Source organism: Pleuronectes platessa, chromosome 2 (assembly GCF_947347685.1).
Source record: "Pleuronectes platessa chromosome 2, fPlePla1.1, whole genome shotgun sequence".
In the NCBI taxonomy this organism is placed as follows: Eukaryota; Metazoa; Chordata; class Actinopteri; order Pleuronectiformes; family Pleuronectidae; genus Pleuronectes; species Pleuronectes platessa.
Window position 1 is genome coordinate 27,909,022 of NC_070627.1, and position 71,691 is coordinate 27,980,712.

Genomic DNA, 71,691 nt, shown 5'->3' on the forward strand with positions numbered 1-71,691 from the left:
AATTCGGAAACAATGAAATGGCCATCAGGTGTGATGATCCTTTTATTGAGAGTAGGGTGTCATAAAGGGCGACAACCGACACAACTTCTGGGGCACCTTGCAATAACCTAACAGAAAGAAGGACATGTTTGTTTTTTATAACCCTCCATGACAGCTATTGTTGACCAATAGGAGCACAGCTGACAGTCTGCTTGAAGAGATGAAATGTAAACATGGTGAAACAAAGTGGATTTTTGACACGAAGCAAAGGTTTTTTTTAGCTTTTCAGAGCACAAGTACAATATCACGATATCATTCACACTGATTGTTCAAATTCTTGTCCCCAGAAGTCAGTCCTGAGCGCTTACTTCCACTAATGTCACGCATCTCACAGAGGAGAGCAGATGGTGTTCGGTCAGGAAGGAACATACACTGAATGGTAAGCGGTCTGTATTTATATAGTGCTATTTTCTTTTCTTGATGACCACCCAAAGTGTTTTACATTACAGTTTTGCCATTCACCCATTGACACACACATTCATACGATGCATCGGTGTGCAGCACTTTCTCCTTTCTCCTTCCTTTTGAGTTGAGTGTCTTGCCGAGGACATTTTGGAAAGAAATTATGGTTCTATAATCATCTTAAACGACACAGTTACATTGTAGTCTCACCCCAGCAGTACCTGAAGTTCTCAAACCCAGAATATCAAAAAGAACCACTTCTATAACCAAGAAAAATTGTGAAGGTTGATGAAAAATAATTATTACAAGAGTAAAAGTATATCTGTTTTAAGTACAACTCCTACATTTTAAATTCTAAAAGCAAAAGAATTGTCCCCTTTAAAATTTTGAAGCATCAATAGCCATTGGAGTCCAGTGGTCCATTATTATGCGTCAGGGTCGCTTTATAAATGTCTAGGTCACATTCATTAAAAACGGGCCCCAACATGTGATTCTTTTGTGCAGTGTCAGTTTTTGCGTTGATTTTGTAAGATGTCAAACCAGCCTAATACAATGGAGAAAATCTGAACAATGTAAAAGAATAAGAAATCTCAATAGTTAAATGTCTCTATATAGTATTACATATTATTATTATTCTATACCTCCTCTCACCTTAATGTGGTTTCATTTCATAGGACATTTCAAGGCTCATTCCTGAAGGGAGGAAACGAAAACAGGGAAGGGGGACTTTAGCTGAATCTCCTGCATCACAGGAGAAATAATATACTTTCTTTACATGGACTTCAAACATTAACTGTGAGTATTAACTGCCCCTAAATCAGACATTCCTGTAGAGCTGTGGAGCTGAGGGCTCATACATAACTCAGCAGGGAGGAGAAAAGAATAATAGCATCCGATTACTGTGGGTGTGAATATCTAGTCAACGTTATATATTATAAGAAGATAAGATAAGTAAGTTATTGATCCCTGTTGGACTGTTTAGTTGTTGAAGTAGCAAAAAAAGATAAGAAAACTAAAAACGAGAGACTTCAAATCTAACACATGCAAAACTGCCTCTGAATATTTATCTAACTGTCATGTTTTGTGCCATTTGATTGACATTCATTTCCTGGAGGGACCTCGGTATGTGTGGATGTGTTAGCGAGGTCAGAAGGTGAGTCAGAAGTCTAAGGCTTCATGAAAAGGAGCTACGGTAAAAGAGACTTTAAAAAGCAATAAACAGGAGTGAGTGCCTGTTTTTTGATTACATGTTGTACACCAGCAGTGTTGTTATATCACAGCTATCAAAAGCCTGTTGAGTTGCCAGAGAATGTGAAGTATCTGTACCACAGACACGACTAGGCCTTCAGACATGATCATCAGACAAAGGAGGTTTAAAGGTTCAGCTTCATAGGTTCTCATGTAGATATCAAACTCCAGTGCATCAGGTAACACTGGTCTACAAGACAGTGTTATGTGTTATTGTCCACTTGCACGGAAAATAGTTTGTCTTAATAGTTGATTGAATTGATAATCATACAGATGTGAGCCACTTCCGGCAATGATGCTACACATCTGGCTTTCTTGTGACTTGCACAAAAATTGATGTGAGCCTAAATTGGTCTACTTGTAAAGTATAAACCATTGCCCACATATCCTAAAACAAATGGCAAACATGTGTTGCTCCGGACAAGGTGTAATCTGGATATGAGCCTTGAGTGGCCAATGTGGTAAATGGGGAACATGGTTAAAATAGCACAAAACAAGTTTGGTCCTCCTTCGGTTGACATTATTACTATGGCTTAATTGTGATTCATTTCTGGCAAATAGGAGAAGACCACCCTAGTGCGTGTGTTTCACATGTGGAATGAGCCAAATCTGTGCCAAAACTATTTTGCTACATGGGATGGGAAACTGTTTCTGGAAAGAGAAATCGCTATAGATGTCAAGGTCACTTTTATCTGTAGTCACAAGGTGGCTAAAACAGGCCTATGCCATTTAGTACCAGAGATAATATGATACCCTGCACTCTGATATTACAAAAGAAAAAGCCATCAAGCTTAAGTGACATTTTTCCTTTGCACACTCTGGGAAAATACAGAGAAACACACTACATGAGCTTTGTAACCATTCATTTAAAATCCATTATACACTCCTCTTTTAGCTCTGTTTTGGTCTAATCCGAAAAAAGTATATATCTGGCTTTTTAGCTGCTAAATGAAGGTTTATCAGAGTCTGTGATCAAAGGTGAACGCTGCCGACTTCTGCTGTTTACACAGGGTGAGGAGTGGTGAGACTTATGCCTAAAAACAACACCGTGAACTAAGCGAAGCCACATGGATCCATGGAAGCCCTGCACAAACTGATGTGGACATTGTGACAAACAAGCTTGTTCCTGTGTTTGGACCTCTTCACCACATGCAAACAGACTTTTAAGTCACTGAAATTGATTTTTTACAAACAACTTCTAAAGTGCAGATTTCCTAAGATTTGTATCCATGTGAACATACAAAACAGAGCGTTTAGGAACCAATGACATCACAGCTGTTACGGTTTGGTGGAGGAGATGGACCCAGGATGCATAGGTTACAAACAAAAAGGTATTTAATATAATAAGGCTTTAAACAAGACAAAAACAAAACAGGAACACTAACACAAGTAACTCTGGCGACAAGGTGCACGGAGAACAAGGAACGAGGAAGCTGGTCGAGACAGCAAGAAACAAACAAACCTAAGAAGACTTCACGTAGAAACGAGTAGCGCAACAACGAGTACAAACCGACAAAGGGCTTGGGGAACACAGAGGCTTAAATAGACACAGAGGGAAGGCAGGAACAATTAACCACAGGTGAAACACATGAGGACTGGGAAGACAATCACCGAAAGGAAGTGAAGATAGTAACCACACACAAGGGACAGATACTACAAAATAAAACAGGAAACAGAAAATACACTGAGGAGACTGAAATTAACAAACTAAAATGACAGGACACCACAACAGCATGACAACTGTTGCTTTGTGTTATGAGCATGCACTAGAAACAACAACAATGGCGGCTACAGACCAGTTTCTCTACGTTAGTTTAGCACTGGGTCTAATTACAAGTTAGCAGCTAAATTTAGCATCACTGCATCACAATGCCGACATTTACAAGCGTCTGCCTCACCCAGTATTACGTGGATCACGGCGTTCTCTGGTATTTTGTCGGATCGTTGGTGTAGAATTTATCGCCATCTTCTGGCCAAGCATAGTCCCGTTCACGTAGAAGAGGACAGAGGGAAAACAAATATTATAGTGCAGCTGGGAGACGTGAATGAATCGGATCAAGTAGAGAAAACGCTGTAATTTTAGGTTATTTTGGTGGAGTTACATTATTGGGTTGGACGGACATTACTGGGGAAATAAAGCAACGTAAATCAGCGCTTACTATGGAGCTCAACTTTGCACTCTCTGACTGACTAATTTGGGAACAACCCTCTGCCAAAATCAGACACTTATTTCCTCACTCTTTGGCTTCACCCACACCTCTGCAACAGAACATACTCAGGTTTCTGCGGTCATAAACAGTAGATAACTTTCAGTAAATCACTACTGCAGCTCTGCAGATTATGATGACATGGGAATGACAGCTAAATGAGATCTTTGTACTAGAAAGCCATTAAATAAGTCAGTTTCACATGGAACCATAGCCACACACACATACAGTGCCTTGCAAAAGTATTCACCCCCCTTGGACTTTTTCCCATTATGTACTGTTACTAACTGGAATTCAAATAGACTTAAATAAACTTTTTCCCGTTTGATCAACAAAACATGCATAGTACTTTGGAGGTGCAAAATAAATTTTATTGTGACACAGACAATAATGAGAACAAAAAAGTTGACATCTGTTGGGTGCATAAGTATTCACCCCCCTGTGTCAATACTTGGTAGAACCCCCTTTCGCTGCATTTACAGCTGCAAGTCTTTTGGGGTATGTCTCTACCAGCTTTGCACATCTAGAGATGGAAAGGTTTGTCCATTTTTCTTGGCAAAAAAGATGAAGCTCAGTCAGATTGGATGGAGACCGTCTGTGAACCGCAATCTTCAAGTCTTGCCATAGATTCTCTATTGGATTGAGGTCTGGGCTTTGACTGGCCATTTTAAGACATTAACATTCTTTAATCCAAACCATTCCTTTGTAGCTCTGGCTGTATGTTTAGGGTCATTGTCCTGCTGGAAGATGAACCTCCGCCCCAGTCTCAAGTCTTTTGCAGACTGCATCAGATTTTCTTCAAGGATTTCCCTGTATTTGGCTCCATCCATCTTTCCCTCTATTCTGACCAGTTTCCCTGTACCTGCTGAAGAGAAGCATCCCCACAGCATGATGCTACCACCACCATGTTTCACTGTTGGGATGGTGTGCTCAGGGTGATGGGCAGTGTTGGGTTTCCGCCACACATAGCGTTTTGCATTGAGGCCAAAAAGTTCAATTTTGGTCTCATCTGACCAGAGCACCTTCTTCCACATGTTTGCTGTGTCTCCCGCATGGCTTCTGGCAAACTCCAAACGGGATTTTTTATGGATCCCTTTCAACAATGGCTTTCTTCTTGCCACTCTTCCATAAAGGCCAGATTTGTGGAGTAGACGACTAATAGTTGTCCTGTGGACAGATTCTCCCACCTCAGCTGTGGATCTCTGCAACTCCTCCAGAGTAACCATGGGCCTCCTGGTTGCTTCTCTGATTAATTTTCTCCTTGTCCGACTCTTCAGTTTGGGTGGACGGCCTCCTCTTGGTAGGTTTGCGGTTGTGCCATATTCTTTCCATTTTCTTATGATGGGTTTTATGGTGCTCAGAGAGATGTTCAAAGCTCTGGATATTTTTTTATAACCTAACCCTGCTTCATATTTCTCCACAACTTTATCCCTGACCTGTTTGGTGAGCTCCTTGGTCTTCATGATGCTGTTTGTTCAGTAATGATCTCCAACAAACTCTGAGTCCGTCACAGAACAGGTGTATTTATACTGAGATTAAATTGCAGACAGGTGGACCCTATTTACTAATTATGTGACTTGCAAATGTGACTTGTGAATGCAATTGGTCGCACCAGATCTTTGTTAGGGGTTTCACAGTAAAGGGGGTGAATACATATGCACTCAACACTTTTCAGATTTTTATTTGTAAATAATTGTGAAATCCATGTAATATTTCCCCCCACTTCCAAATGATGCACTATTTTGTGTTGGTCCATTACATAAACTCACGATGAAATAAATTTTAATCTGTCGTTATACCATGACAAAATGTAGAAAAGTCCAAAGGGGGTGAATACTTATGCAAGGCACTGTAGCTAACATGCCAAGCAGTACTCAGAGCTTCTCCTCTTATGTAGCAAAGATGCTGAAATTCAAGTTCTCTTCCAAAGGGTGACAGCCGTTGGATGTGTTGATTATACAGCTTGTTAATCCAACTGTTGCAGCAATATCGCTTTCTGGCACACATCTGACCTTCACACTGTAATTTGATACGTCAATATAGCTGAGATACAATTCGAGCCGTATATCTGGCCTTTGATACCTTTCCACTTAACACTGTCAAACGCATTATAATTACACATAGTTTATGGATTTACATTCACTCTTCTTGGATGTGATTAATTTTGCTGTTGTAGTCGAGTGAAGGTAAACAAAATCACCGTTTAATCACTCATCGCTTCATCATGTCTTGATTTAGTTTCCCAGGTGGAAGTCAAAGTGCGGCGCGTCAGTATGTAACTCTTAGCGTGTCCCAGTGTTTGTTATAATTATCTAACATTTGATACGATCAGCAGGTTCCCATCCTTTGACTCATAAAGTCATCCCTCAGAGCTGATGCCAGGTCTGACAGCGCTGGCACGCAACCACAATCTGAGAGTGAGCCAGAGCTACTACTGTTTCACCAATGCCTCCGCACACACAAACAACCTACACATACCTCCTCTGTGACTGTCCCTCCCTTTCTCTCGCTGCCTCAAGCTATTCATGTCTTCTCATGCTCTGTGGCATGTCAGGCTGGCAAATTATAAAGCAATAACAACTATTTTGCAGTGAGCACATTAGTTGTTTATCACAGATTGTGACTGAGATGCCTCCTTTGAAAAAAAATAAAAGACGTTCACCAAAAAAATACAAATTAGCCAAATGGTAAAAATACATTTATTCAAAGATTGGAGGGTGAATATAAAGAGGACAAAACATAAAGGCAATATAATTCCTAACTTTCAAACAGGATGCAAACAATGACGTTTTATACAATAAAGATTTTTTTTTCACACACCACAAAATCAAATCTTCATTTACAAATTTCAGTCAATACCTAGCCACATAACTGGTGTGTATTACATAATGTGTCAGGCAGTGCAGTGATACTCCCAGAGAACAAAGACTGGTTGTGAGGCTATGGAGGCAGAAGGTGATATCAAGGCGCCATGTCTGCGCTGTACACCTTCACTGCACTGCCATCTTGTGACTATGAACCAGCCTGTATTGATTTTTCACTGGACCACAAACTATATATATATATATTATATAGTCAGTTATTCTGCTCAGGTCCATTGTTGGTTGTAACATTGTACCGACAAAGGTAGCCAAACACCATCAGTTTATAAACTGATTGTGATCTATTGTTGTGCACACTGGGAAATGAAGGGTTATTAATGACTGCTAAGGGTGAGCTCACATTCAGTTTGCAGTGTGGAGTAATTTATCTATGTTGACGTATTTTTGGTTATGTATCCTGTTATGTCATTGTTGGCTACAATGACACTAACAGTTGATGGAAGGCTTTTGACATTGCAGTGTTTTCACTAGGTAGGTGCCTCAGCGTCACCCAGGCGAGATTCCAAAGAAGCATCACCACTGCAGGTTTTTCACACTCGTCAGTTTTTACAGATGCAGGACACCACTTTCTGTGGTTAGATCAACTTTTAAGCAGTCAGCTAATTTAGCTGGTTGAAAACTGTTGATGATAATGTATGTAAAATATGATGACAATAATTCAATATTTATGGTTGTGTAATATTATTGTAATACTGCTATATATTGCAGTATAAGGTCAACATTACTTTTTATTTCTTGGCAAAAATGTTGTTTATTTTATTAATTCATAATTTCCCTATTTACTGCCTATCAATACTATATAAAATCACATATCTGGTGATATGGAATTTCATTAACATTGCGTATCCACAGTTTGCATAGAACCTCAACAAATAAGAGATTAGCGAGAACATTGAAATGTACTTTCAACCTTAAATGATCTTTGTGAAGTTTTATAATGAGAATACGATGTTTGACAGAAGCTGAAAAAAGGATGACAGGATATACAGATGTCAGGATGTAGTGGCTCCATCGGGATTCTGATTTACGGTGTCATCACATCAGCCACAGGATAAAACATTACAGCTCAGAGGTGGCAGGTGAAGCTCATGTCCTCAGAAAATCTTCATATCTTGAAAATGCTGTTCATAGCTTTGATTTCACCAGTGGACAGAGGAGAGAGATTGTAGCCTCTCAGCTCAGGGTTACCTGCAGACAAACACAAAGACAGATATCTCACAGTACTGTTGGGATGATCCTGCATACAACCAAAATACTTCCACTTGCACTAGATGCTATTGTGGCCGAGGCATTTTTCCAAAAATAACACAAAGGACATGAATTTTATCAACTGTTTTACCAGAGGAATAATTATCGAATTGAAACCCCTCCCTGTTTGTTCCTCCAAGTCTGCAGCTATCTGACTGAACACAGAGCAGACTCAGTTCCCTGCTCACTCCTCCAACAAGTGGACCACTGGGAGACATTTTTGTTTAACGACACATCTGCATTAATCAAACATCTGGAGACTGGACGTTCCTCCTATGGAGATTGCAGAAATATTTCACATGTGATGACCGCATTTCCCCGTTGGCTTTTCCTCTCAACTTTGATGGGTCACACAATTTCAAGGGACAAAGGTTAAAAGATGAACAGACCTGTTTACAGAAAATAGATTCTTTTGAGATTTTAATTAGTCTATAAAAGCTGAGTTTAAACAAAACCACACATCATCCCTCTAGAGCTTATCTAAACATCCTCTCTGTGGAGACTCTGATTTGAGCTCAGTCGATTTTGTGCAGAGATCCAATAAGCATGATGCGAATGGTACTCGCATTGAGATAGCATGACTAAACTGCATAACAGGTATTAAAAGCAGTCGAATCTCTTGTAACAATAATTGAATAACCATGTTAAGGCTGGATAATGTAGCAGCACACCACCATCTACCGCCTTAAAAAGGACCTTGAAATCATTATATTAGACCTCGGATTTAATCAAAACAAACAATCTCAAAAGTGAACTGATTATTGTTGAATTCTGCAAATGAACTTACAACAGCATATGCTACAAACACCATTATCAACATCAGGTGGGTAAAAGCATCAGTGTCTGTGTCTCTATCTTTGTTCTCATTCTTGTTTCCATACATTGATCGCCTCCTGGTGGCTGGCTGCACTATAGGCCATAAACACTGCTCCCTCTATGCTTGCAGGTGGGCTGTTTGCCAGGTGCATGGTTCTAAAGGGTTGTACTGAGTCTAAATAATCATGGCTTTGTGTCAGTCGTAACAGGCAATAAACAAATTTGAGTGCCATCTCCCATCCACTCTAAAATAATTGCTATTATTTTCCAAGTAGTAAAAGTGTGTAGTGTACACACGTGCCCGCCTATGTAAGTGAATGTTTACTACCGCTTGATGACTTACCTTTACAATAATAGTGAAACACTGCACCACACGCTTTAGAACAGGTTTCTGTACACGATGCACCTGACCACACCTCATTTTAGCAGCAACCATGGGTGCTACTGCTGAGTAAAGTTTACTTGCTATTTGAACAATGCGAGTGCTGGAGGGGAAAATGTAAATATTTGCTGGCCTTAAACTTTGACCTTGCGTCATGCATGGCGCCGGATGTAAGATGGACTGTGGCACACTCCCTCTCTCTATGGTTCCTATGAACTTCTAGCATCCTCCCCCATCACAACTTTCACCATCACTCAACAGCGAGGGAGTGTTATACAGAGGTGTATAATGAAACCAGTGTGTTGACATATCTATTTACTCAGCTTAATCTGAACATAAAAGGTATCACGTATTGAATGGCTAGGGTTGCACTGCATTGTGCAGATGTTCACTGTGTTTGTGTCTAAGTTAAAAGATACAATCTTAAACTGGCCTAATTGCCCATATAAACTTCAGACATGCATTGAACTCTCCTGATAATCTCCGAAGGGGCTGTATGAGACGACATATGTTCGAGTGAGAGGGTCCGGAGTTCCTCTTGCCATTCCCCTGGTGAAAACTCTGGATAATGTCTAATAGAGCCCATGTGAGAACACAGCAGGAGATCGTTCGCAGGACATCCCCCATAGTTCGTGTCTGAAAACGGCTATAAAGTGGCAAGAAACTGAGAAGAATGAGTGAGCTTTACATTAAATTCTATCTTTATACTAAGCTTACTGCCTCCTGTCTTTTTATTCTCAGTCATGAGTGTATTTCTCAAAAAATCTTAACTTTTCCTTTATCACATTGTGTTGCCAGCTGAACAGTGATGATGCTCTCCATACCTTGCATCTCATTGAGATGGTTGACTTTTGCTTTCAGTTCTTTATGAAGGTCGTTAATCTCCTTCTCCAGCTGCTCCTGGTCTATGATGAACAAAGTCCAGAACAGGTTTGGTTGATCATGTTTTGCGATGATACAGCTGCATGTTAAGTTTGGGATGATTTCATATTAAGCTGATATTGAAGTGAAAGAAATAAATACATCCCGTGCAGCAAGTCTGCCTTTCTTCAAATTTTACTTATTTTTTCATGAACCACAATAATTAACTACATTAACTACAAATTAACTAATATTAATTGCAACATGTGTAATGTTTGGGCACACATCCACCAAACCACTAAGAACTTCACTAATAATAAGTTGAACTGATAGGACTTGCCAGTGGATGATAGTTCAAGAGCCATTTAATTCTGACACTTCACAATTGCAGCAATAATCAATGACCACAGGCTTGTGTAAGCTAATTGCTGCCCACAAAGAAATAGATTAGAAGATACATAGATATGTTTACATTTATTTTTAATGTATTTTAGAAATGCCAAGTAAGGAGAACTCAGATGTCAAGACAAGACATGTTGTGCATGTAGGACAGCAGTAAATACTTTCTTAACTCATGAATAGAAAGACTAAAATAAGCATGTGCAGGACACATCAGCACAGGTAGGGTACTAAGCACTGACTGAGAAGGGTCTGCAAACTTTTACTCATACCACAATTGTACTTTCTTTGTTTCAGTCTATGAAGTAAAAAGTATCAAGGGCATTACTTTGTGCAGAAAGGCTCATTGTATCATCTATTGCAGGGTGTTCTACTTTTTTCACTTCAATACATGGTATTTGCCCAGGAGTGTCCAAACTCAACTCATAATATGCGTTGTAGTAAAAATTATATAAACTGGTGGTTTTTACCTTTCTCAATCATCTCTCTTGTCTTTGACTTGGGGAATTTGATGAACATGTTCCCAAAGCAAACCTTCACTTTCTCTGAAAAATAGTTAATTTAATGTTTGGTTCATCTACAACCAATATTACATCTATAGACCTTATGCAAGATCAAGATACTAAAGTGTTGTTTCCACTTGGGGCTGTTGCAATATCCTAATAGAACAATTATCATAATAAAAATAATCATAAAATGTATTATTGCTATAATATTGTGTAAATCAATGTAGCACTGCTGAAATAATTAATCTTTCTTTATATCATGATGCAATAACTATGGGGTCACATTCCAAAATGGCACATGTTAGTGATTATTCCTACCCTATGTGCTGAGAAAACGCATGTCGCTACAGTGGAGACACAGATGATGAGGCGTCACTCACCTGAATCGGCCATTTCAGTTTTCAGTGCGTTCAGGGCCTCTCTGTTCTTGTTTCTCTTTGAGTCCAAGTCCACAATCTGAAATATAACAGAGCATGGTATTTGTCAACATTACACAGAAACAAATGCTGAAATGGCTGTGATGGAAATTCATCTTGAGATTTGAAATAATGAAATTCTCAGACTGGAGTTGCCATTGAGTCTTTATAATAGTAAGCTCTGCAGAGTTTACACAACAAAATGGAACAACTGGCTGCAAGTTCAATAAAGCCAGGACTTATACAAAGAGGCGTTTCACAAGACAATATGAAAAAAAGAAGACATGCCAGAACTAATACAAAGAGGTGCTTCATCAAACGTAATAAGAAAAAAGATATGAAATCCTCCTCAGTGTCTATCTGCTGTGTCCGTCTGCTGTAGCAAACTCCCTGTTTGCCAAGGTCACAAGAGTAAGACACCTAGTCAGGGGATTTCACAACCTTAGACACTGGTCAGTAGAACTTTCCATAACATGTCTTTGTGCCTTTTTGTAATAAAATCAAGCTTATGGATTAATGAGTAGAACATATATCACAGTCATGTTAATTGGTTATGCTGTATAAAAGCTAAATCTGTAACATTGTCTAGTGTTGCTCTATCAAGCACGATCTCTATAAAACAAACTTTCAGTTCTGACACAGCAACATGTCTGTGGAATACATGTTTTATCCTTTATTCGTTTCTGGTATTTGTGCTCCTTCATATTTAGGTGGGGCAATTATTTGACACAATTTCAACATAATACAGTTAAACAAAGTTGATTAAAGTCCAGGTCAGCTAATGAATCCAATTCTGTGGCAATCACAGGCAGGGAGAAGTAATATGTTCTGTCTGAGGGTTAGAAAGAAAGACCTTCAGCCTCAAATCAACACGGAATAGGTGGTGGGAATAGAGTTAGCATTGGTCACTAATGTTGACAGTATTTGGTTATAGTTGGGCTGTGTTGTATTTGTTACGCCATTTTATTTTCATTCATGAATTATCAACTCTCGGGTAAATTTTCCCCAGCAGACATTTGGACTCGTCACAGTATTAAAGACTCCGATGTATCATAGTTTACACTGAGACATGACGCGACAAACATTGTAACTGTGATGGCAGCTATTATGAACAGGCTGTAAACCTAGTTAGTTAGCTTAGCTGCTAACACTGTGAATGGCACCGGTTCTCGTAGCTGGTGTTTCCGCCCCCTGAGAACACCGTGCTCTGTCTATGCAGCTGTACGTGCTGGGCTACCTGCTGTTTAGTGGTGAGGACGTCCTCCGCTGCTTCCTCCACCTCTGTCAAATGCTCTACAACAGCGTCCATGTTGGCTGTGTCGCTACAAAAATAAGTCCGGGGTGAAACAACGACGCTTTACCTCGCTCACGCTGTGTAAGTAGACCCGCCCTGCCCTGTCTCTGACTGGCTTAGGTTTGGACATGAAGAGTGATGATTGGTTAAGATTATTGAAGGATATCAGGGTTAGCCAATTATAGACCAGCTGCCAGAGAGCTGCATAGTAATAATTCCCCACACATTAAAACACACAACTCTCTAACACACGACTCCACGGTTCTAAATGTATCATGGTTGTTAAATAATGTCTAAAGAAGTGACCACTTTTCAAAATCAAAGCAGAGAACAATAGTTCTACCAAAATGTTAGCTGTCTGTGTTATTCATTATTCGTGTGCAAGTCGCTCACAGCCACACATACAAACACACTCACAAGACCACGACGTTGCAATTACAACTTTATTAACATCACACATACTGTATCAGCAAACAAACACAACCATGGACAAGTTTCTGATTCGTAAAAGTCAGGCAACCGATGCGCCAGTTGCGAAGAAGCCAAAGCTTTGCAAATATGACGAGAGCTATTTGCAGTTACTGTCACAGTCACTGGCACGACTGAGCAACGTCCTCAGTGTGTTTTGTGTGCCGAGGTGCTGGCAAATGACAGCACCTCTTGAGTCATTGAGTTCAGTCTCTTCATCGATGCAGAGTCCACATCGTGATGCATCTAAGAATCGAGACATTCCCAGACCTCTAATGTGGAACGTGGGGAAACTGAACCCTTTCAGGACCCTGAAAAAAAAAAAAATCATCCTGCAGCGCACATCATCCTGCAGCGCACATCATCCTGCGGCGCACATCCTCCTTCGGCCCACATCCTCGTGCAGCGCACATCATCCTGCAGCGCACATCATCACCGCACATCATCCTGTGGTGCACATCATCCTGGGCGCACATCGGCGCACATCGTCGTGCGGCGCACTTCGTCCTGCAGTGCACATTGTCCTGCAGCGCACTTCATCCTGCCGTGCACATCATCGTGCGGCGCACATCATTCTGCAACGCACAAAAAAAGGAGGAGGGTTGGAACTAGCGCTAGAAGTTCCACCCCACATAACAGCCTTTTGATTAAATTTGTTATTCTAACATTTAACAATACAGGACAAAATTGATATATGTATGTATGTATGTTGAGAAGTGATGGCCTATTTCAATGGCAAGATAAAAAAAAAGAATCAACAGAAGAATACGGAAGCATATTGCATTCACTTTTATTTTTAATTTTTTTAGGGGCATTTGTCTCAGAATTTCCGAGATAATTATCCCAGAAAAACAGAATAATTTTTTTGTGAAAAGAATGTAATACGCTTCTGTAGAAGAAAGCTTTTTTTAAGTTCTAAACATATTTAGGGTGTTTTTGTCTCACTTTCTGTATGTCCTATAGCGTCCATTACATTATGCGTATTAGGCGATGACGTCATTTAGCGACATCTAGCGACTTTTAGGACAGCCAATAGCTACTTTCCTTACTGAGGAGTTGGCAACACTGTGTGTTATCAGAAATGGAAGAACCTGTTGTAAGGACAACCATCTCAAGAGCACTCAATCAATCAGACCATAACGGTGTCTACTGGACAAGCATCAGACTGTCAGTGAGGGACCAAGTCAACGACCAGACCGACACCACAGATCCTCTGTGGAGAGACCTGGAGAAGAGTTCTGAAGACACCTTCCATTTCAATCTGACGGAGCCTTAAAGGCACTGACAGAAAGAAGGGCATAAACTGCCCAGATTCAGTTGAACAATGCTTGTAGAGACTTTACCTATAAGGTTAATCCAAGCTGTAACTTCTGCCAAAGGGCCTTCTACAAACTAGTGAGTTAAAGGTGTGTGTAATTTTGTAAAATAGGTTTCAGATTTAGATTTTCAACAAACTAGTGCATTGCCCGTTCTAAACCTGCTTGTTTGGAATAGGCTGTCCTCTCAGTCTGTTAAGAATGATCACTTGTCATTAGTGAGTCCTCCTCAAACCGTCTAGTATTTAATGACACTCTATATTGTTTGTGTGCAGAGCTTTCTAAAAAGCCTATGATGCAGAGTGAAGTTCGAAAACTTAGTGTTCATCCTACCCTGTTTTATCTGCATTTGTAATAAAATCTGACTGATTTGTGTAATTACTATTCACTTGTGTGGCTTATATAAACATTTGAATGGTTTAATTCAATTTTAATTGATGCTGTTATTTTTTCATACATTGCATGTCAAAATACAAGCCCTGTAATTCAGCTCAATATAAAGCATTGCAGCAACAAACAAACATTGTGCTTTAACTTTAAAGACAAATTGGCAAAAAGGAAAAGATTGAGTCAATGCAGTTGCCATGACGAAAATCTGCACCTGTCACAGTTCAGTCCTTCACTATCTCAGACAGATATGGTGAAATAAAAATAATCAAAACATCAAAATAATCTGTTGGGACAGATTTTATAGGTCACAGGCTGCCATTTGACAACTGCTCTGGTTTATCCAAGTATGTAGAGGTAGACACGTTCAACTCGGTCCACACACTGACGGCCCTGCTCTGCCCCCACTGACTGCAACAGAGCACTGGTTGCCTGTTTATTAAAAGTCTATCAATATTGAAGTGTGAAGTAAAATAGTTGAACAATTCACAAGAGATATGCATTCCACATGCAGACAGAAAGACCTTTGTGGAATAAGGAGGTACATTTTCAAAAAAAGTCACACGTTTTAACTTTTTTATAGAGGATTATTAAGTGTAGACTGATCTGGGATGAAATTAGAATTTAATAAACTCTTCCCTCCTATTCACGACAGCGACGGAAGAGATTTTAGTGAGAACATCCAGCAGACACAATCAAAGAGAAGGTGACAGAAATAGAGCAGTACATGTCCTTCCCCATCCCTCGATCGATCCACAAATGTCAGAGTTAAATCATTTCATAACCAATCAGAAAGCCTGAGGAAAGGGAAGAACGAGGCTTACATCATAATTTCACACATTTTATCAGTCACTTTAAGAAATTGCACCAGTCAATCATAATTTGTCATTAACCATTAATAATGTTTGTGAGGCTTTTCTGTTTGTTGAGTGGCAGCTTATTCATTAACATCACAAGTAAAACTGAAAAACGTTCATACAAACATACTTAATGTATTGTGCTGACGAGGGCTTGCTGGGTTAAATTAAAAAGAAACTAGAAAAGTATTGATATTAATACCCACATGCACATAAGAGGTATGTAACAACAAATAGTGCCGTACAGCATTGGATTACACATATTTATGTATTAATAATAACCTGAGACCAGAGAAATATGGAAAAACGTCATATTCTCGAACTAAATCTTCAACGTCATCAGCTTGCTACTCTTTTCATCAATACATTCAAACAATGAAAATTGTAAACATTTGGAGAGTGAAAATACAGACTTACAATCAAATCCTACAGAACTCATGTTGTTAAGTAACAAATTCAACATGTTTTGGTCTGTTTGGCCTGTGAACAGGAGGGAATTTGGACCTTGGTAAATTGTCCATTATTGCAGTGACAGCATCTGGTTTTATTTCTTGTTCATTCAACTCAGCTGTTCCCCTACGCTCGGTTCCTCCTCTTCTACACTCAGAACCACTCCGTCTTTTCTCCCATCCATTTTGTCGTCTCTCTACTCCTCCACCTCTCCTCTGCTCCGAGTCACTCCTTTTCCTAGACCCCCCTATCCTGTAATACAACGCATCCCCCCGTGCTCCAACACTTGAGTCCCTGTCGGTGGAATGAGGCCTAGTGTTAGCACCTTGAGCCGGGTTGCGGATGTTGCCAGAGGCTTGCATTCTCCTCAGGTGGCTGTTGGCCCTCACAGGGCTGCTTAACCTCTGGGCTTGGGAGACCGTGTTCCTGTCAGAGGAGTGCACCCGGCTCTCACTATAGCTCCTTTTTGGGAGCGATGCAGCCCCTCTGGGCTCCGGCGTGGGGCTCAGTCTAGAGGGACGGGTGTGGCAGTGGGTGGAGCGGCAGCATGACGTTTTACAGGTGGAGAGGCGGATGCGGCACAGAGAGCAGGCACAGCCGGAGAGCAGGGTAGAGTGACCGGCCAGGGTAGAGAGAAAGGTGAGAGGGAAGGCACGCTGACACTGTAGGATACACTTTGGAGAGCTGAGGCGTGAGGAGGCAGCAGCTGGTGACCTGTGGCAGCTGGACGTTACATCTGACACAGCAGACCTCCCGCTCTCCTCCTGGACAGTCTGGATCTGACGCCACTCCAGCTGCAGCAGCCTCTCCAGGTACCTTTCCAAACATCCCACTGGCCTAGGCCGAGACGCCCCCAGGCCCTCCATGTTGTAGAAGAGAGCCAGCTGACTGAGGTTCCATGAGTTAAAAGGTGGAGGAAGGAAGTCTGGGAAGTCAAACCCTCTACTGCCTTGTAGTGTTGGCCTATGGCTGCGAGCAGGGCAGTCTTCAGCCTCAGGAACATCTGGCCTCAACTCGAGCTGTGGAGGAACCCGACCAGAGGGCAACACAGGACCTCTCTCTGACTCTGACAAGTCGGTGTCAGTGTCACTGTTACAGTCTCCGTGGCTGCTCAGACGTCCCACCTCTGGTTTTGGTGAGAGTCTGTCCAGATTGGGGCTTGAGTTAGACAGGCGGTGGCAGGGAAAGGCTGGTGTGTGTCTGCCCCCTCTGAATCCTGTGCGCTTCTTCTCCCTGTGGCCGGAGCGCTGAGCAGCTGGCTGCACCTTGGGCTCCATCCTGTCTTCTGCAGAGGTAGGTGGATGGGACTTTGAGTCCAAAGTTCCCTGAGCACTATAAAATAAACATTGTTTAACCCAACTCTCAGGAAAATAAGAATGACATCATATTAAAAAAAAAATCTCACCTGTGTTGAAAGGTGTTGCATTTCGTCTGGGGGGGATGGGGCTTGTGCTTTCTTCTTTGCTGCATTCTCTGTGATTACAGAGAGACACTGTTACACCTGCACAGATGTGAACAGTTCATTCAACACAAGTTCAAACTAAGGCTGCATGGTCAAATGTTAGATTATTATGTTTCCTCTGCAGTTGTTTGTTAGAGGCATTATGCAAAAAAAAAAACTCAACCTATTTTCATGAAGGTTTGTGGAAGGATGCAGTATGGGATGAAAAGAACATTACATTTGAGTTCAGATCCAGATCAGGGGGCTTTAACAATCAAAATCAACATTTGTCAGAGAAATATTCATAGTTCATAAGAGGGCTGTATGACCTTAGTGGAGGTATGCACCTGAGAGCCATTCTAGTTCACTTTGTAGATGAATCACATGATTCATTTCTCAATTAATCTCTTAAGGTGCTTTCAGACATCTCTGGATATTCTTCAGAAGGGCTGTATCTGAGAACTTAAATGTCCCAGTGAGAGCCTCCAGACTTTCTCGGGAGTTTCTCTTCCCAGTAACTGTCAGAATGTCTCAATGAGCCCATCAGAGAAAACAGCAGGAGATCCTCCAGAGGACTCACTGCAAGTGGGTATGTCGATGACGTTTCTAACACACCACAGATATAAAAAGAAAAATCACAAAAACAATACAAATTCTCCAGATGAAAAAGTGGTGCCATACATTGGAAGCCCGACAAAGAAAGGGCAGACACTGGTGTTGATGTATTGTAAAGAAAATCACATGATCTCTGCAGCAGATCTAATGTATCACATCCTGCCACTGCCTGCTGCACCTGAACACTCCAGAGATTTCTGTGAGAATCTCCTGCTGTGTTGTTTATGTGTGAAAAGCAAACTTCGGACAATGTCCAGAATCAATTCTGTTGACATTCCAGTGGTCTGAAAATGGCTTATCTATTTATCACATTGGAAAAGCTGATGAGAGAATCTTTTTTCTGCCCAATGATGAATTATCCAACTACAACCTCTGCTGATTCATTTTCTCGTAATTCACGCCATATGTTTTAGTTCCACTTCCGACTCACCTTCTCGTTATTCTCCTGACTTGGGAACATACACTGTGGATGCAATGACTTCCTTTGTGGTTGGGGCCGGATTCCCATTTTGTTGCTGTGGAAACAAAAAAAACCCTCATGTATTAATTATTAAGCACAACCGCTGCTTAATAAAAAAAATAAGATTTAAGAAAATTAAGAAAAAAAGGAACGATGGCAATGGAATGCACAAACATGAATGTTTACCAGAGCCGCGGACATGGCGCTGATGTTCTGTAATAACCTTAGACTGTATATTAATAATAACACTCCGCATGAGAAACAACGAGCGGCTCGACAGGAGCTCCCGGGTCTGTCTCCACCATGGACGATAACAACATGTAAGATGATGTGAGACTCTACCTGGGATCATGAGGCCTGTTGTTGCTCTTCTTCTTCCGGCAGCTCTCCTGCGCCTCCCCGATCCGCACCCTGCTCTCCACCAGGAGCTGAGGCTGTGGGACCCGCTCCAGCAGCACTGAGCCCATCAGCACCAATGACGAGAGCCGCAAAACACGTCAGTGCTGATGATGCCAACGTGTGTGTGTGTGTGTGTGTGTGTGCGTGTGTGGAGGGGGCTGTGATCAAATCCTGTATTCATTATTTAATTATTATAAAATTCAGCTGCCGTCCAGCAGAGAGCGCTCCCATCCATGAGAGTGGTGCAGGGGCGGACGTCTCATCTTGTTGTCTCAAGTTCCTGAGGGGCTAGTGCTCCATAAGACGGTAGCACAAACATGCACAATAGCAACATCCATTAAGTGAAATAATGGTAATACTATTAATAAGATTTAGTTTTATCGGAGACGCATATTTCCAGTCTAGAGCATTATGAAGCCTACCAGACACTGAACATGTATAGCAGCGTTTGATGTTCGTGTGTTATTTATACATTATTAATTATCAATGGCAGCCATCTACATGCAGTAAGAAAAATAGTATCTAATTACTTTGGGTCAATCAGTCCAATATAAAATAAAAATCATCTTTAAAAGATCAAGTATTTTGAAACCAGCAGTTTAAGTGTAACCAAGCAATCTGTATTTGTACTTTGTACTTAAAATGATAAATAAATAGATGAATAATTAATTAATCAACATTTATTCTTAGACTTAGCATTCAGTCATCTGGACTACTCTTACTTTCAGTGATCTATGACCTAGGGCTTTGCGATAACATTTTATCAATTAATTATTGCACTATAATTTTCAACATTAGCCATACAACAAAAGTACAATATGTATTGATGTAATGCTTATGCATTGTGCAAGCACAGTGATAACACAATCAATATATCTCTATAATCACTGTTTGTGATTCTCAGCTCATATAAAAGATCTTCACCCAGGAGCTAAACTCGGTTTTTAAAATTAAAATAATAAATGTGATAATTACCGTCATAATTGTTTATATTGCCTGGTAGGAACATTTTCATTTTGTTATCAATCAAATTTTATTGTAACCCTTACCCATATTCACAAATCAATCAATTTGCCTCATTGGGCTTAACACAGTGAAACATCCTCTGGCCTTAACCCTCAACAAGAGTAAGGAAAAACTGCCCCAAATATAATTTTGTCCATATAGCACTGCAGTTGTAGGATAACTATTCAGATCTTGTTCAAAGTATGAACACAATAGTACAGAAATACTTTGTGACAGGTAGAAGTCCTGCATACTAAGAAGGATTAACTAAGGATAAGTAAAAGAGCATTAACATCAATCAGTATATATATTATTTTAAGGCAATAGGCACTGAGCCAAGGCTGGCTTGATTTGTTGATAACCATGTTGCATTCATCAAAACAAGATGAATCGGGAAAAGGGGAAATAGTGCTATAAGAATATGGAATCAGAACTTGTTCTTGCAGTGGACAACTTACTCATAGACATGTTACTATACAACAGGCCATACACTAGCCTTATATATATATATATAAATAAAACTTTCCGAACTGCAACTTCATATTTCTTAGGAAGAAGTACTCCTTTTGAAGGCATGATGAGTAAGATGAAACAACAGTAATGAAGAGGTCCACAGCAGCAGTGTGCTCAGCAGTTTTCATTGATAAGCAAACATGATTAGAAATGTTACATTTCTTGAAACTCTTCTGACCTAATGTAAGCCATATTACAAATGCATACAATCTGTTTTAAATGCCACCTCGTTTCTCAGACACATTGATGGTGAAACAGTCTCTGGAGTTACGTGATCTAGCTAGAGGCATGCTTCATTTTCATATTACACATGGCTCAGTTTAATTAAAAGGTGTTAATGTGAACAATTAGCATGTTAAGACTTTAACTCAGTCAATAGTCACTAGTGAAGGAACAAGTCTGGAGACATGAGTACAGGTCAGTGCTGGTGACAGATCTCCCTTCACATGTCTCTTATGTCAGTGTCCACAAACAAATCAGTGCACACAGGAAGCTGATGTCCTCTATAATGTGGTTTAATATTCAATGGTCACTGCCTTTGTCTTCAGGTATTCGTTGAGAGCATCTTGACCTGTTGGAGAAACAGAGACTGACAGTGAGTATGGATATGAATCAAGAAAGACCTGTGTCCACTGTCTTAACTCAACCCCCAACAACAGCTTTCAACATATCAACAATTAAATGCAAGGAATTAGGGGCTTATTTGTTGGATAGTACAAAAACTTAAGATTCCATGTAAATTCTTGTAAACTGCACACAAAGTATTCATTCAAAGGGTTGAGAAAAGCTAGATCAACACACTTGGCCCCTTCTCCACTTCTCAGTTGCAATGTTATAACTCGCTTCATCTTTCAGTGTTGGTGCTTAAATCGCTATGAATGTTTTTCTACGTTTTTTACATCAACAGCTATTTCTTTCTTTGCATCGTGCAAGATGCAACACTGGCAAGACAGCAAGGTGAGAGAGCTTTTCAGATTCCTGTGGGTTTGTGACATGGAAAAACACAAAGGCAACTCCTCCACAGTCAATGAGAAAGAAGACGATTTTACCAACATCTTAAAAAACAGTGTACAGTTTGAAAAAAAGGGGAATTAGCATCTATCACTTTGGATCTTAACATTGAAGAAAGAAATAGAGTGGAAGTTAAAATGAGGCTTCGGGAATGGAATTAAACAAATTAAGTTAGCATCTTCCAAAAAGTTTCAAAATACAATTTCCTCTTTTCTTGGACTATGTTACCTTGTTGTGGTGCATTGAAGGGAGTTTACATTATATACAAATTCTGTACATAAATGAAATATCTACAGCTACAGAGAAACAGCAGCAGTTTTTCTTACCCAGGTCTTTACCAAATCCAGACTGTTTAAAGCCTCCGAAAGGCGAGGCCACATCAGTCTTGTTGTAGGTGTTGACAAATACTGTGCCGGCATTGAGCTTGTCACTGACGTACAGAGCTTTGCTGATGTCTCGTGTGAAAACACCCGACGCCAGGCCGTACTCTGTGGCGTTGGCCCTTCTCAGGACATCGTCCACATCACTGAGACAAGTGGACAGAGAGGAGACGTCACAGTGGAAGAATTAGAGCAGAGAAGAAAACACTCAGGTATAGTCTTAATGATACGAAGTAACTTGAGTTATCCTTACTCGCCCTTGAACTTGGAAATGATCATGACGGGTCCAAATGACTCCTCTTTTGCGATGTACATGTGGTCTTGAACGTCAGTGAACACCGTGGGTTCAAAGAAGAAACCTTTAGGAAGGAAACATATTATAAAGACAGCACATCATCCAGACACATGGAGACTGTATCTCACTACACTATCGATCTTCTGTTGTCTCACCTGGTCGCTGTATCTGCTTGCTGCCACAGATCAGGGTGGCTCCCTCCTTCACACCGGTCTGACAGAACTCCACCAGTTTGTCCAGGTGGGCTTTGTGGTTCTGAGGGCCGTGGTCAGTGGATCGGTCCAGTGGATCACCAATCTTCATCTTATTCACCTCCTCAACCTGAAAGAAAAAAACATCCAAACTCTAAAGTCCAACTGACATTAGTTTACTTTTAGTCCTCCCTTTTACTTTCAATCATCAGAAAGTAGGTCTCTGATGGAATGGCTCCTTTTCCTGCAGCTGGTGTGTCAGTGCTTGATTCACAGTAGCGGTGGAATGACTGTGTGTTGTGTGCCACTGGTAGGTCTGTGTCTAAATACGTCCAACACCGGAGTACGAATGCAATAGGACCCAAGTGTGAGTAGTTCAATCTGCGATCTGTACTATTGATGGTGTTAAATGACAGTTTTGGAATTTCATTCAGGAAGTAAAGCATTTTTGTCAATCTGTCAGCCCCTTGGCTGCAGAATGGTTTATTGTATTAGTGCAGCCAAATTGAAATTATTTACAGAGGCTTGAGAAAGTGTTCAGGGAGACTTCAGAACTGAGTGCAGCCAAATATTTGGTTCTTGAAGAAAAGCAGAGTGCAGACGACCTCAGAAACAGCACATTTAGCCAAGACAGCAGTGGATTATCTGACCGTCCTTGTGTGAACCAGTTAAAGCCCACAGGTAAACCCCATAGTATATCTGTGAAGAACCTGAAGATCATAGTTCAGCTCGCTGACACTTCCCATCTAATGCGTCGAGCTGGAGAAAATCCCAAACGAAGAAAAATATTTTTTTTTAAATCCGGGAGTACAAAGCATTTAGATTTAATCAGGAAGAAACTGGATGCTATGCTGCTAAAGGTATTTCCACAAAATAATATATTAAAAGGTCTCAACACATTTGCAAATGAGAGATTTCTGTTTTTTTATTGAAATAAATATGCTATAATCTAATGTTTCATTGTACTATTAATTATCTGGTGAAGATTGATGAACAAATACTGCAATTTTATTTTATTTTTATTTTATTTACTTATAAATCCTGTTTCTTTCCTCATTGTGTTGTCTCAACATACTAACCCTCAGTTTGCTCTGGTAAACCCTGTGTATGTTTGAAGCTCAGTGTGAGGTGTGTGACAAATTGAAGCAGTCGTATGCTTTTCAGACATGTAGGGTTGAAATCTGAAATGAAAAACATCAGCAGTGTGAGATAGATAAAGACACGTACCACTTTTTTTACAAACTGGTCATGAATGGTGTCTTCTACAAACAGTCTGCCGGCTGCGATGCAGTTCTCCCCCTTGTTGAAGAATACGGAACTCATGCCCTGAAACACACATCCACACGCACACACATTATCATGAGACTTATCACATCTCATCTTCTCTTCCTCTCTTCACCAAGCCCTTCACCTACTTTGTCTCCATAGAGAGGAGAAGCGTGTTGACATTGTGGAGAGGATTGAGGCTCACTCACAATTAAATATATACTGCTCCCTGTCTGCTTAATGAGTCTGGGTCCCAGTTCCCAGTTTTATTCCTGTTTGTCTGTTGACCGTTCATTATCTCATTATTTGCCAAAAGTGTCAAAAAACTATATAATTTTTTTGTTTGTTTTTACTTCTCATTCTGTAATAATTTTGTGTCTAACAATACTGCTTTGTTGAATTTATTAAACTTATATTCTACAAGTCAACTGGAGCACATGGACCTACACTGTCTCAACTGTTAATTCTGAATGTGTGTGAGGGTGGTGGTGAGAAATCGTCATTAAGTGACGTGACATGTTGAGCTGCAATTTACTGTCAGCTCTGCTACAGGGGGCGTAACACATTCTGTAAGCACTTACCATGCGCACAGCCTTGTCCATGTCACAGTCACTGAAGATGATGAGTGGGGATTTTCCTCCGAGCTCCAGAGAGACTTTCTTCACGTTACTGACTGCACAACTTTGAATGGATAACAGCACAGGTGAGCAACAGTGATACGTTCAGTTTGGATCAGGCTTGGTTAATACTCTTAAACTCTCACCTCTTCATGATGTGTTTACCGATCTCAGTGGAACCCGTGAAGCCCAGTTTGCGGACATCAGGATGGTCAGACAGACGCTGACCCACCAGAGCGCCTTGAAGAAATGCACAAGTTTAATGACAGCCTCAGCAGTCAGCCTGCAGCTCATAGTGATGCTTGGTAAGAAAACAAGTGGCTTTCATGCTTTGATGAGCTGCTCGTATCTGAGGTTAATTTGAGAAAGACCTTTAAACAGAAAAATCATTAAATGTATTTGCTGTTCAGTCAGGCTGAGTGTGTGGGCTCCCACCTGCACCAGGCAGAATGTTAATGACACCCTTGGGCAGTCCTGCCCTTGCTGCCAACTCGGCAAACTTCAGCGCTGTGAGCGGAGTCACCTGCAAACACACAAAATTTTTTGCAAATGTGTTTTCATCCGCTCAACAGTATTTACTACAGGCTGCGCATTTAGGCTTGTAACGACAGAGCCTGACTGACCTGAGCAGGTTTGAGGACGATAGTGTTTCCAGCTGCCAGGCAGGCGGCCGTCTTCCAGGCCAACATCATCAGAGGGTAGTTCCAGGGAATCACAATGGCACACACTCTGACAGGAGACACAGGGAGGACTTCACTGTCTGTCTCTCTTAATTTATTTATATACTGAAGGGAAAAGATGCTGGTGTGATTCAAGTTTAAGGTGTTCGATAATATGTCTGATCAGCATTGATTTAGTCATAGTTATTTATCTACTCACATAAATACTGGTGGAGTGACACAAATTATACTAATGTTTAGTGATCCAGATGGAAGAATGCATCCTGTGCCACGGAACAACGGATAGCCACAGCACAGCAACAACTACCAGCATATGGTTAGAATCTACCAGTTTACAGTAAACTAAAAGTTGTGTATATTTGTGAAATATAAAAATGTAAGTTGTATCTTGAGTAGGGGAGAGCGGGGTAATGTAGGACATCGGGTAATGTGAGATACCCCCTGTATCTAGGCAACGGAACACATTTGTGGTCATTTGACCATTATGTTTCATAAACCCCACTCTCTCCGATTTGCATGCCGAAGTGTCCTTGGCAAGATACTTAACCCCTAAATGGCCCCTCATGAATGTTGAGTGTACTAACTGTAAGTCGCTTTGGACAAAAGCGTCAGCTAAATGACATGTAATGTAATGTAATGTTTCCAAGACCCTCCCATTCCCCCCTTGCCATGAAGGAGAAGTTGGTGCTGGTGCTGTGGAAAGTGTGTTTTTCCACAAAAATGTGTTTTTTGCATGTAAAAGTAAATTTTCTTGCTTTGAACTTAATCAACTGTTGTGTCAAGACAAATTGCTTCAGGTAGAAAAACTTATATCATACATGTTAGTGAACTTCCAACATATAAAACCATGTGAATGATGCTAGCTGAAGATTAGCCTGAATTGCTAAGAGACGTTGTTTTTTCTAAAACGGTGGCTGTGGGGTAAAGTGAGAAACTGTCTCACTTTACCCCACCATGAAGCACAAGTTAAGTTTAGTCTTAAACATATTCTAGTGTAATATTACATTATATGTTTTATTTTTAATGTCATAAACATTGTAGAAAAGCTATCATGCCAAGAAACTACACCAGGAAGACAACCTGGGGCCAACCACCTCTCGCAAAGATGGAGTGCAGCCGCTGAGGTCATGCAAGGAAAGAAGTCCTTAAGAAAAGCTGGAAGGGATAGAAATATTGATAAGACAACCCTCAAAAGATTCATAAAGAAAAAAGAGAAAGGGAAAGTAAAATCAGTAGCCTTGGGTGCAGTAGCTGAGGTAAAGAGAATATTCACAGATGAGATGGAGGAGGAGCTTGCCAAACACTTGAAACAACTAGCTGACCAGTTCCATGGCCTTGTTCCAGTTAAGTGCAGTGAACTGGCATTTGAATACGCAGAGAAAAACAATATCCCTGTCAATTGGACAGAGAAACAATGTGCAGGTAAGCTATGGTGTGCAAGAGATCACATGAATCATAATAATCATAAATGTGCTTAATTGACCAATCCCCATGATTCTGTTACTAGTCCGATATTAGTGGTTGTCAATCTAGCTGTTGGGATTTTAACTATTACAACATGTGTATGGTAGTTTTAAAGTAGAAAAAGTAAGTGGACGGGGTAAAGTGGGACACAATACCACTTTTTTTAAAACAATCATATTTTCACTGCCCTTTGTCCTGAAGACATTCTGATCATTTCCATTTCTAGAAAACACCCTGAATTAATGGAAAATGTGTAAATTTTACTGATATATCATTTTAGCTCGCCTAGAGGGGAGCAAATGTAAAAAATTTCCCACATTACCCCGCTCTCCCCTAACATATTTTATGACTAATATTTTCTATGTCATTCTCACCCTATTGGCTCCTTCTTGGTAAAGGTGAGGTTACGATTGGGTCTGGCCTGGTTGATGGGGATGGTGCTGCCCTGTGGAAAAAGGACACAATTTATTTCTATGTATTTCCAACATGCTTTCTGCTGCTTATTAGCAATATAGGACTGTTATTCAGTAGCAGCATTTATCGAATGTCCATCTCATATTATGAGGGACACCACTATCAGGCTTAAAAGCGGATGTCGTACTTGGATCTTGTCACACCAGCCAGCAAAGTAGCGGAAGGTCTGGATGGACATGCCCACGTGAGTCTTGAGGGCCAGCGTGTAAACAGCTCCTGAGTCGATGGCTTCAATGGTGGCCAGTTCCTCCTGGTGCTGCTCCATGAGGTCAGCCAGCCTGCAGCCAGGGAGGAAGTGTCACTCACACCATGGAACAAAAAAAACCTGCAATTCCTTTTTCTTCTCAGTGGCACAGAATGACAAAATATGGAGCTGATCACATTGACAGTGTAATGTAAACACAAAGTGAATATATATCTATTTATTCATCAATTAAGCATCCATCTATTATCTTTAGCACCTATCCTCTTGAGAGTCACAGGGGCCAATCCAAGGGGACACTGGGCGAAATATGAGGTAAACCCTGGACAACTCACCAGCTCATCTCAAAATACAGACACTATTTACCTAACCACAGTATGCATGTTTTTGGACTGTGGGCCTGGAGAAACCCTACGCAAACACTGGGAGACCATGCAAAATCCAAACAGAAAAACCCAAACCAAACCAGGATTTGAACCCCAAACCTTCTTGCTGTGAGAGTTGTAACCCCTGCACCACATTGTCGCCTGTGCCCATGCTCCAACTGTCATCAGCTTCTAGTTCAAATGTCGCCAAATCGGATTGCCCTGTTTATTTACATGAAATTAAACTTAAACTGAGTCCTGTACAATTCAAACCAATAAGAGGAGATCAGTGAAATAAAGAACTATATAAATTATTTGTATGAAATAACAAATTGTATCTCTGGCAGAAAACCTTTGTGTTCATGTGGGTTACTGACTTGTAGATGAGTCTCCCTCTGTCTCTTGGGTTCATTTTGCCCCACTCTCCCTCCTCAAACGCCTCTTTAGCCGCAGCCACAGACTTGTCCACATCACTTATCTGGGCCAGAGACACTTCACAGATGACCTGTGGGACAGAAACATGTTGAATATACATGAGTGATCACTTGAGATCCAGCCCTCCCCTCCAGCCCTCCTCTCCCGTGGAATCAGTATGGTAGAATGCGATACAATATACGAACAATATTCTGTGTAATCGTTTTCTTTTTTTTCATTTGTAAGTTCAGGTGTGAATTCACCCAAGAGAAACATGAGCATGAACATTTGAAATCCCATCACTCAGACTACATTAGTGGTCCAGGTCACATGTGGCAACATTCTCTTAGATGTGTGATCACACTACATAATGAAGGACTCAGCTGACGTCCTCTGGCTTACATTATGAACCAAGAATATATTACAGGTGGCCACTGCTGCCACAATATTTACACTAATCCCCACATATTGATTGATTTTTTCAAAATGCTATATATATATATATATATATATATATATATATACACACATTATTATTAATTTGTTTTCTTACTCAATTGAAACATTTGTTACAAATAGAGCAGAGTTGTGGTGGAGGTATTCAGCACTTCTACTACTACCAAAGTGTAAAATAATATTTATTACGAGTACAACTCTTAAAATGTTATTACTTAAATGTATTCCAAAGATAAAGCACTAACAGCAAATATAAGTAAGAGTGCACTTTTATCTATTCCAATTTATTCTCTCTATCACATACACACACAACAAGTACATATCTGTACAGTCAAAATGGCTGAAAGTTGTCCACTTGTGACTGTATCCCAGAGGGACATGTTAATACCAGGTCTGAACAGGAACACCTCTTACATAATGTGACGGTTTGTCTGTCTCTTACTGTGCCGTCAGTCGGGTTGATGGTCTTGTAGGTCTTTCCTCCCTCAGCATCAACAAACTCTCCATTGATGAACAGCTGATGAGGCATTTTTATGGTCATATGGTTTATGTCCTTTTCTACCTGAGGAAGTAAAAATTGTACATGATCAACATGTTACCTTGGCCAATCAGTGATAAGTATCAGTGCAGTTCTAGGGGATTTTGAATTGCTCTTACATGATCAACGACCAGCTCCTCTTCACCATCCTCCCCTCTGAGCTTCCTGACACACATCTGGATGAAATCGTGGTATGTGGTGTTCATGTAGATGTCCTCATTCTGCAGCTGGCAGCTGCTGGTCCGCAGCTTCACCTCTTCTACGAGCCTGGAAAAACCCACAGAAACAAGAGAGAGCAGAAGAGAGGAGAAGGTTATTGCTTTGATCTGATTGGAGCCACAGCCTTTTGGAGACAGCCTCTGTTGGCCTTCAGGGGTATTGTCTATGTTGATTTTGATGTACAGCTTATGGGGTTGATCGTTATTTTCTACTGGGAAAACTTGACCACAGAGAAACACGTACAAATAATGTGAACAGCTGCAGTTCTTTGTTCACAAAGAAACCATCTTGTTAAAGTATTTTCAGAGACACTGTCTCCTCTCCTAGAGATGTAGTGCAGCGGTCTGTCGTGTTTGGGGAAGTGCAGGATCCATGGCCAAGGCCAAGGACAGGGCTAATTCACTCCCTAGACACCACAGATATGAAACTTTGTAGTCACGTAATACTGTCCGAACATTAGAAAATCATTTACTTGTTTAGGAACTAGCAAACCAATAGACTCAATGATCTGTAGGGCTTTAAAGTGTGACCACAGGAGATCAGACTTCAGAATATCAGAATCAGGTTTATTGGCCAAGTAAGTATCACAAACAGGGAATTTGACTCTGTAAAGTGAACAAATAAATGAAGGTAACAAGAGCAACACACCATCTGACAGTTTCATTACCTGACCACATCCATGGAAGTAGCGCCAGACTTGAAGAAATCAGTGGACTCTTCAATGTGACTCACATTGCTCAGAATGCTCTGCCACACTGCCTGTGAGGAAACATGGCCAAAAGTCAGTTTACATTTATTTTTTTCTTGTTTTAATGACAAATCCACATTTCGTGGCCGTAACTGAGCAAACATGACCCACCCTCATCTGCTCAGCAAAGGTCTTCTCCTCCTCTGTGAGCTCCACAGCAGCGCTGCTCCCTGAGCTGAAGTACTGTGCTGCAGCGATCATCTTCCCATCCTCAAACTGCAGATTCTTCACCATGAGCTGCAGAGAGATAGAGAAGGAGGGGATTATTAGATTAACAACTGGATATATGTGACACCAGTTTCCCCCAAAAGCATTGTTAAAAACCATCAGACCAGAAGGGTTATACTGACAGTCTGTTATTCAGTGTATCAGCAGGAGAAATCATGTCAAGTGAGAGAGTTTTTCACAGTTAAGATATGAGAAGATAAAATAAGATAATCCTTTGTTAGTCCTAAAATGGGGACATTTGCCATGTTACAGCAGCAATGGGGATAGTGAAAGTAGTAAAATATTTTAAAAAGTTAAAATAGAAATGACTCATATTTGTAAAAGAAATATATGCAGCAAACAAAATTGCACATATGCACAGACAAAAATGATTATTGCACAGCTATGAAGTTAAGGTGGATTTGTTCCTCAGTATCAGAAACTGGTACAATTTGCCTACTGAGAGCATTAGAAGTTGTACAGTCTAGCAGACACTGAGGGAGAATTCAGTCTCACTGCATGAAAGGAAGATTGTGTGTCCGCTAGTGTCGCTGCAAATTTCGGTGCAATTTCAGGTTAACGACTGTTCAGCAGCATTGAGAAGTTCAGGGGTCGACAGAGAAGAAAGAGGGTAAGATTAAATTCATTAGATCATTTTCCAGTTACATGTTTAGGTGTATGTTGTCATTGAACTGTGCTAATTGTACTGATTGTGTTTACAGCTCATTGAAGCGGGACAGATGACATGGATCCATCCTTCCACAGCCAGGAGATCACCAACCTGTGTACCACACTCACAGCTACACACCACCGACGTCTACACACTGGGGCAGATTCGGACAGAGTCCCACAAAGATCGTATGACCCAGAGGCTGCAAAGAGACCTTTCAAGCTTCACCTGATCGGATTTTCACTGGCTAGACTAGTTGTGTTTGTACAATATTTGTGGTCCACTCAACTGGTTCAGCAGACCATTCCAGAGTAGTAGACTGATGCCCACTGCATGAGCAGATACAGTCTGCTCTGGGATAATTATTATTCAACTCCTTCGAGTCTGCTTTCATGTTAATTTAATCACCTGCTTTACTGAAACGTAGAGTCTCCTAAAGTTAATTCGGCAGACTGGATTTATTGGTGCTACACACTCCAGGGCAGAAGGTGGCGGTGTAGCACATATACGTTGTTTGCCAACCGCCAACAGGGCAATAAGAAGCGGAAGAAGGCACGCTGCAGTTGTCTACCAGACATTGGACCGTTTAGTAGCAGAATGGCAAACGCGACGCTTAAATCGTTGAACGTGTTTCTGACGGAGAGGTTATCTTCTGTTGCGCTGGACATCTACGGGTTCATGGAGAAGACTCTCACTGACTACCAGGAGGAAGTGAACCGGACCAAACAGGAGAACCAGAGGCTGCAGCGGCTGCTGGACCTGATCTACAAGCCGGAGATAAGACTGCACAGGGCGGGTATGTTTCTGACTGTGCACCTTCAGCGAAGCAGCACTTTACATGTGAAATTACATGTGCAATTACATGTGAAGTACACGTTACAGTACACAAGTTAAAACGCACGGTGTTCTAGCTGGTGACAGTGGGCGTGTCCAGAAGGGCAAACAGCCTTTTCTATTTCCGTGCAACTTTCAAAATAATTTTAAAGCTTTTAAATTCCACTTGAGATGGAAGGGTGGTCATACAGTTCAGCTCCAACGTTTAATAAAGGGTTTATTTATAAATTCAGCAAATTCTTGATATACGTTCTAAGCATAGTTACGTTAATTAGTAATGTTAACCCCTCATTTAAAGCAGAACTACACTTCCGGTCAAATTTTAAAAAAGAACGAATATCTACTTACTTTATGTTGGTTATTCCTTTTACAAATCACCAGTCTGTGAGTTGTCATTATTTATTTGATCCCATAAGCAATTTTATGAAAGAAACTTTTTGAATTAGTCCCTTCCCAATCTTAAAATCTGTTTGGTAGATAAGTAACCACACCCTCTTTGCACTGGATGTCCTTGACCCACCAATAGTAACTTCCTTGCTATGTTTGCCATGAATGTACACTTCTGTAAATGAGTGGTTGTTGAAGCTTTGGTCTTGGTTAAGGAGAATTTTTGTCTAAAACACAAACCCTACTATGACATGATATAAACAAGGCCAATGAAAGAAAATTATGGCCCACTGCAAGCTCGCACCGCTATCTCCTCCGGCTCGTCATACATTGTATAAGTTTACAAATTCTATTGTTTTTACCCATTCTCTGGTTAAATGTGTCTGATTTAGGGCTCAGCAATATAGCCAAAATAAATTTGGGCTTAAACACTGTGTGAATTACCTTGTTTCACCTTCTGATCATTTAGCAGTTGTGGGTCATACAGGAAGCTGTCATTTCACTGTTTGTTTCAACTGTTCTTCAACCAAGTCACTGACCGTTAGCTTCACGTGAATGCGCTCTGATTTCACTGTGTAGCGGAGTGAGTGGGGGCGGAGCCCCGGGGCCTGCGTGTGTGTGGCTGTGCTCAGAGCAGGTTGGAGTTTACACACACAAGCCTCCTCTTGCTGGAGTGAACGTTGTTCAAGTTCATCATTTGTAAACTGATTAGTTCGGTTCAGCGTTCAGAATATGAACAAACTGACATTAACCGTCTCTGAACTCTCGTCAACTCGCTAGGATTCTTCACCTCTCTGCGCTCTCTGAGTCTCTACCCTCCTGATACAAAAACATACATGCGCGCAAGAGGAAGAAGTCTGTTGTGAGAGGGGCAGGAGAAGAGAGAAGCAAAACTTTCATGCTGACGGCTTAACATTTTCACGTGACAATTTATACTCAATGGTTGCGATAGTTATTTTATACATCGCTAGTGGAACTTTGAGTATATTCGATATATCGCCCACCCCTAGTCTGATGACCCGGTTTGTGTGTGTACGTGTGTTTGGAGAACTGCGTGTCGAAGAGAGCAAACGGGACGAGCTGATGAATGCACACGCAGCTATTAAGGCAGATTCATTTCATTAAGAAAAATATTGATCAGTGTCGTTATTGTGGCGTCATTTCAGACGAATTAACCTTTAAACTAGAGAACAGCGGATTAAGTGTGTGTGTGCCATTACCTTTCCCTTCAATATGTTGCCTTATTTCCATTGTTAGAAAAAATACATTTCCCATCACAGCCCTATGACTGTTGTTTTTTCTAGCGTCCGTTATATGAAAGTCTTTTCTCACTGTTTGTCAAACCACAACTTGTACTCGACTACTCTGCTGCTGTTAGGATTACAGTTCACAGCTGGGTTCATTCAAGTAGCCCAACATCTAGTTCATGTGTAATTAGAGAAATGCTTTACCCAAAAAAACAACACAAAGAAAAAAATCATTTTCCTATCCACTGTTACAGATTCAAGGCAGATCGATTTGTCCACACTGGAGGTTTGTGTTCAGGACAAGCAGATACAGACGGCCGGTATTCCCAAGGAGGAGCCGGATGACACAGACAATCTGACTCCAGTAGTCACAGTTGGAGAGAATGAGGAAAATATGATGCCAGAGAGGCTAACTCAAGTTGATACAGGTGGAGAGCACGGTGAATATGCAGCGCCACACAACGCGACTCAAGTCATCATAGATGGAGAGCACCCAGGACACGAGGAACGATCACAGCAGACACCATCTTCAGGATATACCAAGAAGAAGAAAAAGTTTTATTGTAATATCTGCTCTCTGTCATTTTTGAAAAGGGCAACAGTAAATTTGCACCTTGCAGTTCATGCAGGAAACGGATTACTGAAGTCCACCGGTACAGAGCTCGTCTGCATTGATTGTGGCAGAGAATCTAAACGCATAAGTCAAATGATCAGGCACATTAGAACACACACCGGCGAGAGATTGTTTGCCTGTTCCATTTGTGGCAAGAGATATAAATTCAAAGGTAACATGAAAGTGCACATGCAGAGTCACGAGGAAAGGCGGTTCGGCTGCGACATCTGTGGGAAACGCTTTCACCGATCTTTCTCCCTGAAAAGACATTTGAAGCACTGTCACATTGACTACAAGGCATTTGGGTGTACACAGTGCAGCGAACGCTTCGCTCTGGTCGTCGAGTTGAGACAACACATGAAGAAAGCCCACCGCATCACCTCTGCGACGACCACTGCTAGATTGGCAACTCTGAGGCCAAAGAGTTAAAACCATACTTTCTTCTATCCTTAAGATATTTTTTCCGGCTTTTTGCCTTCATTAAGAGTGTTATCGTGAAATGTGGAGAGAGAGCAGGGAAGACAAGCTGGCGCAGAGCTCAAGCCTCTGTATGGTACAGAATTGATTCTTTTTAGGACTGTTTAAATATTTGAAGTTTACATGCTTCCACAAGATAGCTTAAGTTCATAGTTAACAGATGTGAAAAAGTGTGGAAAGCTGCAAATGCAAATAAAAACGTTACAAGGGCTTTACCCGTTTACGTTGACTTTCAGGTTAAATTGTTTTGAGTTGACTTGTCCTTCCCTAAATTCTGACAGTTATCAATGTGCCACTCTGTTCTTATTGGCTAGAAAACTGCAACACCAATAATAAGTTATTACTGGTTTTTTTGTATTTTTATATTCTATTTTCATTTGTGTATTTCGGTGTTGCAAGATTTAAAAAAAGAGTGATATATTCAGATGCCAATAATGAGAACGTGCCAGTTGTGCTTTAAAGTGACCTACAGTGCTTAGTGTACTGATTTGAGCTTGAACTGCACTAACGCATGTACAACTAAGTTTGATATATTGAACATGTGTACATCAATAAAGAACCTTTTGTTACCTTAACAATTACTTGCCTTTATGCCATTTAGGTGTTATTAGAGTACAAACATACTGATTAGGTATTCAGCTGAAGTAACTAATCTGTCCTAGTTCATATCGGTCGAACAATTTCCCATGTCACTTTTACTCAACAACCTTCCAGCATTTATCCTTTATTTTTGAGGGTGGGAGGGGCAGACCACAGTTTATCTAGAGATCATGCGCAGGCGCTCCATCAACAAACCATTCGATAGGTTGAAGAGTAGGCATAGTTTCAGTTGACCAAGATTTTCTTTGACTGCAGCCCTTATGGAAAGATGAGAGGCATTGCAGACTTGCTCAGACATGATTTGAAAAGAGGTTAGGTTGTGCATCCTATCAGCTAACCAGAGTTTAATCTGTGCATAAAATAATAAATAAACACTACAAAACCATTCCCGTGGTCACATTGGCTGAAATACCATTTCGAGAAAATCTGCATTCAAGCATATTGCCTCTGAGACATCTGATTCATGTTCTGTACATGATAGAGGGTCATCACAAGGAAATACATTTACATATCCAGTAACAAACATATCCTTTAAATTAACTTTAAATTAACCGTCCTATTTTGTTTCACACATTGACACAAATTTCAGTTGACTGGTTTGTCCCTCAAGAAGATGGTGTGACACAGAGGCGCTGATCAAAACAATCTCAAAGGTAAAACTCCTGACGGGTTTGGATTAATGGAGCACTATTTAACGCTGATGACTTTGTTGCGTACCACATGGATAATGCATTTCTGCTTCCATCCTTGCAGATGCCAAACAGCCAACTACGCCACCAGCCACGGAGGAGATCCACCCCATACAGAGTCTGAGTGGGCACCAGGACGAGCCAGGACCCTCCCATGTAAAAGAGGAACATAGGGAGGAATTGTGGATCAATGGGTGCGAGGAGCAGCCTTCAGCTGAGGACAGTGATGATGATGATGCCTTAACAAAAGAACTCATCAAAACAGTGCAGCAGTTAGAGGACTGCAGAGCTGCAGAGGAGAGCCAAGAGCCAGTGCAAAGGACTGAGGAGGATCCAGAGCCCTCTGAGGAGAAGACCAGCACTACCTTATACCGCTGCCACATATGCAACTACATATTCACCAAAAAGACAGTGCTCACATGGCACCTCAAGACACACGAAAGCAAGTCACATGACGGCAAGGGAAACTTTGACTGTCACATATGCGGCAAGCACATCCCCTGTCAGAGCAATCTGCAGAACCACATGAGGGTACACACAGGGGAGAGACCCTACAGCTGCCACTTCTGTGGCAAGTGTTTCAAACTTAAAGGACACATGACAGAACACATAAGGACTCACACGGGAGAGAAGCCTTTCAGCTGTCATATCTGTGGCAAATCCTTCAACAGAGGCTCCACTCTGAGAAAACACGTTTTAGCCAAACACAAAGAGGAGAGGCCATACAAATGTGAGGATTGTGACGAGTTGTTCACTGAAAGACTTCTGATGAAGACGCATATGCGAAAAGTTCATGGTGTCAAATTGTCCGCAAGTCTAAGTACGGCCTAAGACATTCAGACATAATTTATGATGTATACGGTCTAAACTCTGAGTCAAGAATAGGACTCAGTGCTAGCATCAGTGAGTTTCTGTAATATTATTAAATCAAAAATCTTTTATTTCATATGAAGCCAAACTTCTTAAAGAACATAGATTCAGTAAAGTGGTACTGTAAATACTGTGTATTTATTTGTGAGTTAGACATCCGTGTCATTGCATTTTGTATGAAACAGGAGGTGATTAGCATAAAGGTTGCAAATAGGGTAACCGAATCAGTGTGTATCCCACATACTGAATCTAGTGGTGAGGTTGCAGATTACAATCAGATGAATGCCTCTTTCTTTTCAAGTATGTAGAGGAACCTACAGTGGCCTTCAGTTTGCATAAAAATGTTTAAGGTCCTCAAGACCAAGCGTTTGGTTAGTCCATTCAAGGCTACTGTAGGAATATGGAAGAGGACTTGTGGCCTATGTAGATTTGCAGGGCTTATTCTGAGGTAACAAACAACGATTCTTAGTTTCAAGTGATTACAAGATATTACTATGAATATGATTTTTTTTTGCCGATATAAATCCTCCTGAATCCTGCACAATGGAGCTTTAAAAGAAAGAGGGAAAAGTAAACTAATAACAAGAAAACCTTTCTGGGGTAACATTATCAACTGTGACTTCTTTGAGTCTTGTTGTAGAATAATAGTTGTTTGTCAATGTACAGTATATAGAATAGAAGATATATATATATATATATATATATATATATATATATATATATATATATATATATATATGACTTAAGGCCACTTGGAAAGAGATTTGGAGAATATAGATGTAACGTTAGTAGAAAATGTTGTAGATTTACGATAATTAAATTGAGAAAAGGGTGTACATTTACAAGAGTAAATTCGAAATTCAACCTTATAAGTCATAATATTATGAAAATAAAGAAAAAAAACACCTTGTAAAAGCAAAACAGAGCAGCAATGATAACTCTGTCTCACCATAATTTCCATCATGCTGGATCCAAAATCTTGAATCAAACCACGTTTCTCAAGAAACTATGAAATCCCTTCTAATAGAACAGATTAATAGATGTAACCAATGAGTGTGTGGTTCTTTCTTCAGAATAAACACTTTCAGTCTTACAAGTCCATACACTGTTTAACCAACTTGTTAATTGCAACTTAATTCCTCCACTATAATATTACAACTTATTGTGTAAATTCTCGACTTTTTTACTCTTATATAATTAATTTATTATCAAACGTTTTTCCACCCTTTGAGTGGCCCTAATATTCCTGCGTACTCTGCTGCTCTGAAGGGAGAGGATATATACTGGCCTGAATACAATAAATTCTTATGTTTGAAAAAGTAAGTGTCATCTTCCATTTGCACACAAGATAATCTAATGTTCATTAAATCAGAGTCTCTCTTTGAATAGAGACCAGTAATGTAACACAAGTGTAGTCAGACTGCGTGTCGGAGCCCTGCAGAGATTCGTGGGATAAAGTTAGATTTGCAATAGGCTGCTGTTTCACAGAGCTCTCATACACGTGCAAACAAAGTTTAGGAAGCTGACTTACTGCCTTGCCATCGTTGCCAAACAGCACCAGGCCTGCTTTGGTGATCACGCCAGGTCGGCTGGCTCCGGCAATCTCCAGGGACTGACCGTCCATTTTGGTGCCTGCATCCACCAAAGAGGAGCCGTAGAAGGTCACTTTCTGCAACAACAGAGACACAGAACAGAGTTTAGAGGAAACAACGTTTAAGAGAAAACGCAGAGGCAGTTTTCTAATATGACACTGAATCCATTTTCAGACAAGAACTCTGGAGGATGTTTGCAGAATTGGGCACGTTTGCCTTTCACATGAATAAAGCAGCAGGAGATTCTCCACTCAAACATGTTCACAGAAACACAGAAATCTCCACCGTGTTCAGGTGAAGGGTGGTGCGGCCGGAAGAGGAAGGATGTAATGTATAAATTCTGCTGCAGAGATCACATGTTTTTGTTTACAGCAACTGCGGTGCTGGCCCTTATCACCAATAGATGTCTGTTTCTTTCTAAAATATTCGTTATCTTTTTGTTATTTTTCAGTTTCGCGTCTGTAGCATCACCAACATTATCAATGCCTACTTTGTATCCTGCAGAGAGACTTCTGCTGTATTCTGACATAAGTAAATTCGGACATGCTCAGGAGTTTTTACAAGGAGGCAGGAGAAACTCAGGGGCCCCTCTCGGATATTTACGATATCACATACAGCCCTCCGGAGAATGTCTGGAGATTATCTTGATGCGCATGTGTGAAAGCTTGTGTAAATAACAAAAAAGTTTCAGGCAGATTGTTTTCCTCTGGGGGGAAACTACAGGTGTATTTTTAAAAGTGAAACGCTGTATGGATATCCAGTAGCAGCATGTCACAGAGGCTCGCTGCACTGGCCACTTCACTCCTTGTTTAACTGGCAGCAACAATCCTAGTCACCCGCAAAAGAATCCTTAACATCAATATAGAAACACACACTAAAATTCAACTTGCAATGATGAGAAATCTCCAGGAGCAAGACATTTCACTGCATGCTATGACATGATTCATATTTTGTGCTGTAAGGAAGGATGCCTGGTCGAAACGAAGCATACATTTCTGACTAATTTATTCTGAGACCTGTCAAGCTTTTGTGTTTGTTAACTGTGTAGGTGATTGTCCAGGAATATGAGAAGATGTTCTGAATAAAGTTTTCTTTTTGCTATTAAAGCTTAAACCATTGTTCTGTCAGACCACAGCCATGTCAGTCCCGAACATGATATGTATTATATACCGTTTAAAATTGGAGCAGCTCAAAGTGTGTTTTCATTGCAACATGACAACCTAATACTCTCATATCTCTAGACTATACTTCAGAATTATAAGAACCATATTCTTCATTTTTAGGCATTAACTTCTGGTCCAGGATAAGAGAAGAGAATATATAGTATTACTCAGAGTCACTGTGAGACAGTGTCGTGTTACCTGTCCATCCACCTCTGCCCAGGCACCTGGCACTTTGTCGTTTCCTCTGATCCAGTTGTGGAGAGCCTCAGCCGTCTGGCTCCAGTCAATCTGTCAACAAATAGAGACGACTCTTATGATTTCCTCTCTTCAGACGTAAATCAAACATTCAAATTACCACAGAGATTACTCATGTGTCAATGATACAAAATTCATACAATCATCAATCACATTTTATTTGTATAGCCCATATTCACAAATCACAATTTGTCTCATAGGGCTTTCCAGAACAGAAAGAGACTCATTCAACATAACCACAACTAACATCGCTTTATCACCTTACTTGGTACTCATAAATATGAAATTTCATATAAAGAGCCTCGGCCGCTTTACAGTTCTTCAGAAGGAGTGTATGGTCAAATGTTACCTTTACAGCTTAATGCTTAAAACTATAATCAGGTGAGAGTGCATCCCTTTCACATCACCGCTGTGGCTCAGTAGGTACAGTGCCTTGCATAAGTATTCACCCCCTTTGGACTTTTCTACATTTTGTCATGGTATAACCAAATAAATACATTTATTTCATCGTGAGTTTATGTAATGGACCAACACAAAATAGTGCATCATTTGGAAGTGGGGGGAAATATTACATGGATTTCACAATTATTTACAAATAAAAATCTGAAAAGTGTTGAGTGCATATGTATTCACCCCCTTTACTGTGAAACCCCTAACAAAGATCTGGTGCGACCAATTGCATTCACAAGTCACATTTGCAAGTCACATAATTAGTAAATAGGGTCCACCTGTCTGCATTTTAATCTCAGTATAAATACACCTGTTCTGTGACGGACTCAGAGTTTGTTGGAGATCATTACTGAACAAACAGCATCATGAAGACCAAGGAGCTCACCAAACAGGTCAGGGATAAAGTTGTGGAGAAATATGAAGCAGGGTTAGGTTATAAAAAAATATCCAGAGCTTTGAACATCTCTCTGAGCACCATAAAATCCATCATAAGAAAATGGAAAGAATATGGCACAACCGCAAACCTACCAAGAGGAGGCCGTCCACCCAAACTGAAGAGTCGGACAAGGACAAAATTAATCAGAGAAGCAACCAGGAGGCCCATGGTTACTCTGGAGGAGTTGCAGAAATCCACAGTTGAGGTGGGAGAATCTGTCCACAGGACAACTATTAGTCGTCTACTCCACAAATCTGGCCTTTATGGAAGAGTGGCAAGAAGAAAGCCATTGTTGAAAGGGATCCATAAAAAAATCCCGTTTGGAGTTTGCCAGAAGCCATGTGGGAGACACAGCAAACATGTGGAAGAAGGTGCTCTGGTCAGATGAGACCAAAATTGAACTTTTTGGCCTCAATGCAAAACGCTATGTGTGGCGAAAACCCAACACTGCCCATCACCCTGAGCACACCATCCCAACAGTGAAACATGGTGGTGGTAGCATCATGCTGTGGGGATGCTTCTCTTCAGCAGGTACAGGGAAACTGGTCAGAATAGAGGGAAAGATGGATGGAGCCAAATACAGGGAAATCCTTGAAGAAAATCTGATGCAGTCTGCAAAAGACTTGAGACTGGGGCGGAGGTTCATCTTCCAGCAGGACAATGACCCTAAACATACAGCCAGAGCTACAAAGGAATGGTTTGGATTAAAGAATGTTAATGTCTTAAAATGGCCCAGTCAAAGCCCAGACCTCAATCCAATAGAGAATCTATGGCAAGACTTGAAGATTGCGGTTCACAGACGGTCTCCATCCAATCTGACTGAGCTTCATCTTTTTTGCCAAGAAGAATGGACAAACCTTTCCATCTCTAGATGTGCAAAGCTGGTAGAGACATACCCCAAAAGACTTGCAGCTGTAATTGCAGCGAAAGGGGGTTCTACCAAGTATTGACACAGGGGGGTGAATACTTATGCACCCAACAGATGTCAACTTTTTTGTTCTCATTATTGTTTGTGTCACAATAAAATTTATTTTGCACCTCCAAAGTACTATGCATGTTTTGTTGATCAAACGGGAAAAAGTTTATTTAAGTCTATTTGAATTCCAGTTAGTAACAGTACATAATGGGAAAAAGTCCAAGGGGGGTGAATACTTATGCAAGGCACTGTAGAGCGGTTTGTGTACTATCCAGAAGGTCAGCGGTTCGATCCCAGTCTCCCCCATTCTGCGTTCTTGGGCAACATACTGAAACCCTGGTGACTCAGCGTGAGTGATAGTACTGAACATAGAGTAGATGGACTGTATCAATGTGTGTGAATGGGTGAATGGCAAAACTGTACTCTAAAGTGCTATCAGTTGTCATAGAAATAGAGAAAACAGCTATATAAATACACACCATTTACTATCCTCTTAAAATAAAGGCAAAACTGCCAAAATAGTTTGAATTCATCAGATCTTTTTGTTCTAAAAATCAATGACTGCCTGCTCAAACATCAGCACAGACGACTCCACAGCCATTGGTGAATTACACAGATTCACTACAAACGGGACTGAGTGACCTGTCCTTGATTATCACCTTAGCGTTGTCTTTCTTCTGGATGCACTCGTACGTGGCTCCCTCCTGTGGCTGAGTGATCCTCGGGGCCTTCCCTTCTGCAATCAGCCTCACTGCGTCCACCTAGAACCAGATCAGTGTGGCAGATAAATTAACGCAATCACTGTGGACCTTGTCATCACAGTGTTCTCCATGTTGGGAAACCATCTGCAGGCATCTGGATAACGATGAGCAGGAAGATCCATCACATGATGTGGATTTAGATAGCTTTACCTGTGAGTTGTCAAACTATAGAAGTATAACAATAAACCAAATGAAGAGAATGATTGGAGACTTGAATTTTACCATAATAAATTGCACATTGAAAGTCTAACAATGAATGGAAACCCATGACTGCTCTAAACCTGAGAAGTCTGAGAATATACTAGAGAGACAAGGTCCACATTTGGGGGGCTGGCGTGGATGGATGGGTCAACATTACACAGGACATTGACACAGACTGAGATTATGTTTGTTTCCTCTTCGATAATGACAGTCAACATTGTTTCTTTTATCAATGACTAGCTTCAACCTAAACTACAGTCTTTTCCTAAAGCAAACCAGACAGTGACACATGGTAAGTTGTTGCACAAACTTACAATGTGTTAATTATCGTTACCGTGATGAAAAGGGTCTGAATAGCCTGCTGCTCCTACTGTACTCACAGGTAGGAACAAGTGACCTATGTGGTGGTTTATTTTGAAGGACTTGTTTGAGCTTGATATTTTTAAACTGCACTCAATATTTGAATGTGAAAAATCCTCTCACAAAGCCACTGTGCACTAAGCTAAAGGACATAGTGGAGCACATGACTTCTGAAGAGCGACTTAATCTGAATGGAGACAAAGAATTTTTTTTTCTTTGTAGAGTGATATCATAGCTTAAGCTACATCTGTGGTTGGCCAAAAACATCATTCAAGATGAATGGTAATGTTTCTGCATGCCGCCTGCATAAATAGGCAACAGTTTGTTAATATGTAAGCTATACCACATCCATATTCATGAGAAATCACAATAAGTCACACGTGTGTGATTTTCATGTTGCTGAGCGAAACAGATTAATATAACTTTTAAAGTACATTCAATAAGTAATAATAAGTAATAAGTAGAGATGTGAATGCTCAGTGACCTGATGCAGACTCAACTGCTGATGACGGCTACGTTTAGATAGAAAAACTCTGGACTAATGACTGACTTAAAATGTAACTGTGGCAGTTGAGAGGAAGGACACAGGTTTGTGAAAAAAGACTGGAAACCTTTTCTGTGTGTTCACATTTGATTGTGATTTAGTTTGAACTTGGTTTCAATTCTTTATAATGAGTGTGTGTGTGTTTCCTATGCACACCCCTGTGTCTCATGTCACTGCTGCCATATTCTACTTTGTTAAAGCAGCTAGCTCCATCTCCACAACCTCAGCATGTAGCTTAGCTTGTGCTCTTTTTTCCCCACAATGCTTTTCCCCCTCACCACACTTACTGTGCCCTTGATTCCCTCTGGAAAAAGGAACCTCTTGTAGATAGTGTTGACAGTGTCATTGGGTTCAACATCACACTCCCTCTGCAGCAGGATTGGTCCGGTATCCAGTCCGTCATCAGCCCAGAACACTGTGAACCCGCCCTTTTTGTCCCCGTGGATCAGGGTCCTGTTTGGCCCGAGATGATAGGTAAACAACACGTCACAGCATGACCCCCAGCGCCAACCTGATGGAAATGAGCATCACTCACCAGTTGATAGCAGAGGCCCCCCTGTGGAGAGGCAGCAGGGAGGGGTGGTAGATGATGGAGCCGTGTTTGGGGTGGTCGATGACCTCCATGGGGATGAACTGGGAGCAGAAGGGCAGGACGTTTAGCTCAGCACCCGTTGCCTTGTACTGAGCCACCACCTCGGGGATGGCCTGGCCCTTCACGCGCCAGCGAGGGAACTTGAACACAGCTACACCATCCTTCTCCGCCTCAGTGCCTATGAAGAAATAATGTAATCAAACTCTTTAACTGTTCACAAAGAAACTCCATGATCTCTAGATTTAAATGTGATGTTATTATAATTAATTTGATTAATTTGTTGGAAATCACAGTTTTTGCAGTCCCCATGAACCATCTCTGTAGTTGCTGCAGCCCCTACATGTAGTTAGATTTATGAGTCATGCAACAGCTGCAGTGTGCGTGGAAATGTCATAACCCCTACAGCAGTTTAAATTAAGCTTTGCAGAATATCAGTTTAATGGATTTGTCTAGCTCTTCTCTATTCTTTGAAAATGTTGAAAATCCAAATGTAGTTTTGTTATACAATATACTGCCTGTTTTGTACTCGATGTGAGTAAATATTCAGATAAATCTTATAGTCTATGCCATGTTTTTGAGGCAAAGCCAGTTTTGCAGGTCCAAGTCAGTGACGTTCTCACCCAGTGGGTCAGCCTTGCCGTCCTTGTCAGGGATGGTGAACACTCCTACGATGGTGTGGCCCTCCTTCCTCAGCTCCTTGTACACCTCCTGGCCGAACAGGCTCTGACCAATCACTGCAATCTTCATCTTCACTGCTCACTGTGGAGCATTAACACACAACAAGGTAACCAGACAATATGTCTTTAATTGTTATAAGCTAACAAAGTATATAGATTAGGTTCATATATGAGAGAAACATTTCAAATGAAAAATGTCATGGTTTTCATGGATTAACGTTTTCTTACATTTTCAAATGTAGGCATTGTTGTACATTTAAGTGTATAGTTGTATCTGTGAATGTGTATAGATACATGTATACTAATATATATTAAATATATTTTACATTTTCATGATATACAGACATATTTCTGTTTGAATGAAAATAAATTCTTATTTTATTCAATTGCCACTATTAACAAACTCAAGCTCATTTGCATATCCTTTTTTAATCATAAACTTCATTCGGTGGACAGACTGACTGAATATGGATGGAGACATGTATCCACATGTATCTCGTGCTCCTGTCAGGTTAGTCTGTATGCACACGTGTTTTCCCATGAAGCTCCATGACTCTGGTTTGTGTGGACAGAAGCTCCAAGCAGTTACATGACGACTCTCACTCACACTTTACGCAACCAAGTTGAAGTCTTCACTGTGTGACCAGGTCCAAAGAACAGCTCTGTGTTGTTTTCACCTCATGGAAGTGTGTGGAGGAAACCTGTCACTTTATTAGGTAAACCTGGCTAAAACTAATGCAGTCTAATACAACAGGCCTGCAATGAACCGTCTCGTCATAATGATTATAATCTTCAGTTTCATACTGAGAGTTGTTGATTCAGCTACCACATCCTTTCAGAGGACGGGGTTTGTATTCCAATCAATGAATTACGTTCAAAAATGTTGATACCATTGTCATGTGTAGGAAACTAGCGAATTAAATGCTTTTGAACTATACAGGTTGTCCAAACTCAAATGTACATCGGTACTTCTCCCAATAAAATAATTTACTATTTTTATTATTTACTAATTCATTCTTATTTTAGGTATTGTTCACTTAAATTTACTATTATGATTATAGCATGAGTAATAATGAGAAGGACTTAAGGAATGATCTTTGAATGACGATGATATAAAAAAAAGGAGGATGCAGTTTTTATTGATATAAGCTATATCACATTATACAGCACGTTCCTTTGCCAGATAGAAATGTAGTGTACAAAATTATATAACTGTACAACATGAAATAGTTCAACTGCACAACCAAACTACATTGAATAATCACCTCTCTTAAATTACACAAAAATGATGTCTACAAACACATTAAACTGTAATAGTTGTATCCAGGAGTACCTAGTTGTGCATGTTAAGAACTACAGATCTATTTTCTTAGGAGGCTGAAATTAATTGTATTCATTTGTAGCTGATGCAGATGTCCAACATTCTGAAAGCATTTTAATTAAACATGTTTTTAAACTTTACGCCTCTGTACGGACAGATATGACTTGTTACGGTCATTGATTCTGTTCTGTAATATGAATACAAACTTTCACAATTATACTGATATGCTGACAATCATCCAACCATCATGCAGCGTATAGTTGATCAGTCAGAGTAAAGTTAAAGTGCTCAGTAACCATGACTGACAGATTATTGACCCTGGCCAGGCAGGGGGCGGGGCGACCCTGCTGCCAACCTGCTCCAACCAATCACGTCTCTCGGGGCTGCTCATGCCGCTGGTGTTGACCAATCAGACGCACAGACACGTAGGAAACGCTCGATAGCCCATTGACAGATTTAAAACTCCTTCTCCGAAGTTAAAGTTAACTCCTGCTCATATTTATTCTTACTCATTATACACGTTAAAAAGTCATGGTTATATCATTGCAGCTGTTAAACAGCAATGTGTGTCTGCGTGTGTGAGGAGCAATGTGCACTCTGCGACCACATAAATAAGCTCCATGCACCGTGCAAACAAACAAATATAAAACAGATAAAACTCCTTAGAACAACAATAATAAGGACAACAACAAAAATAATAATACAGTATCGTGCGTCCTTACCCTCCTTCTTCTGTGCTCGCTTGAAAAGAGCAAGTGGTCGCGCACCGGTGCTTTTTCATTTGCACTCTCAGCCACCCATGCAAGCAGCCCTATTACGTCACCTGCAGACACAAGAGACTGATTGGTAAGGGCGGGCCGCGAGGCAGCAGGGGCCGACCAATCAGCCGCGGCCTCTGTCTCTGAATGACAGAAATCACTCAGGAAAATTGTTTGCATAAGTTTGAATACCATTTATATTTCTTTAAAATTTTTAGATTTGAATATTTCCATTTATCTATAAGAACTGTATGTAACTTATAATGACTTTACTGATGTCAATTTTGTCTTGGCTGCTGTCGCATTACATAACATTTCCCCATTGTGCGGCTTATAAAGGACAATATCTTTTACTACTCATAATCATTAAAGAATAAAGTAGTGTGTGTAGTGAGTGAACTGAGAAAAAGAGTGAGATAAATTGATTGACAGTAAACCTGATTAACTTTATGATCCCGGAAAATCTGACTCAGTTCAACCTCTGCCCACAATTAAATCAAACACAATACACACAGTGCAGCAGACACACAAAGAGGTTGTCGTACCCCACAAGTTGTCATGCCATACCTGTGAGTGCAGTTTATCTACTGACACACACACACACAAACCTTTCACACATTAGTTCATTTATGTTTTGTTTTTTTCTGAAATAAATTACACTCAGGGAACAAGGCAACTGCAGGTCTGCTGCAACCCGTTTCCTTTTATATTTCCCATAAAGCACTTTGAATTTACTTGCTGCTGAAATGAGTTTAACAAATAAAGCCTAAGGTGTAAGTTGCTAAGTCTGTTCTCTATGATACAGAGTCGTTAAAGTGTTTTCTTCTCCTCCTCTTGCTGAAGAGGTAGTTTTAAGCAGTCTAGAAATGTGTATCGATCAATAAACACCATCTCCATTTTTTTTATCAACCCTAACCCTAAAAAAATGGTTGAGGTAATGATTAAGAATTCCCCGACCTGTAAAATAAAGAGCATAAACAGAGGATGGTCTATTTACAACCACAGACTCTGAAGAGTTGGATTAAACTGTGTCCAATCTTCCTGGTCCATGCCAACTGTTGCACAACCTATTCTTAGATAAGTTGAAATGTCCCAGCAACACACACACACACCATTTCCTTGTGATATCAGAAATTCAGATTAGTTTTAGCACTGTCATGGCACTGATTAGATGAACTGAAGCATTTTCTCTAGGTAGTTGGTAGTTTCATTATCTTTGCCTTTAATGAGGTCTGCTTGCTTCTGACCAGCTGCAATTTGTTGCCATTTCAAAGGAATTCAATGGATATCCCAGTCAATATTCTGTTCAGGATTTCTTTATTTTTCTTTATTTAATTGTTCAAATCAGTTTCTCAAAGCAGACCTGACCAAGATGGAAGACAATTTTGTCACAACAGCAAATACAGACAAATATAACTGAATAACTGATATCATGAGGAGAAGGTCTGCAACCTCTGACATCTTCCAAGTCAACTACAGTTAGTATGAATAATCAGAGTTGTCAAAAGTATTCCCATTCATTACTCAAGTAGAAGTATAGATACTAGGGTTTAAAAATACTTTTGTAGAAGTTGAAGCATCAACTCAAGCTTTTTACTTAAGTAAAAGTGTAAAAGTACTGGTTTCAAAACTACTTAAAGTATAAAAGTAAAAGTAATGTAAGGGGAATTTTTTTATGCAAATACATTATAGTACCATATGTGTACTACTGAGCATTAACATGCGTTTCATGGAGCGAAATAAATGATAACTAGCTGCCAATAAGTATTGTAATAATGCAAAAAGTCAAACTTCAGTGGAATGTTATCAATAACCTTTATTGAAAGAGACCTTGAGACCTTTGGACTAAATCCTGTATGTACAACAACACTACCGATAGGCTTTGTTCAGCCGCAAAAGCAGCAGGTTCTCAAAGTTATTTGAGCCTATGCATGCTCTACCTGAACTGAAGATGAGCCCTGCAACACTAAACAGTCTTTCACAGGCTGCTGAGGCCCTGCCCTTTGTACACAGCGGCCGTCGCTACTACCGATTGGATGGTTTAGTGAGGTCCTCGGATAGGCCCCGCCGGAGTCGGTAATGGCCCTGGCGGAGCGCCGAGAAGACGATCAAACTTGACTAGAGGAAGTAAAAGTCGTAACAAGGTTTCCGTAGGTGAACCTGCGGAAGGATCATTACCAGCCGGATTCAACTGCATGGCGCCCAAAACCACCCACAGGTGCTTAGGGTCTCGCGCTGCGCCCCAGGGCCAGCGTGTCTCCCGAGGCCGGGGTTGTGTTGGTGTGGCACGCGAGTGCTCTCCCACTCCTTCTATTTTTCTGTCTGAGCCCTGTCCACGACCGTGCGGTGCCTCCTTCTCCGCTCTTCCACCCCCCTCCGTGCGCCTTTGCCGGCCTGCTCCGATGGTCGACGGACCTGACAGCGAGGTGCGTCAGCGGAGGCGGTAGGATGACGGATGCTGCGAGGACGGTGCCCCACGCAGATCTGGCTTTGCTCTCCTCCTTCTCGGAACCCCCCGGTGCGGTTGTGTGGCGGCCTCGGCCTGGCCGTCATCGCACCCAACTCAAACTCTCCTCGGAGTCGCTCCTCCAGAGGTAGGAGGGAGGGTTAATGTCTCACAAAAAAAAGGTTTTTTTTGGTGTGTTTTTGAACGATGACAAACCGGAATGAAAACAAGCCAAAATGAAATAGGAGTAACGAGGCTATTTTTAAAATGTAAGGAGTAGAAAGTACAGATATTTGCGTGAAAATGTAAGGAGTAGAAGTAAAAAGTCGTAAAAAATAAAAAATAAATAAAAAAAATACTCCAGTAAAGTATAGATACCCAAAATTTCTACTTAAGTAAGGTAACGAAGTATTTGTACTTCGTTACTTGACACCTCTGTGAATAATACATTTAAAAACTACAACACTAAAATAGATGACTGTTTTTTTCCATATAATAATAGACTGAAATTCACCTTCAGCATGAGAAATATTTAAAGGCTTTTAAAACACAGGCCACAATGCACATTCCGTTACATACACATGTTAGGAGGGAGGAGACTGAGGATAATTTGATTATCATATTCACAAATACACGATGGAAGTAGAAATATGGTAAACGTCATACTGTTCCTTCAAAATCTTAGATACCAATGAAAAAAACATATTAGGGTTTATTAGTTTTCTTCGCAGTCTCTTAGGTTTTGTAAAACAAGACCTCTTTGTTTAGAAAATTGTTTATCGCCACATTTGGACACTGCCCTGTGTTTGTTTCTTGGGAGAGCAAACGTCTTTGAGTAAGTGATGATCAAGCAGTGGGGGAATGTCTGCACACATATAGTGAAGACGATCAAGCAGTACAGTACAGTGGTGCACTGGATAACCACGTCCAGTTAGGACACATACAGAGTCCAGCATCTCTAAATAATACAGTAATACTGAATAATCCTGAGTAAAAAGGGTACAAATATTAAAAAAGATACAACATTACTAAAATTAAAGGAAAAGACAGTTTTTCTTTAACTGTCTTTTCCTTTAATCCTTTAATCTCAATGTGTGATTTAAATAATGACCAGTTTTTTTAGCAATGATGATAGTTGTGAGATTAAACCACTTCAGGCTCTACGTCCTTGGGCAGTTACAACTTGGCAGACACCTTAACAGGTTGTCACACCAGACAGACATTGGTTAATACAGCAATAAACAGAACAGAACTCTACACCGCAGCAACAAGCACAACCTAATATAAAGCGATAAAATGATAAAAAAAAAAGAAGAGGAACTTTTCTAACAACACACCATTCAAACTTTAAATATATTATCTTTTCACTTCAAAAAAATCCAAATCCATACTCGACTCTGTCACGGTATTTCATATTAGTATAATGAAACAATATGATTATTATCATAAGAAACTGAAAGTTTATATGAACCCTGTTAGGAGAGTTTATCTGTTGATTGACTCATTTTAGATAGAATTAGAGTTTAACCAGCATAAAACAGAAGTACTGATCATTGGGTTAAAGGATCAGAGAGAGAAACTGTCCTCCAATCTAAACACATTAGGACTCAAGCCAAGAGAAGAAAAATCTAGTAGTAATTTGTGGCTCATGTGCGAGGTGTCACAAAAACAGCATTTTATCATTTGAGGAAACAAGTGAAGCCATTTCTCTCTCTGAGCAACTCAGAGAGAGAAATGTACGCTTTCATAACCAGCAGGCTAGACTGCTGCAAAGCTCTCCTCTCTAGTCTACCAAAAAAAGAGAACAAATCAGATACAGTTCATTCAAACTTCTGCTGCACAAGTGCTGACTAAGACCAAAAACACCGGTTGCCTGTTTATTTTGGTGTTGATTTTAAAATCCTCTGTCTATAAAGCACTACATGGCCTTGCACCTAACTGTCAGAGATGGACCATGCAGGGAGGCTCTTTGAACTGCAATGCATTAGTATGAAAGGTGCTAAATAAATAATGTTCGATTGATTGATTAATCTCGGTGCACATTCAGTAGGTCGTTAGGTATAACTTTAATTTGTGGTACTGTTCTGTCATGAGTTGTGACCAAGTATCAAACATCCTCTACTTAGACAAGAAGAGAAAGATTCAGCTGCTGTCACTTTATCGGCTGTTTCCTTGTGTTTGTTTGTCCTCAGTAATCACACAAGTCAATGATCCACTCACTGACCTCCCTGTCAGACCAGCAATGCTGACAAGGTGATTGGATGTTCTCAGAGTGTGTGTGTGCATGTGTGTGTAATGCATGTAAGCAACATTGAGTTCCCTGTCCACGATATGACCAAATCAAATCCCCTAAATCCAGCAAAAAAAGATAAAGTAATCTTGAATTTTGTTTGAAATGTGTTGAGTATGAGAATAGCTCTTTTTTATTTCACATCACCTTCAAACTGGCTGTTACTCCAGTATCATGTGGATGGATTCTGTCAAGTAGTTGTGCTATTGTAACTCATGTTTTCATACACAAGAGGTCGCACTTTGCTATAAAACAGGCTCCAGACCAGTATCAATGAGATCAGAAGAACATACATTCAGCTGTCACAACTTTATAATGTTCTGTTTTCATTTGAACTCTTTAGTAGTTTGTGTGGCTTTTGAGCTGTATTGTGCCAGGAAGTGTTACTATCGTATAAGGGTGGACAAAATAATGGAAACACCTGTCCATATAACACAATACAACAGCATAACACAGTACAGCCTTTTGATCAGATCAACTGCTGAAACACTGATTCAGCTCCAACTGATGAGTATTCATTAAAGGACTGCTGTGCTAGTGCCAGACTGCACGTAACCTGTTCCTAATAATCTGTTATACAGTGTGTGTTAATGTCCCTGAACTTGATTTATAGACATGATTTATTGAATAAAACTTTGCCTAATATTATTAATTAATTTGCTTAGTAGTACAGTATCCTCTGAAGAGTCGGCTCTGATGTTCAGATCAGAGTACAGAAACAAATTCATCACGGAACGCTGAGCTTGAAGGGTAAGACTGTCTATGTCTGTAATTAAAGATGCTTTTGGCTGCATTGTGGGAAATATAGGATCCAGGATTTTTGGAGCTCTACCCATAGGGACCTGAAGCCCCCTGCTGCTTTGCTTTCTATTAAACAAAATCTATCACGTCAAGTCACCCAAACTTAAGGAATGTGCAGTATTTCAATACGGTAGGTCACCTGTAAGATGGAAACCTGGACAGAAATGTCAGGCTGCCAAGCAACTTTACGAGTTTGAAATTAAAAAGTCAACTTATTTGACTAAATATAAGGTAGTCTACTAATCTTCCAAGGATATGGGTGGAAATGTCTTTAGGTTTTTACAACTTGAACACATTTAAAATTGTGAAAACATCTTTTGTGCTGCCCACAACCAGACTATTGCTCACTGTTGACTTTGTACAAAACATGATGGCAATGAAGAAAATGCTTTGTACACTGTAGTGCGGCCAGCAGCTCCACAGATCCATCATACAGATGATAATTATAACTGTGAGCGTGAGTGTGGATGTGTGTGTGTTGGTCCTGATTGGCTCTCTGGTGGAATCTCTGTTGTGTATCCTGCAGACTGAGTGTATTTTCATACTGAACTCAGGCACCACACTGAGATTCACCGGCTATAAATACACACTGTGAAGAGTGTGTCCTCCTTCAGCTTTCCTGGAATAAAACTTAAAACACCTGCCCCCTCTACACGCACACGCACACGCACACACACACACACACACACACACACACTCATTTCAACAACTCTCTCATAGCTAAACTGCTAAATTAAGTAACAGTGGGGACATCATATTACCGTGAGTTACTGTACATGAGTAAAAGAGGGCAATATTTTGGTGTATTCACAATGTGTGTGCACTATACAATATAGTATGTGCATGTGTTTATGTTGGCATCACATGACCCTCTGTGTAAGGCCTGGTCCAGGCCGGCCATTTTCACCTGGTTGCTGAACTGGCACGACTGGCAGTCCCTGAAAGCACCACGAGGTATAAAAATAATATACAGCCTAGTTAATAAAAAATCCCAGGACGGTGCCAGGGGTTCAGACCAACCACTTACGTAAGCCCATCCAGTCACGGAGCAAAGGGGAACGGAGGCAGCTGAAGGCACAAGGCCTGAAAACTTTTATGAGATGAGAAAGTGGAAACTTTCTAAAGTAAAACTGCTGATTCAATCTGTGAGTGGCAGCTTAAAGATGCACGCCATCAATTTTACACATCAAGGTCAGTTTAGCAGTCCTACTCAGCCTGAGAGGAAAATAGTTGTATGATATATTGTGTGGCTCTAGTGAAGCTTTGACATAGCTGTCATACTGGAGTTATTGGAGTACAATGTGATGGAAGAAGCTTTTCTGTTGCATTATGGGAAATGCAGTGTGCAGTGTTTTGGGGGCTGGGCCAATGTTGGGGACTCAAAGACAACACTTGTTTTTATCCCATACTAAATATCATCCAAATCAGCTGAGGGAGAAAAACTATGCTTAGTTATCAGTAATAGTAGTTTCTATGAATTTAAAGGTCAAAAGATATCATGTATACGTTTATCTTTAACCTCTTCTTAATCTGGTTTAGTTGTATATAAAATAAAATATAAAAAATATGTTAAAAAAAACAAATAGATGAAAATAAATAGAAATAGAAATAATAGATAATATATATATACATAATAATAACAATTAATTTAAATAAAATAAATAGAGGGAATATGTACATATTATATATTGATATGGTCAATTAAAATTAACTTGACAAAAAGACTACTAAGCAAATTGTTATTTTTTAATTACATCATATTTATCTCTTACGAGTAAAAGTATTTAGATATATTTATACACATTAATACATTTTGCTGCTTCAACTTTATGTGGTCTGACCAGTAGGTTAAGGTTGAGCTTAACCTATGTTAGCAGATGTGATAAACAGATATGGCTTTGAAACTGACATACTCTCCCATTCTGACTTTGTGACTCTTCTCCACAATTTGCAGTCACCATTTTACTATGGTCATTGTCACTTCTGGAATCAGTTTTTTTCTTTCAGCTATGTTGCTGAGTCTCAGTGTAAGGTTTAAGAGTGGAATTCACGTGGCTGACGGCTCTGACTCAACAATGGAGTCTCAAAGGTTGGAGTTTTCTGTTCCCTTTGACTTCCTTCGGTTTGACTGTAAAACATCACACAAACAAACAACTGAGTGCAAAGTACTGATGTGACTACACAGACACTGAGGGTGTGGACCTTGAGTTAAAGTGTGTGCTTTTACCTTTAAAAAAATCCTGCTCAGTGTCTGTGACCACTGTCTGCCATTGACTTTTCTCTTGCTGAGCTTCTGCCCTCTTGTGGTGGCTGAGAGAGCTTTGAGCGCAGGGGAAAGCAGCGGAGCCAGGAGTGTACTGATAGAGCTCTGAAAATGTCTCAGTGTGTTGACATTAAAGATGTAGATTTGCCCTCAGACTGGTCCCACCCTGTCTGGATGTTATTCACAGCCGCTGTGTCGGCCTACTGTGAATCCCAGCCTGTAAACCTATACAGTGGTGTACTGATGGTGAGGATGGGTTGAGGATTTTTAATTCCATCACAACCACCATCTGCAAACAGCCTGGTCTCTTTCAAACCTGATACAGTCTTTACCAAACCACATATAGAATAAATGAGTCTGTATGTGAATGCACTCAAGTTAAATGTGCTGAACCATTTAAACATATTTTCAGAATTATTAAGCTTCTTAAAGGGATAGTTCACCCAAAAATGAAAATTCACTCATAATCTACTCCACTATGCCGGTGAAGGGGTGGGTTTAGTGTTTTGAGTCCACAAAACACTTTTGGAGTTTCAGGGGTAAACAGCGTTGCAGCCAAATTCAATACAATTGAAGTAACTGGTGATACATTTTTCAAACGTAAAATCAACAGAAAAAAAAAAAATCCTCCAGACTGACATTTTTTTTCCCCTCCAGACTGCTCATGAGGTGTCATCCCAGTGTTTGTAAGTCCGAACATTCAAATTCGACTCGGCATGGAGTCATTTACACCATATTTTTTGCCTAAATGTTCGCTGTTATCTTTCTCTGGAGCCGTGTTCGTGTGTGGACCACAGAGGACATTTTGGCTAAAACACGATTTAAATGATGCTGTTTCGAGTTAAATTAGAATGTCTGGGCTTACGGACACTTGGATGACACAATGTATTTTTACGTTTGAAAAATTTATCACCAGATACTTCAATTGTATTGATTTAGCTGTAATACTGTTTACCCCAAAACTCCAAAAATGTTTTGTGGACACCCCCCCATCGGCTTAGTGGTGAGTAGATTATGAGTGAGTTTTCATTTTTGGGTGAACTATCCCTTTAGGTTAACCCTTGATTACCAGCATATGCAAGTTAGTCCGATGGCCAGATATTATTGGTGGTGGGCCAGTGTAGGCGGGGTTCCACATATAGACAGACAGACAGTTGTGGATTTAGAAGGTAGTCTAGATGAAATAATACAGTTTTTTCAATTGCATAAACACTCAAATCAAAAGTATTACACAATTAGCAAAACCTGGCACTCAAGGAGCAAAACATGTTGCATACTGCACACGTAACCTTTATAATGTAAATGTACTGTATTCCAGACCTATGCTGAACTACACAAACTTGTCTTTCACTGTATTTCTGAGAGTTTTACAGATGGATGAGGAAATCCTGCATTAATTAATATACATAGATGAGACAAGGTTCAACCTGACAAAAGGAAGGAAATCTCATTGGCCACAGGGCTATAATCAATGTCCCAGGGCAACGTGGGGGTAACATCACCCTTTGCGCTGCCATTTTACAGACTGGGGTCCTCCTCCGTCACGCCAATATGGGCCCTTACAACACAACTCACACTCTCACATTTTTGTGCCGATTGCACAATATTGTCACAGCAGTAAACCACATACACCAGATGCAATACATTGTCATCTGGGACAATGGGTCATTCCACCGCTCTGCTCTGGTCCAGAACTGGTTTCAACACCATCCACAGTTTACAGTACTATACCTTCCACCATACTCTCCGTCTCTAAACCCAATCAAAGAGTTTTTCTCTGCATGGCAGTGCAGGGTTTACGATCCCCAGCCCCAGGCTCAGGTACCCCTTATGAAACCTGTACTGGATACAGAATTTTCGGCTTGTCTGATATTTGTCGAGCTTACAGTGTTATACACACTACTGTAGTAGCATGAAAACTGGGACATGTTTTGTTGTGATTCTCCATGTTGACCTGTTTACTGATTTGGGGATATGGAGAGAAATAAATTCTATTTTCATCTGCAGCATTGGTCTTGTGTAGTGTTTGGTGAATTTATTGTATATTTGCACTTTCTCTTTGTAATTCACTTACAGTACTCTAATCACTGAGAACTGGAATTGCTAAAAGTATTTTAGGTTAGCCACAGCAGTGTGTAACTGGTCACACAAAATTAAGTCATATGAAGCGTGTGTGTTTCATATGGTAACAAAGTATGGTTTTGCTAAATTAGTGTATAGTTTTTACAGGAGTGTTTCGTTTTGCAAAGGATCTGAGGTGTTCTGCTGATTGGGTGTGTGGTTGTGCTGATTGTGTGTGGTGTTTTGAAACACCGGGCCCTGTTTTGAAAATTCTTGCTTAAGCAATCGAAAAAAACTGTAACTGTGATTTCAAAACACCGAACTACAGTGCTTTTTTCACGAATTCCCTGCTCACACATCTTTGTCTTTCACACACACATCCCCACATGTAGCTTAAACTTCTTACTGAGGGCGCAGGGCTCAGACACATCAAACGTGTGTCAGCCACCTTTATGGCAGCATGGATTTACACGCTAATCCACAATCTCCCCTCCATTACAGAGCAGGTGTTTCCTCTGCAGCGCTCCAACTGTGTCCCAGTGAAAAGCCGTCCCAGCTGTTTGCTCTGTGGTCGGTTTCTATCCGTCTCCTCCACACTCTAAATCTCCTCCGTCATACCATGCAGATGGTTACAACAAAAGAAATGAGTTGTACACGTGTTGTATTCAGGCTCTGATGACCACATATTACCCACACACTTACCCAGTGAAAAGCAGGTGTTACACAATGTGAAGCTATAAGTTTGTTGAAAGACAGTCAGAGAAAGCAAGGTTACCCAAAGTCTATGAGACATTGTACTTATTTTAGAGTGCAGCATAAATCAGATTGTGTTGGTTGCTCTGACTCTTTTCTTATTAAGGAAAGGATAGTCATGCCAAATACAATTCACTTATTGCTAAAAGACTGAGCCAAGAAAAACCATTAGAGAATGTGACGTGGAAAAATGTATGGGATGAACATCTCCTGAATGCAAATTATCTCTAAGATGCAGTAAGAAGTTGAGGTTGGAGCCATTACACCACAGATAGCAGGGGAATGTACTCTCTGTCCAAGTCTTGTGCATATGTTGTTGGGTCTTTTGGTGAGACGGAGGTCTGGAAAGCGTGAACTTTACAATCCATTATAATATCAAACATTAAACACAAATTGTATGATGTCTGCACAGTTGGTTCGGACTTACCTGGGTTTTTCCTTTCACAACAAAACAGAAATCTCTGGAGTGTTCAGGTGAGGGGTGGTACAGCAGACAGAGGCTGTATCAATTTTGTTGTGTACTTGTTTACAGCACATTGACACCGCCATCTGCTCTTATCACCAAAAGCTCTCTTGACATCTTTGTCAACGTCTTCTATGTGTATGACACAAATTTTGTATTCTGGAATATTTGTATTCTTTTCTATATTTCAGCTTTGCGTCTGTCGCCTGTTAGAAACGTCTTCAACGTGCTCACTGTGAATCCTTTGGAGGATCTCCTGCTGTGTTCTCACATGTTCTCATCCGGACGTTCTCCAGAGTATTTACTAGGGGGCTGGTCGGAGAAACTCTTGTGTCAACTCTAACCCCGGGTGGTGTGACCTAGGGGGTAGAGTGCTCGTTCCCCTACAATAAGGTTGCCGGTTCAAACCCCACTCTTCCCCATCTGCATACCGAAGTGTCCTTGGCAAGATACTGAACCCCTAAATGGCCCCTCATAAATGTCGAGTGTACTAATTGTAAGGGGCTTTGGACAAAAGCGTCAGCCAAATGACATGTAATGTAAGTCTGGAGCAAAACATCTTATAAGTAATGAGGTGGATGTAGGAGTGATTCAATTTAATACAATTTTATTTGTATAGTGCCAAATAATAACATAAATTATGCATATTGAATATTGTCGAGATCTTAAAAATTATCCAGAAACACAACAGTTTCTTTTCGACAAGTAAAGTACTGTGGAGAGAAAAAACTGAGAGAAACCTCTGGAACCAGACTCAAAGTGCCCGGTCATCTGCCTCCACCGTGTGATGTGATGAGGACCAACAGTAGCATCAAATACTGGGACTGTTAACACAGGGCAGGTTGGCTCCAAGGATTCATGCTGTTGACTCCAGATTGTGATTCTATCATCTGCAGCCTCAGCAGAAATCCACATTCATCAGACCAGGCAAAATTGTTCACAGTGGAACTGTCCAGTGTTGGTGAGTCTGTGTCACTGCAGCTTCACATTCCTGTTCTTGGCTGACAGGAGTGGAGCCTGACGTGTGGTGTCCTGTCATTTTAGTTTGTTAATTTCAGTCTCCTCAGTGTATTTTCTGTTTCCTGTTTTATTTTGTAGTATCTGTCCCTTGTGTGTGGTTTCTATCTTCACTTCCTTTCGGTGATTGTCTTCCCAGTCCTCATGTGTTTCACCTGTGGTTAATTGTTCCTGCCTTCCCTCTGTGTCTATTTAAGCCTCCGTGTTCCCCAAGCCCTTGGTCGGTTTGTACTCTTTGTTGTGCTACTCGTTTGTCTGCCCGTTTCCACACGTATAGATATGGTTTGTCTGTGCTTGCTGTCTCGACCAGCTTCTCCTGCTTTGTTGTTCTCTGTGCGCTTTGTCGCCTGTTTAACTAGTGTAGTGTTCCTGTTTTGTTTCTTTCTTGTTTAAAGCCTTTTTTATATTAAATCCCCTTTTTGTTAACAACTTCTGCATCCTGGGTCCATCTCCTCCATCAAACCGTAACATGACGTGTAGAGCATCCACCCCAGGATTGTATGAATAAGCTGGTGCATATGGATAATGATGAGCAAATTTATACATCGCGCAGTTACAGATAAGCGTGTTTACACGTTAACATCGTTCTAAGGAAGTCCAATATTCCCTCTGTTTCAGTTGTTTTTTGGTCTCTACCAACTTCTCAAGGAAAAATCTGGTTCTTAAGCTACTAATCGCCCTTCTGTGTTTAAAAGCTGGTCTCTAACTGAGTCTGCCTGCAGTTTTCTGCTGAGCAGATAGTAAACCATTTGATTTTAGAGCTTTAAATACTTAGGAGCGATCTACAACCTTTTTGAGAGCTGCCTTTCCAGAGGGGAATGAGTGCGCTGCCTGTTGAGACTGAGAAGGGGACATTGAGCCATTTTCTTGGTTCACCGGAGGCCTGTTGAAGAAACAGCAGCCAGACATTCCGGGCTTGCATGATAACTCCTGATGAAACACTCGGCCTTTGCGCTGCTTAAGAAGCGTGGTGAAAATACCGTCCCATCATTTCTCCCTCAAATTCTACTTAGCTACAGACTGAAACTAGAGCCGTCATTGAAATGAGCTAGTTCCGTCACAGTGGTCCATCAGAGAGCAAGGTTGAAACTACTAGGTCGGTTCATTGGGCTAAAATTACTGTACAAATTATTCGTTTTTACTTACAACCTGAAAAAAGCCACTGTGTGAGTGGGCAAATACACACGTTCACCAGCATGGGCCATCCAAGTTATGAAAGCAGTAATGGAGGTTTGAAAAAGAGTCAAAAGTACTTTCTTTCTTTTTTATAAAGTATAAGAATATGAATCACTCTGAAGCATTTGTGCATATTTTGAATAAACAAGTTTGTAACAATGTAACAATATCCAATCAAATAGTTGTTAAACCATACAGTCCATGTCTTCCTGGCTAGATGTGAGTCCATATACATAGTACCTCTGTCTCTATCCGTTTTTTTTACACCATGTTACTGTCTCGTTAGTATTGGAACTTGGTTTCTTTGGTGGCCTAAACAAACATTCCACAGAGGACTAATAGGCCTATTTATAAACACACACACACACACACACACAAACACACCCACATGCACATGATTTATGTGCGAGGACATAAATTGTGAGCTTTGGCTTGTCACTGCAAGTAATTTACTCATCCAGTATTAGGAATTTAACAACATTTCTAAACTTATATATTCCCAACTACAGATATTTGGATGATTTATATATTGTTTTATCTTATCGACTGATTTAATTTCATATTATTCCATCTTTCTTCGTCTTATCATAGCGTAGCTTAACTTAGCCAAGCTTAGTTTGTATCTATATATGTGAAACTCGATGTATGCCCGTCTCTGTATCCCTTTAAATAGAGGTCCTGTATATTCTGACTGGGCTGGTGTGTTCTCTTATGCGATTTAAATGCTGTATCATCCATCTCGCATCACAAATATCTATCCTGTGTTGGTGTTGACACACAGTGAGAAAACAGCTTAATAAATGATGTAACACATTCCTGGTTGGAAGCTGAGTTTACAAAGCCTTAAATAACAGCGTTGGACTGCGGTCAGCTGCTGGATGATTTCAGTGCACATATCTGTGGACAGAGGCTTTGCTTAGAGCAGTTTTTGGACTGGAAACTGGTCTTAAAAAAAGCTCTGATTCTAGCCTCGCTGTGATGTGTTCTTTCTGCTTATTTTCTTGGCAGAGCCCATGAAACCAACCTCGATTTCCACGCTCCAGATTTGACCAGAGGTTTTTCCAACTCACCTGGGGCTTGTTTTCCAAACCAGTACTACACCACACTCTTAGCACTGTTTATTATTGAGATGGAACATATCACAAGTCCTGTCTGTTTGTGGATGCAAGATGGCTCTGAGATGATGAAGAACATGATATGAAGTGAGAAAGAGCACAGTACCTTGTGCAAGCCGTGGACTACTTGTGTGATTGTTTGAGGAAAGTATGCAGGGCTATGCTGTAAATCAACACCAGAACCTTAGTTGCTGGGCAGGGATTCAAACCCTCAACCACCTGCAGAGTCCGGAGTTCATTAACATCTCTGCACATAATATGAGCCCCAGGAACACTTTTGCAGGCTTCCTCTGGAAGCACTTTGTCAGAACCTTGAGGAGGCAGAGGAGAAGAGGGCAACATTTGTTGTCAATTTAGCTCTAGCTCACATGAAAGCAGCCCGTGGATTTATGGCACCTCAGTACGCACAGCCATGTGCTGGAGGTATGCTGCATCATGTGGATGTGAATACTGAGCAGGCGTTCACTGCCTTGGCTTCCTATTTTACACAGCTGAGCTGCGCAGGGAGTGACCTGTCCGTCACACAGACTGACCCACCTGCCTCACCCACTCTAACGTGTATTTTGGGAGACTCATTCAATGCCTGCATCTGTTTTAGTTCAAAGTCTGTGAATCCATTTAAATATGACACCACAGCTGCAAACTATGCTGGTTATATTTATGATTAATTGTCTACATTTTTTAAAGAAAATTGTAGGGAGACTGATACAGATCTAAGATTTAATCTCCTGTTTTTACACAGATCAACTTCCCTTTTACCAGTAAACTTGAAACAGCATCTGAAGTAAATTCAGTTTGAACTGAAAACAAAATGAGACAAAGTAGTGACGATAATTTATCCACACAACATACATGCACGTGTCATATATTCAGTGATGCCGTTACTAAGTAATGCGTTACTCTAATCTGACCACTTTTTTCAGTAACGAGTAATCTAACGCGTTACTATTTCCAAACCAGTAATCTGATTAAAATTACTTGTCCAAGTCACTGTGCGTTACTATTTTGGTATTTGTGGTTAAACTGCTGGGCATGTGTCGCGGCTGGGGGAGCATTCGCCCCGTTTCCCTCCTCTCCACCCCGCCGGAGGCTCGGTGTGTGGCTCGCCTCGACGTTTTTTTTTGTGGGGGAGGTCCTCGTCCGCGGTGCCTCACTGCGTCGCTGGTGCAAGGGCTTTCCTTATAAGTAATCTGTAAAGTAACTAAGTTACTTTTAAAATCAAGTAATCTGTAAAGTAACTAAGTTACTTTTTCAAAGTAACTGTGGCAACGCTGCATATATTAGTATTCCCAGTGTAACCAATATAGCTTGCTTTTTTCCATTAAAATTTTGTTATCAAAGATGAATGCCAATTATGACTTTAAGTCGTCATACGTGTGAGCCAGTGTAAACAGGAAAGCAGACTCTTTAGTTGGCTGCATAGTTACATTAAGTACTACAAAGGTGAAATAACGATAGTAAAACTTTAGCAGGGTTTTATTTTTTTGGACTGATGAAGAGGTGGAACTATTACTGACATTTGCAATCACTGCTGGTAGTTAACACAGTAGATCTCAAATAGGTTTTAATCTTTTCTTGCTGGCAGAAACCTAACGCCTAAGGGCAGCGCCAAGCCAGAAAGGCAGCTGGCTCCCATCCACTCCCATGTTAAACCTTTTTGCGGATCACACAGGACGCTGAAGTGCCGCACCACGCCAAGGCTGCCTAGCGCCGTGCAGCGATCGTTTCGGTGTCGAGACTATTTTTTCTGCTTGACGCGAGCGTATCGCGACAGGAAACACACTGAAAAATGATTTTAAACGATATTGATGACATATTTTATATGATATAAATGATCAAATATGCATCCCATACTTTGAATTCCCCTTCTGTTGTCCTGGAGTTTTAGTTTTACCAATTTTACCAACCACATTATTAAATGTCCCCCTCTGCCCATCCACTGCAGCCACACAAGCAGTGATAAAGATAAAAAGAGAGAGGGGGGTGCTACGTACTCTCAACATAGCCTTGAGTGGAGAATACGTAATTTACCCTACACAATGACATTTAACGGAGCAAACTGCGGAGAAGGCTCGGCGCTTTGGCGTTGCTTCCGCGTCCGGTGTAAACCCGCTGCATCGTTTGGAGTCCTTGTGTCTGACTCCTCTCAACTGGGGTCCTGCAGGGCTCAGTTCGGGGGCCCCTGTTTTTTTCACTGTATCTGCTTCCCTTGAGAATGATCATCAAAAAACCCGGTATATCAAGTATCGCTTTTTCACAGATGACATCCACCTAAAAATAACATGAAGGCCTAGTGAGATATTTAGGTTATCTAAGCTTCTTGAATGCTACACAGCGATTGGAACCGTGGTAAACTCTCTAAAACTTGATACTCTGATGGCAAATGGTCCCGATTGTTGCTACAGATTCAGTCATCCCTCTTGCCTGGCATTCAGGTAACTAATGTGTGCCAGGTATGTTTCTTTATGCACTTTTCGTCCTGTAAAGCACAAGACAAATGTTTCTGTCAAAAGTGCTATATAAATAAACTTTTTCAAGTCATGACTTGACTGAATCCAGAAGCGAATGCAGGTGCCTGCGACATAATTTCCAAGTTTCTCCATTTCTGCTACACAGCAGCTCCAGAGTTTATAAACTAAAACCACAACAGCATATCCAAACTTCTTAATTTTGTATGTGCTAAAAAGATGGTAGCTGCAGCAATTAGATTTTAAACTAAAATGTGTTCTACATTTTGTTGAAACACAAGATGAAGCCAGTGGAGGAGAGAAGTACTGGCTGAAGTACAGTGCCTTTCATAAGTATTCACCCCCTTTGGACTTTTCTACATTTTGTCATGGTATAACCACAGATTAAAATTTATTTCATCGTGAGTTTATGTAATGGACCAACACAAAATAGTGCATCATTTGGAAGTGGGGGGAAATATTACATGGATTTCACTATTATTTACAAATAAAAATCTGAAAAGTGTTGAGTGCATATGTATTCACCCCCTTTACTGTGAAACCCCTAACAAAGATCTGGTGCGACCAATTGCATTCACAAGTCACATTTGCAAGTCACATAATTAGTAAATAGGGTCCACCTGTCTGCAATTTAATCTCAGTATAAATACACCTGTTCTGTGACGGACTCAGAGTTTGTTGGAGATCATTACTGAACAAACAGCATCATGAAGACCAAGGAGCTCACCAAACAGGTCAGGGATAAAGTTGTGGAGAAATATGAAGCAGGGTTAGGTTATAAAAAAATATCCAGAGCTTTGAACATCTCTCTGAGCACCATAAAATCCATCATAAGAAAATGGAAAGAATATGGCACAACCGCAAATCTATCAAGAGGAGGCCTTCCACCCAAACTGAAGAGTCGGACAAGGAGAAAATTAATCAGAGAAGCAACCAGGAGGCCCATGGTTACTCTGGAGGAGTTGCAGAGATCCACAGCTGAGGTGGGAGAATCTGTCCACAGGACAACTATTAGTCGTCTACTCCACAAATCTGGCCTTTATGGAAGAGTGGCAAGAAGAAAGCCATTGTTGAAAGGGATCCATAAAAAATCCCGTTTGGAGTTTGCCAGAAGCCATGTGGGAGACACAGCAAACATGTGGAAGAAGGTGCTCTGGTCAGATGAGACCAAAATTGAACTTTTTGGCCTCAATGCAAAACGCTAAGTGTGGCGAAAACCCAACACTGCCCATCACCCTGAGCACACCATCCCAACAGTGAAACATGGTGGTGGTAGCATCATGCTGTGGGGATGCTTCTCTTCAGCAGGTACAGGGAAACCGGTCAGAATAGAGGGAAAGATGGATGGAGCCAAATACAGGGAAATCCTTGAAGAAAATCTGATGCAGTCTGCAAAAGACTTGAGACTGGGGCGGAGGTTCATCTTCCAGCAGGACAATGACCCTAAACATACAGCCAGAGCTACAAAGGAATGGTTTGGATTAAAGAATGTTAATGTCTTAAAATGGCCCAGTCAAAGCCCAGACCTCAATCCAATAGAGAATCTATGGCAAGACTTGAAGATTGCGGTTCACAGACGGTCTCCATCCAATCTGACTGAGCTTCATCTTTTTTGCCAAGAAGAATGGACAAACCTTTCCATCTCTAGATGTGCAAAGCTGGTAGAGACATACCCCAAAAGACTTGCAGCTGTAATTGCAGCGAAAGGGGGTTTTACCAAGTATTGACACAGGGGGGTGAATACTTATGCACCCAACAGATGTCAACTTTTTTGTTCTCATTATTGTTTGTGTCACAATAAAATATATTTTGCACCTCCAAAGTACTATGCATGTTTTGTTGATCAAACGGGAAAAAGTTTTTTTAAGTCTATTTGAATTCCAGTTAGTAACAGTACATAATGGGAAAAAGTCCAAGGGGGGTGAATACTTATGCAAGGCACTGTAACTACAACTGCTTGGTGTATTTGTTGTTGAAAAGCCGGAGAAGCCAGGGCCGTTGTGTGTGGGTCAACAAGCCCATCTGGAAGCGCACACATCTTGAGGACTATTACCGGCTCCTCCAAGAGCTGTGTCTGGATGATTATCATTTACAGTGCTACCTGAGGCTGACCAACTAGCTCTAAGTCCTGTAGTTTCAGTCTCAGCATTGATTGGCTTTCGCGACACAAATTGTAAGTATTTCCACTCCAGCATTAGATCGAAAATTTGCATCTCTTCATATTTTTGCAAAAAAAAAGAAGCAGTTAATCCATATCCAGTTGTTTTCACTCCCAAAGAATGTTTTTCATTTGAGTGCACATTATAGATGAAGAAGTGAAGAACAACACACTTAAAACTATTATTTGATAATCATAAAACAAAATGTTCTGCTCCTATCTCCCTTTAAAAACTTCGGAGCTCTCTGAATAATCCATAAATAGAATGCATAACTTTGGAAAACTCAAAGGATTGTGTAATCTGATTATGCAGTGCTGTGTGCAGGCATGCTTGTGTGGATTTTGGTCCCACAGATCTGCTATATCTGTTGACCATCTCCTATGTTAAATGTGTCATCTGTGTTCAGGATAATGACTCATGAATTTTCAGTACAGTGAGAGCTTTATGTGAATGTTTAAACCAGCCAGCACTCAGATGTCAGCGGTCCTGGAGCTGAGCTGGAGCAAGCAGCCAATGTTCATTTCAATCTGGCCTGTAATCACTCACAAGCACCAGCACAGAACAATTAAATCCAAAGTAACAATCTGGGCTGTGAGTATTTCACCAAGATACAGAACTATCACTGACGCTGTGTCCTTCCACTTCCCTATTGTACATATTGAGAATATCGGCTCATTCAAGACACACACACACACACACACACACGTTTGTACCTAAAGCCACTGTGCTTTCCCTCCTCCTGCTTCTGCCAACTCATGCCCATTTTGCGTTTGGATAGATAATGTAGCATAGTACAGTATGTGGTCCCGTTAGTCATCCTCTTGTAGAGAAGTTAATATCAAATGTGAGTGTGAACTGTGCACAAAATGTTTGGTAGTTCAGCTCGGATCGTGTCACTCCACAGAGAAAATATCTTACACTGATACCGATGACACTACAAGATAGATCAAACGTGAACTCAACTGTACAAGCTCACAGGCTCCTCTCAATTGACACCATAAATAATTACAACAGAGTACAAAAAGAAAGAGAAACATTGTCATTGTAAATACTCAAAAGCTTTTCAATTACAAGAGTAAGTTTGCTCTCTTAAGTTGTCATGAACTGGCTGGTCTAGTGAGGTCACCTGGTAAAAAACAGCTGATAAAGCATTGGATTACTTGTTGATAAGTTATATTTCATAAAAGAGTGTAAGCAAATAGTTCTGCTGGAGAGTGGAAACCACAATACAACAACAAAGAATGGAATTAGAGTGGAAAGAAATGGCAAGAGAGCAACCCTTGAACTTACTTAACTCAAATAAAACCTCTTACCCTTAACATTTTGTAAAGTGGAAACTAACACTATGTTCACACAGTGGGATCAAGTGCCCAGAATCATATTTCCCCCCCAATGTGATCCAGATCCGATTGTTTAATGACAGTGTGAACAGCACAAATCACATGGAATCTGCTCTTTTTAAATCATATTTGGGCAACTTTCATATGTGGTTCTAAATCAGATTTTTTGAAAAGCGACTTCAGTCTGAACATCCATGTGACCTGTATCTTAAATCAAGGCGACTATAAAGTCAATCTAGATGAACATTCATTTTAATTTTGTACAGTCGCCCGACAAAAACAAACAGGGGAGGGGCAGTGAGGTTTTACAACTCACAATTACTAGGGGTGAAACGTCCGTACAAGGAGGGGTCGTCTGTGTTTGAAAGCAAGCGAAAAATTTAACTGAAAACGGTCACATCTGGCCTCCATGTTTATTACCGACTTCTTTTCCTTGTTTACATCCGTACACAGCATGCTGCGTGTTACTATTTGTTGGTCTCTGCACATGTGAAACACATCAGGGCCATGATGACCAGTTCACATTAGAGTCTGATACTGTCCACATTTGAAAAGTAATGATAAAGTGGACTCCTATATCACAAAATCAGATCTAGAAAAAAATCTGAATTGAATACTAAGGCCTGCAGTGTGAACGTAGCTTAATCCAAGTCACAAAGGTCTGGTGCCACAACATGACATCACAAGGTTTCCATGGTGAGACACACAAGGTGACGCACTATTCCGTACACGCAGCAGACCATACACACACTGTTGTCTACCAAACAGACAAGTTGGTCTGCCCAGTCTCCAGTGCAACGTCACCTCAGACCAACATAAACCCAGTTTAGTCGCAGCTTTTAAAGCAACGATTCATCGTGGCCACGGGTCATGTTGGGTAAGCGGTCCCCAGTTGCAGGTCTGTGAATAAAGGGAAACAGCAGAGTGGTTCTGTGAAGGGAACAGAGAGCCCAGTCAAGAGGAAGACAAACCGCAGAGTTTGATATCAGTGGTAGCTCGGACGAGCCCACCGCTCAGGCAAACATCGGGCTGATCTTGGAGTTGCATAACAAACCTCCATCTGTTTCCTGAAAAGGTGTATGTACATTTAAAACAAATAAGTCACTGTATAGTATGTCTTGGGAAAAACCACAGGTCTGTCTTTATGTTTACAGTAGGTATATATATATATGCTGATAACCATTACTGAGAGGACAAAGGTTACCTTGCCAACAATTTAAAGAGTAAAACGCTAATTTTCTCTGAAACCCCTCTTCATGTGATTAAGTGAAATGTTTCATCTCTCATTCAGGGGGCATTTTTTCTTCAGTTCGCTGTCACTCTGTTTGCCACTTGGCACAGGCGCAAGTCAGGAAAAAAAAAATCACAGAATTTGAGGAATCAACTCAGGACTCTGCTTCAACTGTGCGAGAGGTTGAGGTTGGCTGACCAAACTCTCTGACATGTTTTAATCGGAACGTCTGTGTTACGGTTTGGTGGAGAAGATGGACCCAGGATGCAGAGGTTATAACAAAAAGGTGTATTTAATATAAAAGGGGTCTTCAAACAAGACAAAAACAAAACATAACCGGTGGCTACTGGAGAGTCAAAAACCCGGGGATGAAAAACACAGGTGCCTACTCTGGTGAGCAGGAGCAGAAGTTGAGCATCAAGGCGCACAAGGAACACAGAAGATCCGCAGGGGAAAGCTGCACGAGACAGCAGTACAAAACAAACCTATAGACGACTACGTGTAGAAACGAGTAGCACAACCACGAGTACAAACCGACAGAGGACAAAGGGAAACACAGAGGCTTAAATACAGAGGAAAGAAAGGGGCAATTACGCACAGGTGAAACACATGAGGATTGGGCACGACAATCAACAACAGGAAGTAAAGACCGAAACACACAAGGAAAGCGGGACTACAAAATAAAACAGGAAACAGAAAATACAAAGAGACTGAAATTAACAAACTAAAATGCCAGGACGTCACAGTCTGTCTGCCAGTCTGGAGTAATCGTTGCGCTTCCCCTGTACACTGCACAGCAAACGATGCACATCGAAGCTGAAAATCGTAAGAAATCAGGTGAAAACAACGGCCTAACTCGTACAATGTATGGTTGGCTTGAGAGTAAAATTCTGCAGGGAATTTCATCGGTAAGCTGTAAGAGACAAAAAACATTCCTCCATTAATTTAGTGGGAACATGTTGAACAAAATCAATGCAACAGCACCAGAATATGTCACCTTTTTAATTACATGCGTTCTTCTTCCTTGTGTTGTCACCTACATTACCAGCAATGCAACTCTATTCGCAACACTTCCGCTCAGAGGTTGGGGTGTGTTATGCTTTAAAGGGTTAATTCATCCTAGAGCCCCTGTGCTATGAGGAGCAGACTGCAGAGGTCTGGTACACACACTTCTTTTCAACTCCACTCCAAGGCATCTGTTTCCTGTTGCCAGGCGACCGCAAAGACCACTGTGGACGGTCTCAAAGCTAGCTTAACTAATGACATTAGCTGATGCCACTATCTAATTAAAAGCAGAGAAAACAAAGCAGCAACTTCAATCTAACTCTACAGAGCTGAAGAAAGGCCTGGCTGTTTCCATGTGATGAAGAAAAACCTGCTCAGTATTGTCCAGCTTTCAGCTTTGAGCTCTCACTCGGCTTTCCATGAAACACAACACACATCAAGTGAGTAAAAGCGTTGTGCGCATGGCATTTAGGCACTTTAAGAAAGAGTTAGAAAAAGGACTGTATTGTTACATATTTAAGGATTTCAGGACCCGAAATCTAGACATGCGTCCAAGGCAGGTATGTGCAGTGAAGAAAATATGATTTAAAAGGCTTAAAAATGCTCAGGTTGGCTTCCATATCTATCTATTTAACAAAAGGCTGTCTGTGTGGGGCCTATTTCATGAACTGTTCATCTTGTCACAGGGAATAATTCTAAAGTAGCTCTGGATTAGTAAACATAAAACTGGAAATGGGAGGTAGATCATTAAATTAACTGTATTGTCTCCTAAAGCTGGTTGCAGAGTAACGCCGGGTTCACACCGGACGCGGAAGCGACGCCGAAGCGAGGCGTAAGCGCAGCGCCAATCCTCTGGCTCCCATCCACTCCCATGTTAAACCGCAGCGCTGAACACACCGGAGGCTGAAGCGTAGCGTTGTGCCGCGGCTGCCTAGCGCCGTGAAGCGATCGTTTCGGCGTCGAGTCAATTTTTTCCGCTTGACGCGAGCGTATCGCGACAGGAAACACACTGAAAAATGATTTTAAACGATATAGATGACATATTTTATATGATATAAATGATCAAATATGCATCCCATACTTTGTATTCACGTTCTGTTGTCTTGGAGTTTTAATTTTACCACTTTTACCAACCACATTATTTAATGTCCCCCTCTGCCCATTCACTACAGCCACACAAGCAGTCATAAAGATAAAAAAGAGGGGGGGGGGGGGGCTACGTATTCTCCACATAGGCTTGAGTGGAGAATATGTAATTTACCCTCGACACCCGACATTTACCGGAGCTAACAGCGGAGAAGTTCTTCAACATGGCTGACATTAAATTAATCATTGAAGTGGAGAAGTAACTTGAGTTGTTGATTCTCAGCATATGTTGTATAAAGACAACACCAAAAAAGACACATGTTGGGACGCTGTTGCAGTTAATGTTGGAGCAACAAGTAAGTATATGCTTGAAAAAAATTATTAAATGCCGTTTTTACTGCAGGCTGATAACAGCAGAAGTATGTGATATTATTAGTAATGCGCGGCGCTTCGGCGGCGCTACCGCGTCCGGTGTGACCAGCCAAGCGCCGGCGCGCCAGGGATTAGCGCTTACGCCACGCTTCGGCGTCGCTTCCGCGTCCGGTGTGAACCCGGCGTAAATGTAATGTATCAAATTAAAGAGTGTAAATGTCATAGGTGTGGTGATTCTGTTGTTGGTTGTGTTGTCTTTGTCTCCCTCTCCTGTTCTGTTCCTGTCCTGCAGGTGGTGTCTGTGGCAGGGGGTGTGGCTGGCTTCCTCACTTCAGCAAACAAGGCACACCTGCAATCACTCACCCATCATCCACTCCATAAAAGCCTGGTCCCGACTCCACTACTCTGCCAGATAATTCCGTCTTGTTCGGTAGCGTACCCATGACGACCTCTGATTCTCGCCCTTCGTATTTTGTTTCGTATTTAACCATTAGTGTTTTCTTTTGTTACACAGACTCCTCGGTGTGCCTTGTTGCTGCTCCTCGGTTTTTTTCGCTTTCCCTCCTGCGTTTTCCCCCCTGGATTATTCGGCCAGCCAGCACCCTGCCTCCACAGCCTGCCTGCTCTATTTTCTGGTGTTAAAATAAACCTCACTCAACACTAGACTGCTCTCTGTGTCTGCTTTGGGGTCCAACCAAAGAACCACCCGTAACAGAATTATCTGGCCAAAATGGACCCCGCAGACGCAGATAAATTTAGACAAGCTCTTTCGAACCACGGAGTTCGCATGGGTCAGCACGAGACGGCTCTACAAGAGATTATGGAGACGCTCCAGAATCTCTCCTCTAATGTGGCACAAGTCGGTGGCCGCTTGGACCAGCTGTCTACTCACCTCACCACGACGGTTCCCGTCCACCTTCCAGCTCCGGTTCCAGCTCCTGCTCCTGTACCACCAGCTCTTCCCATCGCTGATTCTGCACAACCCCGGGAACCCTTCATCCCTACGCCCGTCAGGTATTCAGGAGAATTAGGGACATGTAGACAATTTCTTCACCAGTGCAGTCTCGTTTTTGATCAGCAGCCACTCACATATT

The 71,691-nt window shown here is 41.0% G+C and overlaps 4 protein-coding genes across 6 annotated transcripts; 1 reads left to right on the forward strand and 3 right to left on the reverse strand.

Annotated features, from left to right (window-relative positions):
• Positions 1 to 6,577: 6,577 nt before the first annotated feature.
• On the reverse strand, positions 6,578 to 12,789 carry pdrg1 (p53 and DNA-damage regulated 1). 2 transcript variants are annotated; one of them, XM_053429688.1, is made up of 5 exons: positions 12,644 to 12,789; positions 11,371 to 11,446; positions 10,955 to 11,029; positions 10,049 to 10,129; positions 6,578 to 7,966 (listed from the first exon to the last, which is right to left on the reverse strand). In XM_053429688.1, exons 1-5 carry the CDS (start codon positions 12,713 to 12,715, stop codon positions 7,884 to 7,886), a joined length of 387 nt encoding a protein of 128 aa, XP_053285663.1. In that variant the 5' UTR covers positions 12,716 to 12,789; the 3' UTR covers positions 6,578 to 7,883. The 2 variants fall into 2 exon arrangements, with proteins under 2 accessions (XP_053285663.1, XP_053285664.1); XM_053429689.1 differs by lacking the exon at positions 10,955 to 11,029.
• A 2,180-nt stretch (positions 12,790 to 14,969) lies between these two features.
• LOC128446526 (uncharacterized) lies at positions 14,970 to 19,161 on the reverse strand. Its single transcript, XM_053429624.1, has 4 exons — positions 19,037 to 19,161; positions 18,665 to 18,749; positions 17,584 to 17,651; positions 14,970 to 17,510 (listed from the first exon to the last, which is right to left on the reverse strand). The coding sequence occupies exons 1-4, from the start codon at positions 19,159 to 19,161 to the stop codon at positions 16,172 to 16,174; spliced, it is 1,617 nt and encodes a 538-aa protein (XP_053285599.1). The 3' UTR covers positions 14,970 to 16,171.
• Positions 19,162 to 20,720: 1,559 nt separating this feature from the next.
• Positions 20,721 to 46,622, reverse strand: aldh1l1 (aldehyde dehydrogenase 1 family, member L1). Of its 2 annotated transcripts, XM_053429677.1 has the most exons (23): positions 46,516 to 46,622; positions 44,416 to 44,554; positions 43,739 to 43,973; positions 43,491 to 43,656; positions 41,997 to 42,098; positions 39,479 to 39,568; positions 38,057 to 38,194; positions 30,043 to 30,168; positions 29,851 to 29,942; positions 29,084 to 29,231; positions 28,869 to 28,988; positions 27,934 to 28,061; positions 27,117 to 27,267; positions 26,890 to 26,960; positions 24,995 to 25,100; positions 24,807 to 24,894; positions 24,518 to 24,611; positions 24,336 to 24,435; positions 23,716 to 23,814; positions 22,453 to 22,618; positions 22,256 to 22,361; positions 21,949 to 22,148; positions 20,721 to 21,182 (listed from the first exon to the last, which is right to left on the reverse strand). In XM_053429677.1, the coding sequence occupies exons 2-23, from the start codon at positions 44,540 to 44,542 to the stop codon at positions 21,127 to 21,129; spliced, it is 2,709 nt and encodes a 902-aa protein (XP_053285652.1). In that variant the 5' UTR covers positions 44,543 to 44,554; positions 46,516 to 46,622; the 3' UTR covers positions 20,721 to 21,126. The 2 variants fall into 2 exon arrangements, with proteins under 2 accessions (XP_053285652.1, XP_053285653.1); XM_053429678.1 differs by lacking the exons at positions 26,890 to 26,960; positions 27,117 to 27,267.
• Positions 31,333 to 34,944, forward strand: LOC128447233 (zinc finger protein 69 homolog B). Its single transcript, XM_053429686.1, has 2 exons — positions 31,333 to 31,604; positions 33,531 to 34,944. The coding sequence occupies exons 1-2, from the start codon at positions 31,406 to 31,408 to the stop codon at positions 34,316 to 34,318; spliced, it is 987 nt and encodes a 328-aa protein (XP_053285661.1). The 5' UTR covers positions 31,333 to 31,405; the 3' UTR covers positions 34,319 to 34,944.
• Positions 46,623 to 71,691: the final 25,069 nt, after the last annotated feature.

What these genes read in the sequence shown, in the direction of transcription:
- LOC128447233 (XM_053429686.1), top strand. Translation starts at nt 31,406, where the DNA reads ATGGCAAACGCGACGCTTAAATCGTTGAACGTGTTTCTGACGGAGAGG. An exon ending in GATAAGACTGCACAGGGCGG is followed by an intron (nt 31,605 to 33,530) that starts GTATGTTTCTGA and finishes CCACTGTTACAG; the next exon opens with ATTCAAGGCAGATCGATTTG.
- LOC128446526 (XM_053429624.1), bottom strand. Translation starts at nt 19,161, where the DNA reads ATGGGCTCAGTGCTGCTGGAGCGGGTCCCACAGCCTCAGCTCCTGGTG. An exon ending in AACAGGCCTCATGATCCCAG is followed by an intron (nt 18,750 to 19,036) that starts GTAGAGTCTCAC and finishes TTGTTTCCACAG; the next exon opens with CAACAAAATGGGAATCCGGC. An exon ending in TGCAACACCTTTCAACACAG is followed by an intron (nt 17,511 to 17,583) that starts GTGAGATTTTTT and finishes TTTATTTTATAG; the next exon opens with TGCTCAGGGAACTTTGGACT.
- aldh1l1 (XM_053429677.1), bottom strand. Translation starts at nt 44,542, where the DNA reads ATGAAGATTGCAGTGATTGGTCAGAGCCTGTTCGGCCAGGAGGTGTAC. An exon ending in CGGCAAGGCTGACCCACTGG is followed by an intron (nt 43,974 to 44,415) that starts GTGAGAACGTCA and finishes ATTTCTTCATAG; the next exon opens with GCACTGAGGCGGAGAAGGAT. An exon ending in CAAGCAGATACAGCGACCAG is followed by an intron (nt 22,362 to 22,452) that starts GTGAGACAACAG and finishes TCCTTCCTAAAG; the next exon opens with GTTTCTTCTTTGAACCCACG.
- pdrg1 (XM_053429688.1), bottom strand. Translation starts at nt 12,715, where the DNA reads ATGGACGCTGTTGTAGAGCATTTGACAGAGGTGGAGGAAGCAGCGGAG. An exon ending in TCCTCACCACTAAACAGCAG is followed by an intron (nt 11,447 to 12,643) that starts GTAGCCCAGCAC and finishes GTTATATTTCAG; the next exon opens with ATTGTGGACTTGGACTCAAA. An exon ending in AAGAGAGATGATTGAGAAAG is followed by an intron (nt 10,130 to 10,954) that starts GTAAAAACCACC and finishes TGTTCATCATAG; the next exon opens with ACCAGGAGCAGCTGGAGAAG.